Source organism: Microtus oregoni, unplaced genomic scaffold (assembly GCF_018167655.1).
Source record: "Microtus oregoni isolate MIOR12 unplaced genomic scaffold, Mior012 000015F_ref0000493, whole genome shotgun sequence".
Taxonomy (NCBI): domain Eukaryota; kingdom Metazoa; phylum Chordata; class Mammalia; order Rodentia; family Cricetidae; genus Microtus; species Microtus oregoni.
The window spans coordinates 39,574,928-39,646,106 of record NW_024543074.1 but is presented as its reverse complement, the minus strand read 5'-3'; the positions used below and the strand labels follow the sequence as shown (position 1 = coordinate 39,646,106).

Below are 71,179 nucleotides of genomic sequence, written 5' to 3'. Positions count from 1 at the left end.
GCCTATTGTTTGGATGCACACCTTCCTAGACCTGGATGGAGAGGGAAGGGCCTTGGACTTTTCACAGGTCAGGGCACCCTGACTTCTCTTAGGACTGGAGAGGGAGGGGGAGGGGGAGGAGTGAGAGGGAAATGGGAGGATGGGAGGAGGTGGAAATTTTTAATAAATAAATACATTTTTTTTAAAAAAAGAAAACTGTAGTGAGGAGGCAAGCAGGCCTGCTTTTCGTCCTGCCTGGCTCCCATATGGCTAGCTTAGCCCCAGAAATAATAGCACAGAAACCATATTCCTTTAAATACTGCCTGGCCCATTAGCTCTAGCCTTTTACTGGCTAACTCTCACATCTTGATTAACCCATTTCTATTAATGTGTGTAGCACCAAGAGATGGTGGCTTGCCAGGAAGATTCTAACCTATGCCCAGCTTAGGCCAGAGCTTCATCGCGTCTGCCTCACTGCCTTCTTCCTCCCAGCATTCTCTTCTGTCTTCCCCGCCTACCTATGCTCTGACCTATCAGGCCAAGCAGTTTTCTTTATTAATTAACCAATGAAAGCAACAGATAGATAGAAGACCCACCTACATCGCTTCCCCTTTTTCTGTTTAAACAAAAAAGAAAGGCTTTTACTTTAACATAGTAAAATCACATATAACAAAACAATTATCAAGCAAGAATTACAGTTACAATATTGATATCTATTTTATCTTTTATCATAACAATGGAAAACTATAACTATCTATCTATTCTTTAACTCCATCAAAGACTCTAGAAGGATATAATATTACCTAAGCAAACAAGAAATAAGCAACTTCCAAACTCTAGAAATGACAGAGACATCTCACTGCCTGTACAGTCACCCAAAGTTCTTTTGTACCACTGGGGCATCCATCTTCGGCCTTCAGACCCATAGTATCCAGCAGATATTTTCATGAAGCAGTAAATTTCAAAGACAGCTCAGTCACTTTTTTCTGTGCCCTGCAGAATGTCTCTCAGACTCTTTCATGAGTCAGGAACCCCGAAGAATCATCTCACCTTTAGGCAAGTTCAACAGTCCTCTTTCTGTGGGTTTATGCATCACTCCAGGCAAGAGCAGTTTCTTGCCCAAATGGCTAACCAATTCCATAAGGAGCCTCTTCGATGCCCATCCTCCTCTCGAAGTAGATTGGTGCCGCCAGGAGCAGATGTGTCTCATTGTCATGAAAAGCCGTTAGTTATTAAAACATTTAAAATGCCATATTCTGTAGCCTTTGAAAGATATGAAGAATGCCTATTTAACTGAAATATAGATCTATATATCTAGAAAATCTAATTAATATGACTACAAGCTTGACTATTATTGATGATTATCCATTAACAACCTACATTTCCTAATTATACATTACATTTTTAAATGAACTATACAATAACAATACCTTAATCAAGATCAGAAATACATATACATATAAAATTGACCTTAAAATCCATACCAATGCAAATTATTCATATCTATATCATATCTCCCTTTAAATGTAAAAGAACATTTATAAACAATATTTGGGAATATGGATGTAGTTATTTCTCTCCAAACTTCTTCCTGCTGTATAGGGGTGCTGTTAATTAGGTCTCTGATAGTGTAAACTGTATGCCAGGTTCATCTCAGTCAGCTGTTAAGTGAAGTAAATTTTTGAGGGTGTTCACAGCAACCTTTCAGGAGGGCGTGGTCTATCATACCATATTGGGATAGAAGCAATCCACAAGGTTTCATCCTTCTTTTGAAAACAAAAGAAGAACTTTTCCAAAGCATCATAACCTTAGATCCAAATTTTGAAGTCAAGGTATTTTCAAAATATCTATCTTGGATTAGTTCAGCAGCATTTATAAACAAATATCTTTTAGCAGCTGTTGTCCTCAGCATTCAAACAATTCAAAGAGAGCATAATAGCATACAGTTTAAAGATTCTCCATGTATTTTCCATCTTTATGTGGCTTTATTTTAACCTCTATTTTGCTTATTTTTACTTTTTTTGAGATAGGTTCTCTGTATATCTTTGTCCTGGAATAACTCTGTAGACCAGGCTGTCCTTGAACTCACAGAGATCCTTCAGTCTCTGCCTCCCAGGCATTGGGATTAAAGGTTTGTGATACCACACCTTGAAGTCACAGAGGTCAATCTACCTCTGCCCCTTAAAGTCTCAGAGGTCAATCTTCCTCTGCCTCACAAGTGTTGGGATTAAAGGTGTGTACCACTACACCCAACTAATCTCTTTTTTTTTACTTTTAAGAACTTTAGTCTGCAATATTTTTAACACGCCATAAACCATTTAGTTTTTTTTTCCTTTGAATCTCTCTTTACTGTATATCTCTCTTTTTCTGACTACATGAGTCTTTAAGGAGAGGATTAAACCTGAGGCTTTGACAGCTAAATCCAGTCCATTCCTTAGCTTTCCAGACTCATGGCAGAGGTACCACTGGAGCCATTTTTATTGCCACAACTCTGTGGCATTTCAAGATCCCTGCCAGCAAGCAAGCTGCAGCACTGCACTCAGAAACCACACTCAAACACTTGGTAGTCAGATCGCCTGCCTGAACGAGTCAGAATTTGCCCTGGCAGGACATCCCAGAAAGCTGGCATTTTAAAAATGGCACAGCTTTTTTTCCTGCTACGGCTGAAAACCGAAAAGCATGAGTTCAGCTTTTCATCAACACCGTTTAAGTGTTTTGTGGCAGGAAAACACTTAAAACTCTTAAAAGAGCTGCAAGGTTTTGCAGCTAAAGCTGAGTCAGGAAGCCTCTTAGATGAGAGCGCTTGCTTGCCTCTAGCAAGCAGAGTAGACCAGAGAAACTGCTGCTACCAAGAAAACATGCTTTACTCTATTCTTTCCCAAGCTTTCTCAGGCTTTCTGTGGATTCAGTTATCCATGTCTGGGCGCCATTCTGTAGTGAGGAGGCAAGCAGGCCTGCTTTTCGTCCTGCCCGGCTCCTGCATGGCTAGCTTAGCCCCAGAAATAATAACACAGAAACCATATTCATTTAAACACTGCCTGGCCCATTAGCTCTAGCCTTTTACTGGCTAACTCTCACATCTTGATTAACCCATTTCTATTAATGTGTGTGGCACCATGAGGTGGTGGCTTACTGGGACGATTCTAACCTATGCCCATCTTGGGCCAGAGCTTCATCGCGTGTGCCTCACTGCCTTCTTCCTCCCAGCTTCTGTTCTGTCTTCCCTGCCTACCTATGTTCTGACCTATCAGGCCAAGCAGTTTTCTTTATTAATTAACCAATGAAATCAACAGAGAGATAGAAGACCCACCTACATCAGAAAAATTTTAAAAAAAGATGCCCAGCTATGCAGGAATGGCAGGCCCCTCCAGACATGCTATGGTGTCATCCTGTGACCTGAAAACCTCAAGCAGCAGAGAAGGCTCTAGCTAGTGGAAGCCCCAAGGATCCTGTCCTGGGGTAGGACCTTCTACTATGTTACCTGTACCGTGAGTCTGGAGCAAACTCAACAGGAAGAGGGGAGAACTGAGCTCTATCAGACTCCCAGGTCTGCAGAGAGAGCTGAGGGCCAGGATGAAAACTGCAGATATTAGTGCTGCCTGTGACTCCAACCTGGGGCTCTACCAGATGATCACCTGGAGGATGGGGTGAAAGCACAGGAGAAAGCAGACTGATAGATGCCTTTCCCATTCAGAGTGAATAGTAAAAACAGTAGACTATACTCACTGAACCCATTCTTTAGGCTTTAAGAAGACAAGTAATGAGATCCTGAGGAAATGTACATGGCATAGGGAACAAGTTCAACAAAAAGGTGGGGCTCCAGCAAGAGCAAGCACAGGCAGATTAAGGAGTCAGTGATGATGGGTTTATACTGAAGTAACATCCCTACCCAACACCTGCCATTTAGGCAGTCACTGTACATGCCCACTCGTGTCGAGTTCACAGATAAGGACTCTATGATAAATGATTTTCTCATCTTCTGTCTGGTCACATTTGGTATTGGGTACCTCAGAGGGGCACTTGAACAGCTGGTAAACTGCTTAGAGCACTCACCCCTGGGTCCTGCCTGATCTCCTCCACTCGTCATCATCAGTCACACAGTGTGAAAGTGAGGGGCTATGGCAGGTTTTCCTACCCTTGGAAGCTCATCTGCCTCATGCCCCATGGGATTTCCAGGTACATGGCACCAGACATGGTGTTATTCCATGTCTGGGCATCCATGGCTGCCATCAAGCAGGATGAAATGCAGACTCAGGTCCTAGGGTAGACCCTCCTGTACTTTGCTGTAGCCCCGACTCTTGCTCTTGTTCTTTGGCTTCTGCTCTCTTGTTACCTTTACCAAAGGTCCCTTCTGCTCCTTTGGTAAAAGAGGCTGAGAGGCATTACATGCAGCAGAGGATGGGGTGAAAGCACAGGAGAAAGCAGACTGATGGAAGTCCTTCCCACTCAGGGTTTTATAAAACTCAATATCTCCAGTCTCGATTTATGTCTAGACATCAACATTATTAATTTAAATTTCAGAAAAATACTGGTAAATATAAAATTGATGAGTACAAAAAGGAACCAAGAGTATGTGAATAACTATCAAATCAAATCATGGGAGTTTGGGGAACAAGATCTGAGTATTTGTGACCACAGCTGAGCAGCACATGGTGCAGAGTCTCTGGGTTGTGTTACACATGCACTCTTATGCTGACAGGTGGCTGTGGTTCTGATGCTGCCTCGTTTATAGACAGAAACAAGAAACAGGTTCTTTTCAGAAATTTTCATTTATAATTTTCCCATATTGAGCACAGACTTATGGATTTTTCAGCATCAGGGAGCAGGGCAGGTATGTCAACTGCCTTTCTCTGCCTAACTCATTTCCTTCCTCCTTCAGAGATTGTCCTCTCTTTCTCTCTCTATCTGTCCTCTCTGTGTCTCTCTGCCTCTCTGTCTCTCTCTTTCTCTATCTGTCTCTCTCTCTTTATATATGTGGTTAGTTAGTTAGTTAGTTAGTTAGGTGTTCAAAAAGCATTGAGGAGAGAGTAGTTTTAATTTTAGGAAAGCATTTTATGTGAAATTAAGCAAGGAAGTAAGAAAATAGAGAACTCTAGGAGGACAGAAGACAGAGGGATCATTGCCTATGTGAAGGATTTGCAGCAGGAGTCATGCTAAGTCAGGAGGGATGTAACTGCTGAAGCCAGTGTGAGGGATTTGCAGCAGGAACCATGCAAAGGTAGGAAGGATGTAACTGGGTGAAGATTGGGCTCTGTCTCTTATGATCTCTAGGCAGAAAATGTTATTCTTGTGTTGCTATGTCAACAAAAAGTGCTAGCAAAAGCTAGCACTGGCATCTGTGTTGTGTGATATTCCACGCGTTGTGGAGCCAGCCTAGACCTACCATTTCAGCACATTCAAAAATTTTATTCATAGTCACTTAAAGAAGCATATGCTTCTCAGTGTGTATTTGAGAAGCATGACCCTGCAAAGACTGTTTTGCAATGTGCTTAAGATAGTGAGAAAATCTTGATATTGAGAGTCTGAACGATAAATACTACAGGCTTTCATTCACATTCAGGCCTTTGATTTAATTTGTACATAAAATGCAGATGTATGTATGAAACTAGAAAGGGGGCCATCGACCATGACAGGGTTGTTGGGAAGGCAGTGAGAGCAGAAGAGAGGGTAATGGAATGCATAAGGTAAGGAAATTGGCAGAGGAGGACTATGTAGGAAGGAGGGAGAGCAGCCAGAGTGAGTGAGAGGGGGTAGGGTAAGCAAGGAAGAAGAGTAAGAGCAAAGTGTGTCTGAAAATGCCCCATGAACCACCGTGCACTGCTTGCCAACTTAAAATCAATAAGGAAATTCTTGCTTTGAAACAACTATACTCTCTGAGAACATGGCTAGAAATCTGAAAGCCAGAAGTCTGGGTGACTGAATTGTATTGTTTTTGCTAATACTAAACTGATTAAGCAGTTTAAATACTACCTGTAGCAGTCCACCCTATATCCCTGTAGTCTGTGTCCTGTAGGGATTGGGGATGTAGAATCTTTGTTTGGCTAAATGAGCCGACCTCATGGAAGGAGAATGCAATTATTTTCAACATTCACATTTTTTGCTTGTGACATCAGACAAGTCACTTTATTGTACTGAAGCCACTGTAGGCTTTTAAGAATCAGATAATTAAAACGTGTAGTCAGTGAACCAAAGAGGTCTGCCCTGTAATCTGTATGATATAATGTAATGATGACAAAATTATCTCTGTGGTACTACCAGATCTTGTGTGATTTTCGCACCATGGTCACTCAGGGGAGTGACGGGTTAAATTTGTGTCTGAAGGGGTCTCTCAGAGAAACCATCATTGACATTTAGGATGTGAAGTGTCTTCAGCAGTAAAGCAAATGCAAAGGAGGCAGAGCTTTCCTATGAGTTTTTATGTGGGGTCTTTTTGATTTCTTCTCATTTGAACAGGGATGGCTCAGTAGCAGGCATGAGACCCCAGAATTCCAGCACCATGGCTGAGCTAGTCCTTATGGGGTTTTCTGACCACTCCTAGACTGAGATTCCCCTCTTCCTCTTTTTCTCTCTGGTCTACCTAATGCACTGTTTGGGGAACACAGCTGTAATTACGTTTGCGGTCCTAGACTCTTCTCTGTTCAGTTCAGTACCCCATTTTTTAATTGGGTTAATTAATTTTAATTGGTCTCCTGTACCCATGTGTTGTAGACTACTTCCCACTTTCTCTTCTATCAGGTTCAGTGTGGTCAGATTTATATTGAGGTCTTTAATCCATTTGGACTTGAGTTTTGTGCATGGTGGTAGATATGGATCTATTTTCATTCTTCTACAGGTTGACATCCAGTTATGCCAACACATTTGTTAAAGATGCTTTCTCTCTTCCATTGTATAATTTTAGCTCCTTTGTCAAAAATCAGGTGTTCATAGGTTTGTGGATTAATATCTGGGTCTTCGATTCAATTCCATTGGTCAACATCTCTGTTTTTTGCCAATACCAAGCTGTTTTCATTACTGTACCTCTGTAATAGAGTTTGCTGTCAGGGGATGGTATTGTCTCCAGAAGTACATGTATAGGATTGTTTTGGCTATCCTGGGTTTTTTGTTTTTCCATATAAAGTTGATTATTGTTCTCTCAAGGTCTGTGATTTTCATGGGGATTGCAATGAATATATAGATTGCTTTTGGTAGAATTGCCATTTTTACTCTGTTGCGCCTCCCAACCCAAGAGCATGGGAGATCCTTCCATTTTCTAGTAGCCTCTTCAATTTCTTTCTTCAAAGATTTAAAGTTCTTGTCAAATAGATCTTTTACTTCCTTGATGAGAGTTACCCCAAGATACTTTATGCTATTTTTGGCTATCATGAAAGGTGAAGTTTCTCTGATTTCCCTCTCTGCTTCTTTGTTCTTTGTGTATAGGAGGGCAACTGACTTTTTGGAGTTGATCTTGTATCCTGCCACATGGGCCTAGTTTTTGAAATGACTGTAATGTATCTATCTGTCTTCACACTCCCATTTCTCTCCAGAAAACATATAGGGTGTCTCTGTTCCTAGTCCCAGGAGCAAGTCAGTCACCAGCCTTACTGGGTGGGTGGTACCTGGGCAATGGAGAGTACCAACAGAGTTAGACATTTCCTGCTGCTAAGAGTACAGAGTCTTCTGCTTCCCAGTGGTTCCTTTTGTCTGTGAGTTACCTAACCTTGGTAAATAACAAATCATAGATAATACTAATGTTATTTATTTAACTTATATTTATTTAATGTGTATGGGTATTCCACCTGCATGTATGTCAGTGCACCACATGCAGGCCTGCTGCCTGTAGGGGGAAGTAGAAGCCATCAGATCTCCTGGGCCTAGAGTTATAGGTGATTGTGAGACCCTGTGTGGGTGCTGGAGATTGAACCTGGGTCCTCTGCGAGAGCAGCCAGAACTCTTAACCACTGAGTCAAGTTTCCAGGCCATGAATCAATTCAAATTCTTATACTAACTGTTAATACACTTGAGAAGCTCCTGGAACCGTGCACTTAATTCTGTAATAATTAGCTCATTCTCACATTTGTTTTGACCAAGTAGTGTACCATGTCCAAAGTAATCATGGATTAGCTAGTGATGAAATGTGGGTATGAATTCTCCATTAGTTTAACAGTTACATCTGTGTATAAGGGAGAACAAGGAGCAGAATAGACACTGAGGAGAGTGGTGATGGGAGGCCCAGAACAAACTCAGTCTCCTGAGGATTATTAGGAAAAAGGAAGTTTCTGCTCAAGAGATGATTGCATGGTCTTGCCAGAAATCTTAATGAGAATACACAAGAGAAGCAGTTATTTTTTTAAGATTTATTTTTATTTGTGTGTGTGTTCACGTGTGCATGCATTATGCACATACGTGTGTGTGTGTGTGTGTGTGTGTGTGTGTGTGTGTTTGTGTCCAAGTGCTATGTGGGGATCAGAAGACAACTCGCAGGAATCTATTCTCCTTTTACCACATGAGTCCCGGGAATCAAACTTTGGTTGTCAGGCTTGACAGCAAATGTCGGGGCAACCTCTTAGAGGATGCCAGATCTATAAATAGTTGGTCTAACTAGTTAATACAAGAAGAACAATTAAATAAATTGGTTTAATAGACATAGAATGACTAAATTAGAGTGCCTAATAACTTGTTTCTTTCTAATTTCAAAGAAATATGAATGGTGGGTATGTGTATATATGTATGTGTGCGTGTGTGTGTGTGTGTGTGTGTGCGTGTGTGTAAGATGTAAGCCAATCACCAGTTCTTTGAAACAGATTCAGTCAAGTAAAATTTAATGTTACTCAATACTCAGAAGTAACAAAATTTTGGTCTTCCAGCCTTGTGTTACAAATTAGAAGTGTTACCAGAAATCAGGATCCCTCCTGGGCTCTTAATCTCATTAATCAAAAAATTCTCAAATGGAAACTAGAGAGGGTTTTTATTAGGATTTAAAAGAAAACCCATAGAGGGCAGGAGAGCTGTGAATATCAGCAGTTACCCAGAGGAGGAAAAGGAGCTGTGCTTAGTGACCATGGAAGTTCAGTACATGGCAGCAGGCCATGGCAGCCCCTTTAGAGAAAGAGTACGGAAGCAAAAAATATAAGATATAGGAATGTTTAGTTCTGGTCGACATCTGAAAGAAAGATATAGAGAAAAGGAAAAGTCGGACCTTACTGCCTCTAAAAGGTTGATGGGCACAAGGAATCTTCTGAAGCTGAAAGCAGCTTGTAAATCCTATGCTAGGAGGAGGGTGGGAAGGAAAAAATACAGAATCTCATTACAGGAATAATAATTCCAGCCATCTTCTTAGCCTACATAGCATTGGGTGGCTCTGTATTCCTGGAAGTGATCTCTCCTTTCTCTCCTTCCTGGGGTGGTCCCTTCTTCCTGGGGTGGTCCCTTCTTCCTAGGGGTGGTCCCTCCTTTCTGGGGTTGTCCCTTCTTCCTGGGGTAGTTCTTTGGCCAGGCATTTGACCCATTGAACAGCCATGTTTAGTCTCTACCACAGACAGATTCTGTTCCCTTGAGCAGAAGGAGTTTTCATTTCATTATTACTCTAACAGAAGTAACCTTTCTCCTGGATTTTGACTGCCTTAACAAGCCAGTTTCAGCCTCAATAATATAATTAAAAGAGTCATATTGATAGTGAAAATCAGAATAAGGAGACTTATTCAATGTGGCTCTATTGGAAAGAGGTAGAAAGAGATCCAGAGCTCTCTCCTAACCCCAAGTTAATCTTCAGTGTCCTGACATGAGGGCTAATGTGTGTGTGTTTGTGTGTGTATGTGTGTGTGTGTGTGTGTTTGATTAAGTGGTGGACAAGGGCAACCACAACTCACTGTTCAGTGTGAGTTTTGACACATACAAGAAGAAATAAGTTTCACACAAGAGCTCAAAGGGATGTTGATGCCAATAGTGAGGCTTGTCCTGACCTCGAGGGCAGAGTTGAAAAGATGTCTTACTGTGAATGGATGCTTGTTTCAGTGTAGCTCTGGGATTTCCTACACACAGATCCAGAGGATGCTGCATGTGACAGGAATGAATACGAGCTGAACTTGGTAGATTATGAAATGCTTCTGTAGAGAGAGACAGAAAGGAGGGAGAAAGAGAGGCTTGTCCTACCTTAGGTGGAATCACGGTTATTCATGTTGGGAGAATTTGGTCACCCACACTTGTGAACTGGTCAAAATGTCAAGAGGGGAAGGTAGAATTCAGTCTCTTATAGGGGTAGAAATGACCTCTGTGATCTGCAAGAGAGGCTGAGAAATGCAGTCTTTTGGGGGAAACTACCAGAACTCATGATATCTGAGGGAAATTATTGGAAGAAATTGGATGCCAAAGATTTCTGGACTGAAAGCTCAACTGGATTAAACATCGGTTCTTTGAGAAAAGGCTGTCTTTAGAGATCTTAAAGAGAACCAGGTATAGTGGTGCATGCCTTTAATCCCAGCACTTGGAAGGCAGAGGTAGGTGGGTTTCTGTGAGTGTAAGGCTGACCTGGTCTATACAGTGAGTTCTAGAACAGACAGGTTATGTAGGAAAACCCTTTAATCTTAATCCCAAGGATGGGAGGAGAAAAGCCACTGACCCATATCATCATGGCCAAATTAACTAAAGCAAACAATTAATTTAAAGCAAGCTTTTTTATTCCTGTACACAGGCTGCCTTTTCCTAAGGCAGGATTCAAGAGGTCAACCTTAGGTATGAGGAAGTCAAGATTTTTATAATTTGGGGGTAGGGGATTTCCAAACGTGGGATTTGTTGGACAAAAGAGGCTGGGATAGGGAAGTGGAAAATAACAATGTGATTAAACCAATTTAATCATAACACGACAGTTGTTAGAACCTTTTAAAACAACCTTCTAAGATGATTATTGAAACTTTTTGAAACAAAGACATGATTGCAATGTGGTCTTAATGTAATCATAACAAGGTGACAGAGGACACATCCGTTTTTAGTGAAGGTTTTAGGTGGGGCACTAGCCCACTAGCCCAATCCTTGAGAAACAGAGCAAAAGATTTAAATCCTTCACCTGGATCTGGCTTGATACCCTTGTTTGCTAAGGGAGGAAATGAATTTTCCTAAGTAAAGCAGGAGACAAAACATTTGCCTTAGGGGCTGTAAAACAAGGAAATATAAAGTCTGTCACAGTGGGGTTATAACAACAGAGATGTTAAAGCATGAGGTATTAAAACCTGTCACACTGATGACTAACTCAGGACACCAAATGAGCCCCAATCTTAAGATTAAATGCTGTTCTAATTGGGCGGCCCCTAGCTAAACTCTTGAGTAAATGTACAATTCTGCTTTTGTTATTTTTGTCACCATTTTGTCTGTTCTGATTGGTTGACCATTGGTTGAATTCAATCCCTCTCTATTCCCTATATATTCTCTGTGTATCTCAATATTTAGGCCACCTTCTTCTATTCTAGTTGGGAGTGAGTAAGCCTGGCTCCTCATGATAAAGATATTTTACTGTGATAAAGGTGTTTTTATGTTTGTAAAACTACTCCTCTAAGTGTTCTTTAATCTAAAATTGGGGAATAACACAGAGGTTTAATCATAAACTAGAAAGAACCTAGTTTGTCTTTACTATAGATGGCTTTTAAGCCCAAGATGGAGTCAGGCTGGTTCATCATCTGTCTTAAGGGGGAAAAATAAAGAGAAATCTTGAACTTCAGTGACCTCAATACTCAGTAAGGGAATCACATGTGAAATCTTTTAAATAAAAAATAAAAAAAATGTCACTGCTTCTTGTAGAAATGCCACATCTCAACCAAAGTGAAGAACCAGCCTGCATCTATCTTAAGCTTAAAAGCCATCGTATAGTAAAGAGAAACCAAGTTGATTTCTGTTTATGATTAAACATCTACTTCTCAAAGATTGATTTATGCCCCCACTTTAGTTAAATTCTGTATTCCCTGTTCCAGGAAATAACAACCATGCCTTTGTTTTAGGAGGTCATGACTCCATTTATTTGATAATTGTCCTTATCTTTGTCTTTCAGTTTCATTTCGATTCTCTATATTCTCTTTTTATTTCATTTAGTTAACAATCCTTATCAGCCGGTCCTTTTACCGCTGTAAATACACTTACATCAATAACTCTTTATTTCTCCCCAATAAAAGGTGAATGGACTGGTATCTGCTCAGGACTCTCCAAAATGATGTTCTCAGCACAAAGGAGATTTATTGCTCTGGAGAGACCAGGGGCAGGAGTGGGAGATATAGGATGAGGGAGAAGGGAAAGGGAACAAGGGAGAGAAGGAAAGGGTATTTGTTCTGAAGTGACAAAGGACTCCCTGTGGTTAGAGGGGAGACAGATGTGACCCATAGGCAAATGGCAGTTTATAAAGAGAAAAGTGGAGACCCTGTCTTAGGATGTGGTATTTTAGTTTGGTTAGGCATGGTAGACAGCCTCTGGAGATAGAATTGACCAAATAAAGAAGTAGACCTTGGAGGCTAGCTTTAGGAATGCAATTAACAGTTTTTAGCAAGGCAAATGAAATGGGGGAGAAGTGTTGGGTCCAGGGGAGTGCACAAAGATGTGGACAGACCCCCCCAAAGTCTACTAAATAAGAAGCAAACTTTATTCCAGAAAAAAATAAAAACTTAAAAAAAAAACTCCATTGGGCACAAAAAGCTTATCAGCTAGCTGAGACCACAGCCAGAAATAGACTTGTAAGGCTGTGGGAAAGAATGGTTTCTGGGCTTCCCCTTTTATAGCAAGAAGCAACAAACATTAGACAATAACCAAAAAAAAATTTACAATCTCAAGGTAGAATTCAGATACAAATTGACTCTTTTACAGTTTCCATTAACAGAGCTTTTTAGTTAAACTAGTGTTTGTATTTTAGGTCTTTGTTTTTTCCTGGTACTACCTGATGGTGTTTACTGAAGCTCTGTACTCCCCCAAATGCTGCCAGATTCACATAGTAGGGACAATACATAACTGAAAAGTCACATACATCCTACCCTCTAAAGGTTAACTCAGCTCATATCTATTGTTGATCTGGGATGGCCAGGGTGTTATCTTAGGGCTGACCCTCAGTTTGCAGAGGGATGCTTTGGTCTTGTAAACAGAGCAGTCAGTTGTAAAGCAAAGTAACACTTGCTAATAGTTAATCCCTAAGATGCTGAGAAAGCTGCTGACAGCCTGCTCTTATTCTGCCAGGCTTAGAACTTTTTATTTCTTTATTCATACATTCTTATTTCTGGAATCTACTTTTCTATGTTCTTATTCTTAGACTCTGCAGAAGGACAAAGCCTGCCAGAGCCATGTTTGCCATGCCTGGGCCATCTAGAGTCTCCTCAAAAGGGACCTCAAAAGGTCAATAAGGGTCACTCTTTAAAATCCTGATTTAGGGTGAGACAGCCAGATGGCCAGTCCCAGGTCATCTCCAAAATAAAGCTTGCTTTAAATAGATAGTCATAGATTTCATATTTCTCCTTGCAATTTTCACGTATATTATTAATATTTGGTCAAACATAATTTTTTAAATTTCTCTTTTCTTTCATCTTAAAATACATTTTATGGTTCATGTTTTCCTAGTTTAAGAAGTTGGATCTGACAGGTAACCATAAAAATTATGTATTTACAATATATAGTAATAGTGGTTTACTACATGGATATGTTACCTAATGGTTAAATTCTCCTGATGCATTGCCTCAAGTACTCTTCTTGCAGGGAGTGACAGGACCAAAAGAAACCCTAGATAAATGGCTATCGGTGGTGCCTATTAATATACCACATGTATGCTGGCCTTCAGGTTCTCCAATATCACAAACTCCTGAGGCTCTTCTCAGCTCTTTTCACCCCACACCACTCTAAACTTTTCCAGCTCATGGGCTTCCATACCCCCTCACTCCCAACCCTTCTCATTCCTAAAGACTCTGAAAACTAAGCCATGTGATCTCTTGTCCACCTATTTATGTCTACCTGTCTTGGTCCTCCTCCCTTGACACCCTCCACCTTCACAACCCAGTTAAGTATGATGGCCATGTTTAGTCTACTGGTTTTTCAGATGATTTTGGTTTTTATTTTCCTTATATATATGAGAGAGAAAGAGAGAGAGAGAGAGAGAGAGAGAGAGAGAGAGAGAGATATTGGTCATGTCCTCATTTATACAGTGAGAACATTTAAAATCTTTATGGAAATGTTTACCTACGAAGCAAACTACAAATAAACAGAAATACTTCATCTAAATACCCTGAACCTTCTGACCTTGTCAGCTGAGGTATGTGATGAACCAGTCTCTTAGTTTCCAGCCTGGCAACAACCCTCATACTCTTGGCTTCTACACACCTATTACAAAAGGCACTTGTGAGTGAGGTCATGAAGAAATGCTAGGTTAATTTCCACTAACATGATGTTCTCTGCATCCATCCATATTGTTGTAAACAACACGATTTACTTCCCTTTTGAAGAGTGTACACTCGAAACTTTAAGAACAAAATGCTGGGATAGACTAGACTTCTGCTGGGCCCAGGTTTGCAACACTCCTTCCTTTCTCACAGACAGGGGCAGACACCTGCTGAGTACCCGAGTCTTTATCTAACTGACTTCCATGTGCAAGGTTTCTCACCTGGGGGAAATAAACTTACATCAAAGAGTTATTGTGGGCCACACTTCCTGTTCTCCATCCCTTGATCTGCCTCTTACATGGAAATTAGACATCCTGGCTGCAGGTTCCTACCATGAAAACACTCCCTCCTTAGGAAGCAATAAAAATAATCTCCGACTTCTGCCAAATGGTCCTCTGATTGCTCCTTTCAGAAACATACCCATGCTGTCTTTCTCCACCACAAGGACCTGAACTCTTCAGAACCCCCATCATGCTATCGTCTGTCTGTCCATGGCATTAATAACTCTTCTTCTCAACTATCCTTCTCAGTGTCCTCCTGAGCCCTAGCTGAGTCCTTAGGAACGCACCAGCATTTCTTTACTCCTGTGCAGGACTCTGAGACTGACAGATTTCGTGGCCTGTGAGACTAAAGTTGAAATAAACATGAGGAGGGGTCTCTGAGTTTAATCGAGGTCTTTTCTCTCATCTAAGGTAGAATGCAAGAAAGTGGGATACAGGAAGCTCACAGCTACACAAAACTACAAGGTGTCAGTGACTTCCAGGTTTAATATTTGCATAAATTCAAAGAATGAATTGATAGATAGCAAAGGAATCAGTTTTATTATAGATTCACAGATAGGAGTTTTAAGTGAAGGCAATACTCTGGTACAGCTGGAGCAGGTCCCTGAGGCATGAGTGCCATTGGAGTTAGTAATACTTTACTGGATGGAGACAGGGAGGGCATGAACAGTCAGCCCCATTCCCACTCTATATAAATCTGCATATCACTTGTGTCTTTATGTGTTGATCCTAGGAGAGGGTATTCTTATAGAGGAAGAAAATGAAAAAAACAGACATTATTCCCACACTTACTAGCATTCCTGGTCTCTGCATGGGGCAGAATCAAAGATATTTTAGTTAAACTCTTCTGGGATCTCTGGTCTCTGACAGGGATGAAGCTGCTGATAGGGCCAAAGATATTTACAACTTTTTGCCAAGGATGGGCACTATTAATTTTGGCAGTCCTCTATCCTAAACTCCCTGGTCCTGCCCTTTCACCTAGATACCCTGTCCCTTTAAGAGAGAAGCTTTGCCCATTCTCAATCTCTTTCTGCCCACTGAGGCAAACCACCTCCTCTGGCCACTTTCTCTCTCTCTCTCTCTCTCTCTCTCTCTCTCTCTCTCTCTCTCTCTTTCTCCCTCTCTCCCCACTGTTCTTCTGAAGAGGCAGCTTTCTTTCTCTCTCCCCTTCCCTTTTTCTCTCTCCTCTTCCCTCTCTCTGTCCATCTATTTCTCTCTTTCTCTCTCTCTTTCTGTCTCTTTTTCCCATTCTCCATACCCTTATACTCTCCCAACCCTCACTAAATAAACTCTATACCCAAACTTTCTCTGCATGGTGTATCTGTCTGTCCCTTGCCTGCTGCGGTCCCCACCCAGTCACCATTGGACGTACCAGGGTCACCTGTGCCATAACTCACAACACTGTTCTCATCAGCAGGATCTTCTCAGAACTTCTTGTAAGTTTTAGAGCCCTGGGGGTTCAGGAGGGGCCTTGGCATCTACTTTTGAATTGGAGGTTTGTTAGGGAAGACACTAACACATGGACAGACAGGATGAAGTAGGCAAAGCAAGAGTTTATTCTTTTTTTTTTTTTTTTTTTTTACAAGACAGGGTTTCTCTGTGGCTTTGGAGCCTGTCCTGGAACTAGCTCTGTAGACCAGGCTGGTCTCGAACTCACAGAGATCCGCCTACCTCTGCCTCCCGAGTGCTGGGATTAAAGGCGTGCGCCACCATCGCCCGGCTAAGAGTTTATTCTTACAGACTTTGGAGAGAAGCAAAAGTCTTGGAACATGTGGTTGACAACACTATGCACCAGTAGTCAGGTTTTCCTCTGGCTCCTGAATGGCAGTAGTAGAGACAAAGTTTCAGCCTCTTATTTATTGTGTGTCTAGCATAATAGATGAACCACTTGAAGTTCCTGATCACTTAGGAAAAACCTTCTTTGGGAACATGAAATAAAATCACAAGCAAACTATATTCGTAGGGTGCCCGTCATTTCTCTATAGTAGTGGGACAGAGGAGAGAAGCGAGTGTAGACTGGAGTAGCCCCAACCTACCCTTTTATTTTTAAGTGTTCGAGGCCCCCCATTATTTTCATACTGTCTGAAGTGCTTTCCCACCAACAGTGAGCATGAGTTCTCTGGAATGCTCTTGGTGACACCTGCTGTGTCTCCTCTTCATGATAATCACACTTGGGGGCCTGAGCTGATTTCTCACAGTAATGTGTCTGGTCTTTCCATTCACACTGGGGACCTTGGTGATCCTGTAATTTGTACCACATGTCTGTGTGCCTTTGTGACAAGATTCTCAGGACATGTGTCTGTTTCTAATGGGAAATGTTCTCCTTTGCACTGAGGTAGTCTAGTGTTTTACGTGTTGGGAGCACCAATTCCATCAGAGATATGTGCTTTGTAAAGTTTTTCTCATATCGCATAGAGCATCTCTTTAGTCTGTTGACTAAGTCCTCTTCTGGGCAGGAACATCTTACCTTCTTAAAACTCAACTAGTTTGCTTTTGCCTTTCATTATTGCCACTGCTTTTTTCAGTCAAAGTAAATAAAAAAAATTAAAAACTCAACTCCAAGAGCCAACATGACTGAATTGATCTCAACATTGGCCAGAGCAGCTTCGTTTTAGAGTGGAAGGAATCGAGCCTTCTCACCCTGAAGGAGTCCTGCAACACCCCACTCCCAGCCCACATCTCCTATGCTTCATAGTCATAGTCAAAGACTGTATGTATCACACTTCTCTTATCGGCTCAGATAACCAAAGCTTCTGTTTGTACTGTTAATATTGGACCATAAATGCTTAATAAGTTGATGATAAAAAATGGTGTCTGGCAAAGAAAGTGCAGAAGCCAAAAGGTCACAGTTGCAGCACAGTCTGGGGCAACATTACCTCAGCTGTTCCTTCCTCAGAGGACACCAGCCTAGAGCCTGCAGAACAGGTTGGAGTCACAGTGGGCTGGCTATATCCCTCCAGGAGGAAAACTCAACCCTTCATCAATGTCACTCACAAACAGAGAACAGAATGTGGTCCCACTGAATGGAAACTACTCATCTCTGTGCCAACTTCCTGCCCCAGGGCAAGGCCTCAGCAAAATCTCCATGGTGACAGTTATTCAGATATGTGCTGGCCTGTGGTCACTGTGGGGAAACTGGCAGACCCTGCTGCATAGATACCCTTCTAGGGTCAATAAGAGTGCTCAAAATACTTGGGGTAATATCAGGGATTCCCACTCTTTGAAGTGTATCTCACACACATTTGTCTTTAGATTCATCCCACAAGCCCAAATGAGAGGTTTCTATTCTCCCCTCATCTCAGAACAGAACCAAAATTCTACTGCATGTCCCTGTTACAAACACTTCTTGGGGACAGGATGACCATTCTCCTGTCAGCTTTCCACCTGGGAACAGTCCTTGAAGAAACTCACTGCCTGTTCTCCAGGAGACCAGCAAATCACTCTCCTCTCACATACCTTGGGCTCCCCAGAGCACTCTCCTCAGGGAGGACCACTGCTCTGCCACGTTTGTTTGTACATTTCCTTGTGTTATGAGTGACCTGTCTCAGTCCCTTCACAGATGGCCCTCACAGCTCTCCATCACTGATGGGCTCTTCTTCCTCAACCACATCAGTTTGTTAGGCAAGAGTCCTTTTGAGTTGAGATTCTCTTATTTCTCACTTGCCTGTGCTGTGTTTGGAGCAATTCTCTTTCTCTAGGCCATGAAGGGAGAACATGAGAGAGCTGAGCCTCGTTTGAATGAAGTCATGTGCCATCTCCAGCTGAGCTGAATAATCTTTGTCCTTTAGCAATACCTACCTACTGCTCTACCTCTCAGACCCCCAACTGTAAAGTGCAGATAAGACATAACCCCACTGTTAGGGCAATGTGAGGATCACACTTATAAGGATAGCACAGTTTTCTCTGGCTGCCCTCTGTTCCTCTCTGAGGGGCCAGGCAGCACTTCATATAGAATATTTGCTTCCCGACAAGGTCCTGGGATGTTCCAGGGGTCAGATGCAGGTTGTTCTCCAGATAAACGGTGAATGACAGGCCAGCTGAAGATGCCCAGGTATTCAGGAATGTCAGTTCCCTTCAGACATGCTATGGTGTCATCCTGTGACCTGAAAGCCTCAAGCAGCAGAGAAGGCTTTAGCTAGTGGAAGCCCCAAGGATCCTGTCCTGGGGTAAGACCTTCTTCTATGTTACCTGTACCGTGAGTCTGGAGCAAACTCCACAGGAAGAGGGGAGAGCTGAGCTCTGTCAGACTCACAGGTCTGCAGAGCCTACTGAGGGCCAGAATGAAAACTCCAGATATTAGTGCTGCCTATGACTCCAACCTGGGGCTCTATCAGATGACCACCTGGAGGATGGGGTGGGAACTCAGGAGAAAGCAGACTGATAGAAGCCCATCCCACTCAGAGTGGACAGCAAAAGCAGTAGACTGCCTGACTAAACCCGTTCTTTTGGCTTTAAGAGACAGTAACAAGATCCTGAGAGAAATGCATGTGGCATAGGGAACAAGTCCAACAAAAAGGTGGGGCCCCAGCAAGAGAAAGTACAGGCAGGTCAAGGGGTCAGTGATGACAGGTTTATACTGGAGTAACATCCCCACCCAACACCTGCCATCCAAACGGTCACTGTACATGCCAACTGGTGTCGAGTTCACAGATAAGGACTCTATGATAAATGATTTTCTCATCTTCTGTCTGGTCACATTTGGTATTGGGTACCTCAGAGGGGCACTTGAACAGCTGGTAAACTGCTTAGAGCACTCACCCCTGGGTCCTGCCTGATCTCCTCCACTCGTCATCATCAGTCACACAGTGTGAAAGTGAGGGGCTATGGCAGGTTTTCCTATCCTTGGAAGCTCATCTGCTGTGGTGGACTTCTCGGCCGGCGACGAAGAATGACCACCACACCAGGATTCACTCAGATCACGCTTTACTGCAGTGCCCTTGATTGATGGGGAGCAGGGAACAAGAGGGCGGGAAAACGAGGGACAGGGAGCGGAGGGGCGGGGAGTGAAGGGGAGAGGCAGCAGGAAGCGAAGGGACCAAGGGAGGGGGGGGGGCGGGGGGGGGGCACTTAGGCAGCCGCTTAAATAGGGAATTGGCACACGGGTCGCCCTGTGATTGGCTGCCACCGACAGCTGACACCAAACCGCATCGGGATAGGCTCAAGGATCCTCATCCACCGCGCATGCCAAAGCGGGGACGCGCAGCTCTCAAAGCCATAGCCAAATATGGAGTTGTTTATAACCAACAAGACAGGATGGCGATCCTGTCCGGCTCACTACAGTTCCCCCTTATTGTTTGTAAGCAATGAGCGCAGGACTAACGTCATCCAATCTGACCCCCACCTCATGATGTGTTGGTCGATCGAGGATGGAAGATATTTTCCATGGACACACCTTCCCAAGTGCAATGGATTGACAGATCCCATGGGGTGCAAAGGCTGTGCAGGAGGAACCTACATCCGCACACCTACCCAAGTGCAATGGATCAACAGATCCCATGGGGTGCAAAGGCTGTGCGGGATGGAAGCCCTAAGCGTCTCTTAGTGCTATCAACCATATCTGGGGGAAGGAGCCACACTCCAGGGTAGCTAATGCCTGAGAGATTACAACCTTATCCCAATATAGCCTTATCCCTATTGGTCTGGGCTCGAAGGCAGCAAACCAACCACAGGCACAACACACAGCCACCCAGGTAGCTTGCCAAAAACATGCCCACGCAACGGAAAGCACAGGGACCCTTTCTCTGTAATGTTACGTGCTTCTCCTAAAAGGGCCACTTTAGACTTATACATTAAAAATGGTAAATCAAGGTTTCTTTTTTTTTTAAAATAAGACATTTTTTTTATTAAGAAAAGAAGAAAAAAAAACATAAACAAAAAACAAGTTTCCACCTCCTCCCAGCCTCCCATTTCCCTCCCCCTCCTCCCACCCTTCTCCCCCTCCTCCCACCCTTCTCCCCCTCCCCCCACTGCTCTCCCCCTCCCTCTCCAGTCCACAGAGCAGTCCGGGTTCCCTGCCCTGTGGTAAGTCCTAGGTCCTCCCCCCTCCGTCCATATCTAGGAAGGTGAACATCCAAACTGGCTAGGCTTCCACAAAGCCAGCACATTAAGTAGGATCAAAACCCAGTGCCATTGTCCTTGGCGTCTCATCAGCCCTCATTGTTCGCCATGTTCAGAGAGTCCGGTTTTATCCCATGCTTTTTCGGTCACAGTCCAGCTGGTAAATCAAGGTTTCTATTGGTGGTAAAAATCTGGGGAGAACTGTGGCATCAAGCCGAACAGGCATCGCCTTTGGGAGGGCTGACAGGATTCCCCTTCTGTGCTCCGCCTTCCCCTGGATCCACGTCATCAGGGATGTCAGCTGGAACTTCCTCCAGAGACTCAGCCTCATCCTTAGGAGCTTCCTTGATCATGCTTGTCAGCCGGCTCCGAACACAAAGCGGAGCCTCTTGGCCCTGTGGAAAAACACATACAGCTCCCCTGGATCTTGCCACCGCAAGATCTGGTCCATACCATTTGTTATCCAATACATCTTTCCACATCACATAATCCTTTTGTTCCATAGGGCCTGCTGCATGCTTTTCAGCTGCTGTAGTACCTGACTCATTCAGGTTTAAAAAGTTAAGTGTGAAGAGAGCAAGGGAGATTCTTTCCCTGGGGGAAGTGGATTCAGCTATTCCCCCTTTTTGTTTTTGTAGAATTTCTTTAATATTTCTGTTGGCTCTCTCCACAATACCTTGTCCTTGTGGATTGTATGGAAGACCCATAATGTGGGTCACTTGGAGCTGTGCACAAAAGGCACGAAATCCATGGGAGGTATATGCCGGGCCATTGTCTGTCTTCAGGCGTAGGGGTTTTCCCCAGGCAGCCCATGCCTCAGGGCAATGTGTTTTTACATGAGTCACCTTTTCTCCCGCTAGGGGCGTGGCATGAAAAATGCCAGAAAAGGTATCCACTGATACATGTAAATATTTTAATTTGCCAAAATCAGGCAGATGGGTAACATCCATTTGCCACAATGCGTTAGGTTGCAGCCCTCTAGGGTTGACCCCAACATTAGGGGGGTATAAAAAGGTCACACATGAAGAACAGGCTTTAACTATATCTCTGGCTATCTGTCTGGAAATATGAAATTTTTTTTCTAAGGGTATTGGCAAGCACATGTCAAAGCTTATGAAAATCTTGTGCTAATTCTACAGGGTCCGAGACGACCAAAGCCATGGACCGGGTAAGGCAGTCAGCCAAATCATTGGCCTCAGACATGGGTCCTGGAAGCAAAGTATGAGCCCGAATATGTCCAATGAAAAAGGGATTATCCCTTTGTAAAATGTATGCTTGAATTTGACACAAAATATTGGAAACTGTACTTGAATTTCTAACAAAGGCCTCCAATGAGGCAACAGCATTCACCACATATTTAGAATCTGAAAATAAATTGAAGGGTTCTGAAAATCTTTTAAAAACTTCCAGCACGGTCATACATTCCGTGACTTGTGGGGAATCAGGTCGAAAATCAAGCAAAATGGGTTCCCTACCTTGAATTACTATGGCACCTCTGCCAGTTTTGGAGCCATCAGTAAAAGCAGTCAAGGCCATATTAATGGGCTTTTTAAAGGTAACCTTAGGAAAATACACTAAGTTCCTTTCCACAAAATTTAATAGGGGATGTCTTGGATAATGATTATCAATAAGGTTAGGAAAAGTGCAAACCAAAACAGCCCATTCATTTACTGTAGCTGCCAATGTCTCCACCTGTCCCTTGGTATAGGGAATAATCAATTTATCTGGCATGGTTGCAAAAGATATTAAGCAATGTTTTATCCCCAATACCGCTTGAGAAGCGACCAACTCGGGATAATATTGAATAGCTTTGGTACCTGAAGAATTACCATGGATCCACCACAAGGGGCCATCTTGCCATAGCACCCCAGTAGGGTAATGTGCAGTTTTTAAGATGCATAAGAATATGGGCAAAGCAGGATGGACTCGGCACGATTGTGCCTTAGTCATTGCTTTCTCCACCTGTTTTAAAGCCTTTTCAGCCAAGGGGGTCAAAGTTCTGTTCGAATTAACATTTGGATCACCTTCCAAAATAGAAAACAAGGGCAACAACTTTGCCCGGGGAATGTTTAAATACCCCCTAATCCAATTAATATCCCCAATAATTGTTGAAAATCATTAAGTGTCCTCAAATGATGGGTGCGAATGGAAATCTTTTGAGGGGTCACCGTCAAAGGGGATATAATTGCCCCCAGAAATTTTATAGCAGTAGTCTGTTGGATCTTATCTGGTGCCAAGACCAGGCCCCAACGGCATAGGGCCGAGGCCGTTTCCTGGAATGCGGCCAGGAGCATTTTCTGTGAAGAGGCAGTCAACAGGACGTCATCCATGTAATGAATTATTCTTATTTTTGGGAATTGTTGTCTAATGGGTAGGAGGGCCTGAGCTACATACATCTGGCATATTGTCGTGCTATTGGCCATCCCTTGTGGGAGCATTTTCCATTGATAACGAGTATCGGGTTGCTCATGGTTAACCGATGGCAAAGTGAATGCGAATCGCTCCCTATCATCTGGATGCAAAGGAATGGAAAAAAAGCAATCCTTGATGTCCAAGGCCATGACCGGCCAGCTACATGGCAAGGCAGAGAGTAAGGGTAGTCCCCTCTGGACTGCACCCATAACCTGCATCTGAGCATTAACTGCACGCAAGTCATGTAATAATCTCCATTTTCCTGAGCTCTTTTTAATAACAAAGATAGGGGTGTTCCATGGTGAAACAGAAGGTTCCACATGCCCGAGCCTTAATTGTTCTAAAACCAGGTTATTTGCAGCTTCCAATTTTTCTCGAGAAAGGGGCCATTGGGGAACCCATACCGGCTTATTGGACTCCCAGGGTATGGGCACAAGATTGTTATTGGAAGCCAATTCTTCAGTGGCCCCTAGGAAAAACCCAGGCCCCTTCTATCCTGTTTTTTCATAGACTCTATAGGCCTGTGACAACCCTGAAGATTTTTTCCTAGGCCCTTAGACGGAACAAAACCTTGTCTTTTTATCATACTTTTACTAGCCTCTGAATAATCATTAGTTAGCTTAAGTTTCAATTGATGTTGAATGTCACGGCCCCACAAATTAATGGGGACTTCAACCACGAAGGGTTGAACCGTGCCTTGTTGGTCCTCCATTTTCCAGACCAGCTCTTTGGCACTCATGTATGGGGTGCGTGTGTAGCCCAGTCCTTGTAAGGATTGAGATGACTGTTGCAATGGCCAGCGCTTAGGCCAGGCTTGCAGCTGGATGATACTCCGGTCTGCCCCAGTATCCACCAATCTGGAGAATATCTTTCCCTCTATCATTAAATCCAGCATGGGCCTCTGATCTAGTTCCATAGATAGACAGGCAAGGTCCACTCCAGTGGAGCCCAACCCCCTGTCATTCCTTTCCTTAAGATGTGCAGGAAAGGTCTCATGCTTAGATGGTAGTATAAGCAGTTGGGCAATCCTGTCTCCTGGCGCAATAGAAATCACGCCACAGGAAGAATGACACAGGATCTTAATCACTCCAGTATAATCGGAATCAATGACTCCTGGAAAGACAATCAAGCCTTTCATAGTGGATGAGGATCGTCCTAAGACAATCCCCACTGTTCCTTTTTCTAACGGGCCATACATGTCAGATTCAACCACCTGAATTCCCATCTCCTGGGTTAACACCAGTCCGGTAGAGGCACGGAGGTCCAACCCTGCTGAGCCTGAGGTTGCTCGGCGGATACAGTCGGGTTGGGAATGATAGTCTGCTGCAGTGCCCCATAAATTTTCGGGCCCTGGGGACAGGGGCCCCTCAACCCGTTTTTTGACTCCTGGCCACCGAGCTGTATAATGGGCTGCCCATTGATGTCCTTAAAGGACCGGCATTCACTGGCCCAATGCTTTCCGTTCTTACATCTTGGGCAAAGGCCAGGTTGTCTCACATTAGGAGTCTGAGCCGGAGAAGACAGCCCTTTCAGTAACGGGCATTGTCTCCTAAAATGCCCTTGTTGGTCCACATTTGAAACATCCTCCTCCTTTTCTTGTCTTTGCGGCCTGAGTAGCAGATAAAACAGCAGCCGCTAGGCCTGCATTGGTAAGGGGCCCTCCAACCTCTCGGCAGGCTTTCAGCCAGGCCTCAATTCCCTTCTCTTTAACAGGAGTAATGGCCCCCTGACATTCCTTAGTACTCTGTTCAAAAACAATCTGCTGTACCAACGGCATCACCTGATCCACATCCCCAACAATCTTTCCAGCCATATCAAGCATTCTGGCCACAAAATCAGAGAAGGGTTCATTTGGGCCCTGAATAATCTTTGTTAGGTGGCCTTTGACTTCTCCTTTATTATTCAAAGACTTCCATGCCCTATAGCAGATATCATTAATCTGTTGGTACACCTCCTGAGGATATCCTAGCTGGTTGGCAGCCCATTGCCCTTGCCCCAAAAGCATATCCGCTGTCCATTGGGGACGATTATTCTGGGCATTCACTCTAGCTTGGACATGAGCTTTATCTGTAACAGTGGATTTAAAATCCAAAAATTGTCCCATACTTAGGCAAGCCTTAGCAATCTCAAACCAATCTGTAGGAGTCATGGCCGTGGTGGCGATTCTACGCAGCAAGGCTATGGTATATCTAGCTGTAACTCCATAGGTTCGAACTGCTTCCACTAAATCCTTTAACTGTTTATAAGATACAGGCTCATAATGTCTCTCATTAGTCTGCGGGTCTTCAAAAACTGGAAATGCAGATGCTAGACGAGCCCATGTATCTCTTTTAATAAAATGGCATCCCCCTCTCCCTTGTGAATAGGATGGAAGCACAGGGGGCGGGCGTGGTTCCCGTGGCGCTAATGGGCCCACACCCACCCCTGCTGACTCATTATGTGCAGGGGGCCACCTCCACCCATATCCTTCCTCCTCATAGCCAGCGGAGGTTTCCTCCAGATCTTCCTCCTCCTGAGGGTCTAACTCCTCCTCAGACCGATCCAGGCCCGCAAATTCCTCGAGCACTGGATAGAGGGGACCTCCCCTCTTCTCATTAGCCTCTCTTTTAGAGAGGTTTGTATCAGGATCCTTTTCTTTTACCTTTTTTTTTTTCAGGCCTTTCCAAGTTTCCTCCCTTTGAATCTGAATCTGAAAAACTGTTCTTGTGTTTAATGCGGGCCTTTCGCCCCTCTCTCGGAACGTCCACGTTGTTCCCCGCCCTGAGGTTGCGGCCGGACTTACGGCAGTGCAACCAGAGACAGCAGGCCAGTACCAACACCACAAACGCCACGAACACGAGACCAAACACCCAAGAACCCACTCCCGCAAACAGCATACTTGGGGAGACTGAAATTAGCATACTGGGAGAAACTTACCAACGTCGCCACTCCGGGTATTGAGTTCAGAATCCTCTTCAGCCCTTCGCCTGGCGACCGAAGTTCCCGGGTTTTCGGCACCAGCTGTGGTGGACTTCTCGGCCGGCGACGAAGAATGACCACCACACCAGGATTCCACTCAGATCACGCTTTACTGGAGTGCCCTTGATTGATGGGGAGCAGGGAACGAGAGGGCGGGAAAATGAGGGACAGGGAGCGGAGGGGAGAGGCAGCAGGAAGCGAAGGGACCAAGGGACGGGGGGGGGGGGGGGGGGGGGGGGGGGGGGGGGGCACTTAGGCAGCCGCTTAAATAGGGAATTGGCACACGGGTTGCCCTGTGATTGGCTGCCACCGACAGCTGACACCAGACCACATCGGGATAGGCTCAAGGATCCTCATCCATGCGGGAAGCGGGAACGCGCAGCTCTCAAAGCCATAGCCAAATATGGAGTTGTTTATAACCAACAAGACAGGATGTCAGCGCCATCTTATAATGGCGATCCTGTCCGGCTCACTACAATCTGCCTCATGCCCCATGGGATCTCCAGGTACATGGCACCAGACATGGTGTTTTTCTATGCCTGGGCATCCATGGCTGCCATCAAGCAGGATGAAATGCAGACTCGGGGCCTAGGGTAGAGCCCCCGACTGCTGTACTTTGCTGTAGCCCTGACTCTTGCTCTTGTTCTCTGGCTTCTGCTCCATAGTCACCTTGATCAAAGGTCCCTTCTGCTCCTTTGATGAAAAAGGCTGAGATGCATTACAGGTGGCAGAGGAGACCACCAGGCCTTTAGAGCACAGAGGAGCTTGGATGAAAAGGCCATGAACATCACCAGAGAACCAAAGTCTAAGGTCAGTTTGGCTTGACCCATTCTGGAAGATCTAGATGCCTTTGAGGTATAGAGACTTGTTTCTGGAAGGTTTATGTCTGCCTCCTGGCTGTGATATTGGTCTCTCCTGCCTGAGGATGATGCTGAGATAGCTGGGAGGGTAGCCCCAGTGCATGGTGTTAGGAGTTCAGAGAGCACTTGGCTCCTCAGTGTCATCCATTGAGGGAAGTCAGAGCCAAACTGAAGCAGGAACTTAGAGGCAGGAACTTAAGCAAAAGAGCATTACTTGCTGACTTTCACTTTGAGGCTTGCCCATCCTGCTCCTTATATCACACATGACCACCTGCCCAGGGACAGTGCTCTGCTCAGTTAGCTGGGCCCTCCCACATCATTATTAAGAAAATGATCTCACAGACTTGCCTACAGGCTACTTTGATGGAAACAATTCCTCACGGAAATTTCCCTTTCTCCAGGGATGTCTAAGTTTGTTTCAAATTAGCAAAAAACCAACCAGCACGTTTGGTTTCACTCTTTTTATTCAGATTATGAAAGAGCAATGAAGAGAGAGATCTGAGGGTTCCAAGCTGAAGTAAACCCTCTGCTCCACAAGTTGTTAGAAACCCTGACTGAGACAGAGACAACACTTAGGCTAATGCCGAAAAGTGCTTCCCTTGGTCTAGAGATCTGTCTCAGGGGCGCCATACTTCCTAGTAAGCATGAAGTCTGGGGTTCTCTCCAGCATCACACACATACATGTATAGATGTGGACATGCATGCACATACATACATACAAATGGTTTTTCTAGTAGTTTCACAAATTTCTTTCCAATATGAATACATTTCCCTCCCTTCCTTTTTTGCCTTTATTTATTCTCTTTTTTTCAGTGTTAATTTTTTTTAGTTGCTGATTTGGTTTCCCTAATTTTTCTGACTAGGATTTCTCGTCCTATATATGCAGGAGAATAGGAGAAATACTGAAATAGCCATCTCTGTGTATCTCATAATGTTACAAAGTGGACACAGGTTTTCACATAAAGAACAGAGGAGTGTCACCAGGTTTTATTTGTTCCATGTTTTGGAAGTAGCCATCCAGGCATGCCAATGGGTCCATGTGCATAGGGGTGTGAGATTGCCAGTTCACAGAAGATCAAAGCAAGAATTTCAGTGGGAGCAGAAAAATAAGAAATGATGAAACAAATTGGGCGGTAGGGTGCCCATGTGAGCTGCATGAGGTTTTGATCTTTACACCACCCAAGACGACCATTTCCAGTCCGCAGGAGTTTTCAGTTGCACAACCCTTTCCATATATCACTGAATCTGGCATTTCCACACCTGAAAGAAATATCCAGGAGTTAGCAGGATTCTTGTTCTCTTATTTCTCCTTATCACCCAGAGCCCCGGGGAAAGAAATGTGCCCAGAATGATCTTAAATAAGGAACCCCTGTTCTGGATGATAAACACAAGAAAAGCTCCCTTCATCATCAGCCGAGCCCCACGTTAAGGCTCAAGTAACAGCAGCGGGGGTCAGCACACCTTCTTTACAAGAGATGAGCTTAACATATGCAGGAAGGACACCACCTGAATGACCTCACATGTTTGGCTAAATTCTAAATTGTATCTGTGCTCCATCCTAACTTAGCTATGGAAAATAGCTAAATAATGGGAAATGCCACAGCTCCCCACAAGCTAAAACCCTTCTCTCAAGACCTCTGAGTTCCATGGAGGACTGATAGCGTGGGAGCATATGTCTCACTGGATGACTTCATCTCACCCCTGTATTCTGTGGGACATTCTGTTATCCTCACTCATCTCAACTTATCTAGACAAAGGTTCTTTGCCCTACTTACATAGTCTCTTCAACTACCAACAAATGGCTCCCTCCAGACCTTGGAGAGATAACCAAGTGCTTGGCCTCATATTGCCCTTTGCTCTGCCTGGAAAACACCTTCCAAGATGATCCCCTCCCTCAACTCACTCCAACTACTGGCAGAGTGGCTTTCTGTAAGACCCACTCATGTTGCATCAGGACTGGCCTGTGGGGTCAGCAAGATATAAGTGGCTAAGAGGGATGAGAAAGACTCTTGAGAGGGGTCTCAAGCATTGAGTAATAAGAAAGGACGGGATACAGGTAATGGACACAAGAGTCATGACAGGATAAGCATCAGATTGCTTTTCTAGTTTTCTTTCTGTCCTGGATTTGTTGTTGGTGCTGTTTTCATTTGTTTGCTTGGTGTGTGTGTGTGTGTGTGTGTGCGCGCGCGCACGCGCGCGTGCGTGCGCATGTGTGCATGCACGTGCATGTGATGGATAAGTGCCTACACCTATAGTTGATAGAAAAATTGTAAAAGTCAATCTAAATCCCCACAGCTTCGGAATGGCTGCTCTAACTGTATATATGTTCATTGACATGTGTAATCTTTGGATCCAGCTAATCTCATTACATGATGTTTTTTTTTATTTGTAAGTTCTTTACAATAAAGTTTGAGCTTAAAAATGATATGACACTTCTGAGATTAGACTATTAAAATCTATAGCTCCCCTTATCAGTCTGTGCCTCTCTGTCTCATCATTGGCTTGGAGAGAAGCCAATTGATATGCCGTGAGACCACTGCATGAAGAGGAATTGTCACCACCAAAATTATGAGTGAACTAGAAAACAGATCCTCCATCTGAAGGACTACAGCCTGCTGACAAGTCACACAATCCTGGGAGACACTCTGAGCCAGAACAAGCGACCGTGCTGGACTCAGGTTCTAGGCAGACATGCAGAAACCGGGATGCAATGAACATTGACTATTTTCAGCTGCTCAGCTCAGACTCACAGAACTAAATGCTGGGCTCACTATACCCTTGAAGAACATCCAAATCTTAGACAAACAATAAGAAAAAGTAAACAAGGGTATGTACATAAAAATGTCTGAAGAAATACTCATACCTGTGCCGGTAACCTCAATACACCTTTTCTCTTCCCCTGTGCACTTTAGGGTGGTAACTGAGGAGCATAAATTTCCTTTGGCAGTGAAGCAGGCAGGACATTCAACACCATTGGGTGTGGAAGATGGTTCAGGCACTGAATGGAGAGAGAAAAGTTTTTATCTTGGGGAATAGGCAGAAATAGTTGAGAACATATCTATCCATTACTCATATAATATAGCTTTCCCCTCATGATTCTATCAAAAAGCATTGCAGCCAGAATGAACTGGAAGGAAGCACAGGAGAAAGATGAACTGAAAGGAGGCCCAGGAGAAAGATGAGTAGAAGGAGGCCCAGGAGAAAGATGAGCAGAAGGAGACCCAGGAGAAAGATGAGCAGAAGGAGGCCCAGGAGAAAGGCTCTGCCGTATGAGTGCAGTGAAGGATCTCCCACAGGAATCCTGTACTGTCCTCACCTTCATTAGTTACCCTATTCTCTGCCTGAAAAAGAGGATTCCTAGATAATGAGGTAAGAGATCATCTGTTTTCTAAAAAGTTGCCGATCATAGGTTGAGGAATGAGCCGGGTGTGGTCATGCACACTGTACTTCCAGCTACTCCATTGCAGGCTGAAGTGGGGGATTTACTTGATCTCAGTAAAACAATACAAGTCTGGATACATGCAAGGCTACATCTCAACAATACAAAGATTTAAGATGAGGAATAAAAATGGTGAGGAACTCTCGACTGGAGGAACAGAGCAAAGCATTTAAACCTAGAGATTCATTGAACCTACTTAGAGAATAGACCCAGGACCAATTACTGCTGCCCAGCTGTCACCCAGTCTGTGTACACAACTGTGTGCACACATACCCAAGAGAAGGTATCCAACTCAGACCCTTTACAAAGGAAAGCTTCAAGCAAAAAGGGAAGGCAAGTGTCACGGCTGCAGCCCATCAGCAGAGAGATGCACCCATGGAAAGGCAGAGGAGCCCTGAGCAGGTGGTGCACAGGCCAGAGCTGTACTCACATGTTAAGTCAACCTGGTTGCACTTTTCAGTTGTGCAGCAGCTGTTTTTATATGTAAATGTCCGTTGATCCCCCAGGGTTGCTGAGATTGTCAGGCTTCTGCATGTCCTTGAGTCCGCAATACATCCTTTTGGTTTAAATAATTCACCTGACTGGGTAGCTGTAGAAAATTGAGCCACCAAGTAAATTTTCCTCCTGAGTTAGGGTAAAGAACCTGTCCCTTCATGCCCTCTGCCTTGAGTACTGTACTTCTCCAAGAGTCCCTCCATCTGCAATGGTCTGTTTCAGAGAATGAACCAACAGAGGGACCATTTGCTACTAAGGGAGTGACTGGTGGTAGAGTACTTGCTTAGAATGTGTGATGCCCTGAGTTAGATTCCCAGTGGTGTGAAAGTAAGAAGAATCACACCTGAATGGTCCTCATCATGTAGAACCCAGGTCCTACAACAAGCACATGCTCCATCTCCACCACTTCCCAGAACCCCAGGCCCCCAGTCTCATCCTGGAAAGGAAGCAAGGATAAACTGGAGACACTCAGGTGTGAGGGTTGGCTTACATGGTGTGCCAAATCTCTGTATTTCATTGAAGCAGCCTTTAGTGGTTTCACAAGCATCACATGGTTCTTTTTCACATGGATATACCGTACACTGGTAACTCTCTGCAAGGAAGAAATATACATCATTTAAAAGATAACCCCAGAGCCAAGTAGTTAGCATTTCCTAGGAGCCAAGAAGCCGTGAGGGGCTAGACAGACCACTGCAGTCTCATGTGGTTGGTTACTTCCCCAGGCTCTTGACTGCTCACCTCACCTCTCCCTTCTTGAGGAGAAAGGAATGCCATGTTTTAGTCTTACCCACAGAGCTGACAGCCAAGCTGGTAAAGACAAAGACTGCCAGGAGGCTCTTCAGGCTGGAGGACCAGGCCATGGTGACTCCTGTGAACACTGAATGAGATGCAAGTGAGGACAATGGGGTCAGAGCTATGGGGCTCAGACCTGTAATCCAGCAACCCCTGCACCCGACTGTTATTTATCTATATAGTCATTCATTCAGTCATTCTTTTTTTCATTCACTCATTCTTTCTGGAAGCCAAAATTTATCAAACACCAGTTTCATGCTAGATGCGACCATTTGGAAGGATGCAAACCTGGAAAACATCCCATATCTATATCAAGGCATGGAGGATGGGGAGGGGTCTTTCTTCCCAGGGAAGGAATTTTACCCAAGAGAATTCTTCTTGCATGGGTCTGGAGGGCACTAGATCTCCCTCCACAGTTGACAGGGCTGAGTCAAGAATGACTCCTCTGGAGAGCAGATGCAGGCTCTCTACGTGGTAGAAGGTTTTGGGCCACGGTGCTCAAGAGCCATCAGCCCCTTAGCTAAGGACATGAATTCACCACTTCCAAAGTCACCTTTCCCTTGACAGCTGGCCTCCCTCGCCAGGTATCACAGCCCACACTGGAAATGCTCACCAAGAAGTAGTCTGCTCTTCTGAAAGGACTGCCTTGAGATGGAGAGGAAGGCCAGTGATCTCACCAGAGAGACGAAGAAAGGAACACTTCCTCTGCCCTCACTATCACTGACTTTTATAGGGCAGAGGACCATTTCCTGGCGATTGGTAAATAGTATCTTGGCGTGAAGCCAAGAGTACTAAACTTCCTGATCTTCTAGAGAGAGAAAGTGATACCATGAGAACAGCTTTTCTTGGACTTCCAGTTGGAAAGGGATGGAGGAGGGGAGTAAGGAAGTATAATGGCTCTGTGCCCAAGGTGAGCTACAGAAAAGTTTAGAACACTAGAAAGTTAAAGTGGATACGAGGCTGGCCCACAGAATGTAGCAACCATCTTCCACCTTTCCTTGAGGCAAATTCCTAGTGTTCCCTCTTGCAAGCCTTCATTTTTTTCCTAGGGCAAGATCCTGGGATCCATTTAGTTCTCTGCCTACAAGGAACTGGGTGGCTTCCTCTGCAATTTCACCTTCCCTGTCTATGTTTATGCCAGCCTCTGGTTAGATCATCGCTCACCAGCCTTCTTACTTGCAATGGAGAGAAAGGCTAAGCTAGAAGGATCACTCTTCCTCTAGCCTCTGCCAATCACCCAGACCTTGGGCATGTTCTCTCAAACTTTAGGTGCCAAGGAGAGGGGAAAGCGTCCTTGGGGAACCAATGTGCAGAGTGTTGAAGAAGGTGTGGGTTACAGAAAAGGAACAGGGATGTGTGTGTGCCTCAGAGGCTGGAGTGTGGAAGGAATGAGGAAGGACACATGACAGTCACAGAGATGAAGAAATAAGGAAAGACACCTCAGTGGCCACGGAGATTAGCAAAGACTTTCCGGGAATTTCTACACAGGCCTGAAATGGTGTGTGTGTGTGTGTGTGTGTGTGTGTGTGTGGTGTTACTAGTGTTCAAAGTAAGTTGACCAAACATATCAGGGGCCCCAGAGACGTGAGATGGGAGAGACTTGCTATGCTCTCAAGGCATGCTGAATGAAGGTCATGGGTCCCTAGTGATGAAGCCTACCTCACTTCCTGGTTAGAGAGTGAACCACTGCTCAAGATTATGAGGTGGCAGCCAAGACATGCTATACATTCTACCCCCACCCCAAATATAGCTCAGGCCTTTTCAAATAGTTTGAATCTTGCCTTCCTAATTTGGAATCCAATACCCATGCCCTGTGGCATTTCATAATGTGCCCCCTGCCCCCCCCCCCACACACACTTTAATCCTATCATACCTTCACGTCCTCTCCCAGGGGCAAAGTCATAGCTAAAGACTGTATTTTATGGTTCCTGATTGATTCAGCTTAAGAAACCCCACTTTATGAAAACAGTGCTTTCCTAATTAACTGAGGAGAACAGAGATAAGGATGGCTAACTGCAAACAGGTTATGAGCCAAGAGGCCAGACTTCCAAGTTATGGCCACGTCTGTGTTACATGCTGGTCTGGACGCTGCTAAACAAACAGCTGCAAACTGAGGCCACTGTCCTTCATCCACGGAGAATGGAGCGTGGCCTCTATCTACCAAACACCGCGATGCTGACTTCCTGTCCCCAAGGCAGTGTCTCAGAGAGAAGGCTTGCATATAGCAGAGCTTCTTGGATGAATACCATAGGGTGAATGGGGCCAAGGAAAGAACACCCTGACACTGACTAGAGCCCAAGACCAGGGCCAGGGAAAAGAATACTATCAATCCTTGAGAACAAAACCCCACCAATCCCCCAGCTTGCCCCAGGATCAGGCCACAGAATCCTACTAATCCTAGGCTACCCCGGAAAGCTCTACCTCCCCAGAAACCCTATAAAAAACCTGCTCAGTTCACTCCTGCTTCTTACCCCAGCAGAGGCAGCCACCCTTTGGAGTCTTTCCAAATAAATCCCTGTGTGAGGTTTGTTGTGGGTGTGATTTTGTGGTATTCTTTGGCTCCAGACAGTCAGGATGCCTTTCCTCTCAGAGCTGTAACACTCATAGATACCCTCTTGGCTCAAAGAAGAGTAGAGATGACACATAGAAAAAAACCAAGAGGCATGTCTGGGAGGTGGTGGCGCACGGCTTTAATCTCAGGAGGCAGAGGCAGGCGGACCTCTGTGAGTTCAAGGCCAGGCTGGTCTACAGAGTGAATCCTATGACAGGCTACAAAGAAATGCTATCTTCAAAAAGCTAAAAAAGAAAAAACCCGACCTAGAGGCTTCACTCTCTTCAATGTGTATCACATACACACTTAGCTTCAGATAGGTTCCCACCTGCTCCATCAAGGGACCTTGGAACCAGAAATGACATTCTCCCTGACATCCCAGATAAGGACACTTCTCAGGAGACATTAACTATGGTCTGGCTCCTGGGAGCAGTTCTGAGCGGGACCCAAGCAGCCTGTTCTTCAGGCTCCGGCTCCCCAGAGCGCGCTTCTCCCTGAGTCTCACAGCTGCACTGCATGGAGCCCAGCTGTGCTGGCTAATTTTAATTACCCAAACAGCACAACCTAGAATCTCCTGGAAAGAGAGTTTTAAGGAGGAATTATCAATATCAGATGGGCCTGTGGGTGTGTCCGTGAGGGGTGCTGTCCTGCGGGGGAGCTGTCATCTGTGAGGGATGCTGTCTGTGAGGGGTTCTTTCCTCTGAGAGACCAGGCAGCACTTCGTGTACAGCATTTGCTTCCTGATGAGACCCTGGAACGCTCGAGACCTCAAGCGCAGTGGGTACTGAGGGACGGAGTGGGGAAGGAAAAAGAGAGCAGAGTGTTGGTGACCCAGCTCAGCCAGAGTGAACTGCAAGGCAGTAGAGTAGTGCTCCATCCAGGGTCTTGACCTGACCCCATCCTTTGGCATAGGAAGGAGCCCAGATCCTCTAGGGCAGGCAGAACAAACCCAACATAAAGGTGTGGCTTCTGGCAGGTGGAGGGAGTCATTGATGACAGAGTTACATTGGTGTAAACATCCCCACCTGGTAACCAAATGGTCATTATGTACTGCTAAGCCAGAGGGAGTCCCTAGCTGAGACCTCATTGTCTTCTTCCCTTCCTTCTTGGTGACATTTTTATCTGGTGTCTTGGAGAGGCACGGGCCACAGTGGGCAAAGTTATAGGTGAAACACAGCAGTTGAGGCCGGACTTGCAGAAGTCCTCAGAGCCTTTAAGATGATTTATTTAGCACCTACTGTGTTTCTTTCCTGTTAGGCAACAATGAATGGGAATACACCTTCTTTTCAAACAAAGAAAGTGAGAGCTCAGAGTAGGGAGTCTCCTGCTGAGCAATGATACCAAGAGGCATGAGGAAGGGTCATACCTCACCCTGGACAGACAGACATCCAGGGACAGGAGAGGGACCCAGGAGTCCCTGCCACTGTCCATCAGTGACTAAGCTCAAACCTAAGAAGGATCCTACTGCACCAGCCAATACAAGTCCTTGGAAGCCAGGTGGGGAGTCTGGAAAGTTCCAGGGGAAAGACTGCTAGAAAGTACAGAGAAGACTAAGACACAGGGCCTCTGGACTGAAACCTCCACGTATGGGGGGAATCCAATAGAGCACTCCAAAGTGCAGGAGACACAACACAGTCCTTCCCAAGAAGGAAATCATGCCTACTGCCCCCCAAGTAGGCCCTGTGCCAGGCAGAGTGAGGATAGTCACATAGCAAGATAAGCGAAAGGAGAGGGAGGGTGGCCTTTTCACCATCACAGGCGAGGGAGGTGGCTTCTGTACCTGGGCATGAAGTGGTTAGGTACACTGTGGGAGGAGGCCATGGGGGCAGATCCAGAGTTGGCAGCTGGGCACAGGGGAGCAGGCCAAGTGGGAGTCCTGGGGTAAAGGCCACCAGCAATAACCACCTGTCTGTCTGTCTTCCAGACATCTTCTTATCAGCACTGACGCTGACATGGGACACTTATCTGCACATTCTTCCTGAGCCACCCTTGACTCTCAGAAACTGAAAGGCAGGCAAGGCAGGGAGCAATTATACTCTAGAAGGGTTAGTTTTGCTCACTAACGGCAGATCCCCTGCAAAAAAAAAAAAAAAAAAAAAAAAAAAAAAACAAAAAAACCTGAGTTCAAGGATAAAGAAAATGCCATTCATGTGCACACAGTGTTTTCAGTCATACAGACCAACAAGGTAATGAATGCTGTCTGCAGGAAAACAGGCACAAGTGGAGATCAATTAAGTCCGTACCAGACAGGTCTCTCCTTTTCTCTCATTTACTGCCCCTAATCTTTATAGACACATGAAATGATAAATGTGCAAGTGACAAGAAAGTAAAAGTGAAAGCTTTGAGGGGCAGAGGGGACTAATGGGAGTGGCAGGGCAGGGGCGAGGAGGAGGTGGGGGTGAGAGGTAGGGATGCAAAGGATAGGGCATGCTGTTTCATGAATGCCTTAAGAAACCTTGGGGATTAAAACCCTAAAACATTAGCTCCAGCTTTTTGATCACTTGCAGATGGACAGCTTAACATTTTTGTTAGCAATTTATGCCAATCTTGCATCTGAATCACAGGTATGAGCTCTCTGTCTATAAGGCTATGGAAACATCTATTTCTTCAGTATGAAGGCATCAGTGACTTATCCTGTTCATTATGTGGTTTGCAGAAAGTCTTTTCTGCTTAAAATCTCTCTAATAGACACATAAATCCTGCTGGTTCTCCATTCTGTCCAATGCCTGGAGGAGCCTTCCCTGCGCCCTCGCTTTTCACCCTGAAAAGTACAAAGGATCACAAGACACACACACATGCACACACACATGCACACACACATGCACACACACATGCACACATACACACATCATAGCCCGTCTTCTTTCTAAGCAAGAGAGAAAAATACTTAGTAGAATCCTAATTTCTTATTTGATCAGTCAGTTCATGCCAACCATTCAAACTGATTGTATAAATCTTTATAAAACGTCTTAATTTATACATAAGAACAGAGAGCCAAAAAATAAAGAAGCTTCCATGCCATGATCTCACTGGTTTCTGAGAAGATCACATAGTTCCTACTCGATCAGAATGCCCCTCCTGAGTACACCTCGGACCTTGGCTCCCCTCCACCTCTTGCATAACTGCTGTGTGTAATTTTACAGATATACTTTTTATGGTTCCAGTAACAGTTGCTATTAAATTGTCACATTTTCTGTATCCACGTGTTGTCCATGGTCAGTACAAATTGTGCTCTTGACGTGGGGCTGGATTTTTACTTAAGAATCAGTGCGAGTCGATTGTTACAGAAGCAAGTGGAAATTTTATTCAAAACCAGACTGCTTCCCAGAGATTTCGACAGAGATGACTGTAGAAATTTTTTCCTCATGTGGGTCTAGACGAGTAACAAACAGCAGGGATGGCCGCAAGAGACATGAAGTTATGCAGACAGGAAATGACCGTTAGTGACAGTAAGAGATTGATATGGAGCAAAAGTGAAATGATGGGGCCCTAGAAGAGCTCTATGGGGAAAGGGACATTCAAAGCTTTTCTTTTGACACATGGTCTCACTGGGTAGCCCTGGCTGACCTGGAACTCACCATGCAGGCCAGGCTCTGATACTTGGCATCTCACGAGGAAGGTCGTGAGGATTGGTTGTATTTACATATCAATAATGACCGAGCAAGGGCCGTGGTTCCTACCTCCTTAGGCATCTTCACTGATCTGAGTTGGAGCTCTCACTCTCCTTTGCTCTGGTATTTTGTTTTCTTGCTTGCTTTCGAGTGTGTACATGAATGTTGTGTGTGTGTGTGTGTGTGTGTGTGTGTGTGTGTATCTGTGCACCACAGGTACACCTGGTCCCTCGGAGGTCAGAAGAAGACATTGGTCCTTCGGAACTGCAGTGACAGCTGGTTGTGAGCCACCATATGGGTGCTGAGAATCTAACCCCAGTCCTCTAGAAGAGCAACAAGCTTGTTAACTACCAGGCCCTATCTCCAGCCTCTCTTAATATCTTGCCCAATCTATAAAGAATTTGGGACCATATGAACAGTTGGAAAGACTGTATAAAGTCTACAAAGACAGTCTGAGAAGTTGTGCAATCAAATAACTTGCTAGTTACCTCTTTGCCTAAAATTGAAAAATTCACCATTTTTCTTTTTCATCAAGAGATGGAATGTGATGGCCAGTTAGTAAAGGGGATGGGTATCTGAGTTTGATCCCCAGAACCACATTAAAAACAAACTGGTGGTGTGAGCCTGAAATCTCAGCACTAGAAGGCACACATAGGGAGGGATCACTGAAGATTACTGACTAGTCAGCCTACATGACTTGATGAATTCCAGACCTGTGAGATGGCAGCTATTCAGGGATCTCTGCAGAAGAGGTGGGTAGGGGATGGAAGAAGTGTAAGAGTCCACAGGAAGCTCCATAGCCTCCACAGCAGGACAGCTACACATAATGAACCCACAGTGCTGCGACACTGTTCACCAGGCCTGTGCAAGCCTGAGCCAGGTAGAATCCCAACAGAGAGGAGGGAGGTGGGCATGAAGTTCCACCCCTAGCTGAGGAGCTACTGGCAATTTTTAGCTGCTGGGAGACCGAACGGTCAGTTTTCTCTAACAGTGTAGTCCTCGATAAGTCAGCCAAACTCCAGCAGAAGACTACACATCCAAGAATGTTGGGAAAGCACAAATTGGCTTTGATGTGAGTGGGAAGGACACAATATTGGGTGGGGCAGAAAGGGGTGGGTCTGGGAAGAGTTGGAGGAAGAAGGTGAATATGATCAAAATACACTGGACCAAATCCTTGAAGAACTAACTAAATATAAAAGAAGAAAGGAAGAAGGAAGACAACAGGTAGATGGAGCCTAAGAAATGACATTTGAGATTTCTTTCTAACTTTCACATACATGCATACACACACACCACACATGTACACATAGAAAGGCACATCACACACACACACACACACACACACACACACACACACACAAGCAAAGTGCTGTAACTTCAGGTATGATGATTTGGCCAGAACCAGCCTGTAATAAATACATCAATCAAGGTCTTTCAATAATAAATACAAACCTACATCAGAGAACTCCGAGTCGCTGTCTTGTTCAGAGAGTGTAAACACTGAGACTCGCTCTCATCTGCAGAGGCTAAGCCTCGTGGAACCTGGATAAAAATGCATGTCAACCTACAGATATGTCTAGCATGCATACAGATGTTACACAATCAAGGAAATGAGAAACTCTCCATGGCTTTTAAAACTGTCTTTAGTAAATACACAACTGTTTTTATCTGATAGGATTTAAGGTTGAAGACTTTCATAATTTCTATTATTATGATTTTTTTTCTTTTAACTGTAGAAAGAGCTGATCCCCACTTCCCGGTTGACAACTTCATAGGAGTGGTCAGTATTTTAGGCCAGCCTAGGTTACATAGTTAGTTCCAGACCTTGAAATACAACATGAGACCTTGTCTATACAAAAAGAAATCGATCAATCACTCAACCAGCCAATCAATATGTGGGGAATGATGTTGATTAGGCCTGTTCTCTGTGGTTCTCATGAGAGTAGAAAGGTTGATTGATTGGCAGTTCAAAGCCAGTATCCCCATTTATCATATAACTGTTGGTAAGATAGAATATTGACCAAAAATCACTGATAATCACATATTAATAAATGAACTGTTTTATTTTATAGCACAATAGCTAGTTAACATGGTTAAATTTAGACAGTAGAAGCATGTTGGGGCACAAAGAAGTCCTTCATTGCAGTGGATGGGCTTTGTCCAAGGTTTTGTTTATTTATTTATTTATTTATTTATTTATTTTTTTGGTTTTTTCGAGACTGGGTTTCTCTGTGGTTTTGGAGCCTGTCCTGGAACTAGCTCTTGTAGACCAGGCTGATCTCGAACTCACAGAGATCTGCCTGCCTCTGCCTCCCAAGTGCTGGGATTAAAGGCGTGCGCCACCAGCGCCCGGCTTGTCCAAGGTTTTGAACTAGTCTTCCCAACATTTCCAGGAATGGAAAACCATCAGATGTCTGAAACTGTTCCTTTAAAAGGATAATACAGGCAGGGAACACCTTTAATCCCAGCACTCTGAGACAGAAGAAGGCAGATCTCTGCGAGCTGAAGGCCAGCCTGGTCTACAAAGCAAGTTCCAGGCCAGTCAAGGCTGCATAGTGAGACACTGTCTCAAAAAACAAAACATCTAAAGAACGACAATCCAGGTAGAATAAAAACAAATAGTACTTTTTAATGTGATCATGGAGGGCTGGAGAGACGGCTCAGTATTTATGAGCATGTGCTGTTCTTACAAAGGGCCCACGCTTGGTTCCCAGCGCTCACATGAGTGCTCACAGGCACCTCCAGTTCTAGGGGATCTGATGCCCTCTTCTGACCTCCATGGCTACCATGTGGCACACATACATATGCACAGGCAAAATATTCACACACACAAAACAAAGTAATCTAAAAGAAAATCTAAAGTCATCCAAAGAAGGGAATCAAGAATTGTGCTAACTTTCCGTCACCTGGAGCGCACCTTGTTACAATCTGGGGACACTGGTGTTTTCCTTGGTGTGGTCCCCTGTGGGGGAAGAGAAGCCGTCTCATTAGTGGGCTGGTGTTGGAAGGTGACTCCGATAGTGCAGAACCTGCTGTAGCTCAGGCTTCCTGCTCAGGGCCCTGTCTTCCCCATCGCCTACCCACCCTGCCTAGTGGAAGCTAAGTATAAACCCTGCATGTGAAACCATTAACGTCTGTGCCCTCTGTGGCCACCTGATATTATAATCTATGCTGTTTAGTGCTTTATTGAGGACACTCCCCTCCACTAATCTCAGTTCCCTGGAAAACATTTTCTTTAGTCTGCTTCTGTCTTGGCACGTAGCTCCCTCTCCCCCAGGAGGGATAAATGCCCATCTTCTAACCCCTTCCTCTGACATGCTGTCACCACGGTCTTCAAATTCAGATCTACTAGTTTTTAACTGATCTCTTTTCAGAAAAATAAGCAAATCCCCTCTCCGTTTCCATAAAATGGCATTGAAATGACTTCCCCCGCATCCTACAGTTAACAAAGCATCTCCTGTGGTGTGCTGGCATACCCGCATTTGCCCACAGTCTTTCGCTGTATCTTGGGCTCTGGTCAGCACTTCCAGTAATCTTTTTATTTTTATATACTAACAGACCTTCCACACAAGTGTTTAGATGTACCCAGATGCTCAAAACCTGACGATCTACAGAAACACAACCGTCCCTCTGGTGAGACACTTTTCCTTCTCCCTTCAGAAGCTCATTTCTCAGGACAACTATTTACCTATGCCCCTGCCTGCCGTTCCTACCGGTCACTCCCTCCTCCACAGTCACCCTTCCCACAAAGAGGCCACCACCCTGCACAGGGATAGCAGCAGTATCTGTTTGAGATGCTTCATGAAAGTGTCTCCCTCCTTCTCCTGCCTACTGGCTGCTGACGGACAGATGCTCCCATCCCTTCCAGGTGCAGTCCTGGCAGGAGTCTCCCCACCCCCCACCGTGAAGCTTTACTTCTGTTTGCAGGCTGGGTTTCCTTTTCCTTCATGTCTCATGTTTTGAAGTTCCTTCCTGGCCCATTCTTCACTTGGTTCTCTGGTTCACATTCTCCACCAGCATGCTTGCTTTGGTGAGTTATATCATCAAACCTAAAATCAAGCCAGCTTCCTCCCCAGCATGAGCTCCTGCAGAGACCCTAACAGTTTTTTTTTCCCCTGGGTGGGGCGGACGGGTGGGGGAAGCAATGTCTCTTTTTTTCACTATCACTGAAATTTTTTTAAATGTAAAGTTTATCATTCAGTTGTCTGTATGCTATCCTTTGGTGCTAATTTAGACAGATTTGAAAATTCTGTGGACTTTTAACCTGTACAATCCAACTTGGCCTCTCTCCAAACTCTTCTGTGGGCTTGCCGGGTTCCTCCTCCATGTCTTCTTCCGTCCTCAGTGTCTTCCTCTGCCTGGGGCTCCTCCCAGTCTTCTCAGCCCGCAGCGGAAGTTGAAACCCAGTGTGAACCTCACTGTCTAAGCTCACGTACTGACTGCTTTTCTATGTCCCAGCACCAGCTTGCTTGATGGTTTCCACATACTCAAGTCAGAAGTTCCTTTGTGTTTTTGTTGTTGTTAATGCATTTCTCTTCCCTTCCAGTCCGCAGCATCCATTAAGGAACTGTCTTCCCCGCCTGGTCTTTCTTGTATGTGTCAGACTGTAACACAGACCTGGTACAGGTCAGAGGATTAAAAATATATGCAGGGTAAATGAATAAATCACTGGGAAAGACTAACAGAGATCTCCTAAGTATCATCTGAATTAAGAAACTAAGAAAGTGGGTAAAGTTGTGAACCTCAAGACATGAAGTTTTATAAATCTTTTGCCCCCATCTTTTTCTTTATTTCTTTCTTTTCTAGGTTGTCATTAATTAAATTAATACCTTAAAATTTTAAGTCATATAAAAAAGAAATGCTTGGCACTGCGGGCATTCTTTTCTTTCTTACCATGGGATTTCAAACTTTTGTCTCTTTTCATTTGCTCTTTGAACAGCGTTTGACTAACACCAGACTTTGTGTCTAAAAGGCCCGTCTAAGAGGGCCTTAGAGAAACTTCTGTACTCAAGCTGCATCAATGAGAAACAAATCCTAGTGCAGAGCCTGGAAGCCCCATGCCTGTGCAGGGTTCCCTACTGGCTGAGGACAGCGCCTTTCACTTTGGCTCTGTAGACCCCACACCTGAGTCTCATGATTTTTCTAACTGCCTCCTTGAAGTCCTTGTTCCTCAGGCTGTAGATGACTGGGTTCAGCAGCGGAGTGATCACAGTGTAGAAGACGGAAATGACCTTGTTGGTCTCTGGTGACAAGTGTGCATTTGGGCGCACGTACATGGAGATCATGGTCCCATAGTAGATGGTGACCACGGCCAGGTGCGAGCCGCAAGTAGAAAACGTCTTCAGCCTGCCGGAAGTGGAAGGGATTCTCAGAATGGAGGACACTATGAACGCGTAGGACATGAGGGTTAGAAGGAAACAGATGCACAGCACAGCAATAGACAGGACAAAGATGGCCATCTCCGTCACGTAGACACTGGAGCAGGACAGCTGCATCAGCGGAGGGAGGTCGCAGAAGAAGTGATTGATGCGGTTGGGCCCACAGAAGTCCAGTTTAGAAATCATCAGGGAAGGCAGGAATCCCGTGCCCACCCCTGTCACCCAGGAGACTGTGACCAGGGCAGCACAGTTGTCAGGACTCATGAGCACTGAGTAGTGGAGCGGGCTGCAGATGGCCAAGTACCGGTCATAAGCCATTGCAGCAAGGAGGAAACACTCAGTAGCACCAAAGAACACGAAGAAGTAGAGCTGTGCCATGCAGGCAGGGAAGGACAGCGTGTGGCCCCAGGAGGCCAGATTGGCCAGCAGCAGGGGCACCGTGGTGGATGTATACCAGATCTCTAGGAAGGACAGATGTTGGAGGAACGTGTACATGGGAGAGCGTAGGCGCGGGTCTTCGCTCACCACTGCGATGATCACCGTGTTCCCTGCGATGGTGAGGAGATAGAAGCACAGGAAAATGGCAAAGAGGAGGGACTGCCACCCAAGAAGGTTCTGGAATCCTAAGAGCTGAAATTCAGTGACCTTGGACAGGTTTTGGGATTCCATTTCCTGTGAAGGAAGAGCACATGTTGAAAAACATAGACTACATAAGGCATAACGCATTTGCAATTTTTGGTGTCTAGAATGCCAGAGGTTAGTCTTTTAGTAGTTTGAAGCTATTGTATGGTGTGCTGGTTGCTTGTTGGACAAAATGCAACTTCTGGGAGGAAGGGTTTATGGGGACTCACAGTTTGCAAGTAGGGAGGGTAGAATTGGGAGGACATGGTGGGGAGAGCAGGGTGGGGAGGGCAGGGTGGGGAGAGCAGGGTGGGGAGGGTATGGTGGGGAGGGCATGGTGAGAAGGGCATGGAGGGGAGGGCAGGGTGGGGAGGGTATGGTGGGGAGGGCATGGTGAGAAGGGCATGGAGGGGAGGGCAGGGTGGGGAGGGCAGGGTGGGGAGAGCAGAATGGGGAGAGCAGGGTGGGGAGAGCAGGGTGGAGAGAGCAGGGTGGGAAGGGTATGGAGAGGAGGGCAGGGTGGGGAGAGCAGGGTGGGGAGGGCATGGTGGGGAGGGCATGGCAGCAGGAGCATGAGGTAGTATTGTATCCACAGTGAGGAAGGAGAGGGGAGTAGGCACCAAGCTTACTGATAAGCTTTCTCCTTTTCCTTTAGCCAAGACTCCAGATCAGCGGGCAGCACTGTCATTTGGGGGGTTCCTCTCACCTAACTGACCTAATCTAGACACTCCTGCCTAGACTCACCCATAGGCTTGTCTGTTTGCTGATCTAGATATCAAGTTGACAATATTACATGTAGGTTTTCAGAGGGACAAAAATGTTAATTCCTATTTTCCTCTATACAAACGTTTTGTTTATTTGGGTTTCTTTCTTTCTTTTTTTTTTAATTTGGGGGCACAGGGTCTCACTAGGTAGCACAGGCTGCCCTGGAATTCATTATCTGCCTGCCTCAGCCAGTTAAGGTCTGAGATCACAGATGCTCACCGCCACACCCAACTTGTACCCACGTTTACAGTAACAAGCAGAAAATAGATGTCAAATTCTAGGAAGTGATCGAGTTCCATTTCTTTGCAGTTTGTGAAATCCTGAAGGCTCAGATCCAAAGGCACAAGGGAATGGCATACGTAGTAGCACACACACACACACACACACACACACACACGGACACACACACACACACGGACACACACACACACACACACACACGGACAGATAGAGACAAGCTGCCCGAGACAATGGGGGAGTTGAGCAGGATCAGAGTTTTGGTTTGCAACAACACATCAAAAACAAATTCTCATCCCTTGAATGTACACATTGATGTTCGGCATCAATAACATCGATAAATCTCAGAAAATGACAAAAACAACAAAACTTTATTAAAATCATGAACACGTGGAAGAAAATGTTTTTCTTATCTGAAAAGGAAAGAGGACACACTCTCTGAACTCTGGGAAAGTTTATTCAACCTTCCTTAAATAACATTTTACTGACAGTAAAAACTGTGGGTGCATGTGTGCTTGACAATGTGTGCATGTGTGTATGTGTGAGCATGTGGGTGTGTGTGAGTGTGTAAATGTGTGAGTGGATGTATGTGTGTGAATGTATAAGTAGCTCAGTGATCAGTTAATCTCCTTCTCACTCCCACAGAGGCCCTTCTTACCTATTAGGTAACACAGCCCACCACAGAGAAGGGTCTTGAATTTATGTTTTCCAAACACTGCTTATGTTTCTTTGTTTCCTTGTGGAAGACGTGGTCCCTTCCTGCTGGACTTAACTCCTCAGCTTTCTTTATCCACAGGGCTTTTCTGCCATCTCTGCTCCTCTAGGGCCCTGCCGTGTCCCTCCTGCTCTCCCCGATCTGTCCTCATTCCTAATCCTCTTCATCTGTCAGCATCTCACAGCAAGATCTCTCCCTCTTCCTGCCCACTGGCCACTCGGTGCCTAACTACTTGCTCCCAGACCAGCCTCCACATTGGCGTCTGTAGAGCCTCCTGGCCCGTGCCTCTCAGTCAGCCTGTCTCTCTGCTCCTTGCCTCCTTCTAATTATTAATTTGTGGGTTCTGGGGATAGAAACCAGAGGCCCCTTCTTCTTCACACTAAATCCCGTCTTGGCTCTTCACTTTCAGGTCCATACGTGAAGCTAAACACTGGGCTACCATTGACCATGGCTATGTTTGTAACACACGCTCACATGTCTGGTCAGAGTTAGCATCCCAGTGGAGTCTCCACATGACCTGACTCACCTTGCTGCCTTTGGCAATGCACATGGCTTCCCCAGTGCGCATTGTCTTCCTCCTCACCGAGGACTATCTCACCTCCCTCTGTCCTCTCATTCAGGGCAGGATATGCGACTTTGTGAGTCTCAGACTCAGTACTAGATCAGCTAGTATTTCCGGTTCCCACCACCCGCTGTTCTACATCGCGTGTCCTATAAAGAAAGTGCTACGGTCTCTCTCGTACATCTCTGCAAGGCTTCTTCTGCAGCCTTCCATGTCCAATCCACAGTACCCTAAAAGGCAGCTGAGCTAAAATTTGAAGCCATAGGCAGATCATGCCAAGAGCATAAACATGGCCACCACTCAACTTAGTCACCCCCTGGGCACGAGCTGTTCTCTCACTGGTCACATTGGTTCCTCATCTCTGTTGTAGCTTATATTTGGTTACTTCTGTTTTCTCCTTACATGTTTGAGTGAAATCGTTGGGCACATTATATTCATGTGGTCCTGCATGTTTAAAGAGTCTGAAATGGTATATTTAAATCCTCACATATGTGATCAGGCGTGCTCTCCCTGGTGTTGCGTGTATATGAGCCAAGAGCTTCGAGCCTCACGGATGGGAGTGTCCTCAAGCAGGGGGATGAGAGAAGAACTGTTGAGGTGTGATCGCACTCACAAATTCTATGGCACAGCAACAATGATGTCTTAAAAACTGGTCCTTTCCTACCTTAGCTTTCTCTTGCTTTGCGATAAGTATGTCACCACTGGACTCCTTCATTAGACTTAATTTAGATTTAAGGAGGAGTGGCCTGCAGGCCAGTGAGACCATAGTGAATACAAAGTGGCCTTGCACTAAATCCCCCGAGACTGCCGAAAGTCAGTTTGGGTTCCCATCCACGTGAAGTCCTCCTGCAGTATACACCCCAGTGCACAGCATACTTCAGAAACGATCTGCTAATCACTTCTTAAAATACAGGTTCCTTGAATGGTGGCTGCTTCCAAATGTCCATGTAACTTCACTTCTACTGGGCTGGAGAAATGCTTCTGCCTCCCAAAGGTTGTATTCTGAAGCCCTGGGACATATGCGTGACCTCAGCTCTCACGGTATCAATCCCCTTTAAATTTTATAAAGTCGTCACAATCAAGACTGTCACTGATCCTTGCAGCCCTGCATATAGCCAAGTAAGTGGCCTCTTGGCGTTACTTTCCGACTATTATGGCTTTATTTGCTGGCCCACTGAGGTACAGTTACCTGCTCTTTGATATAAACAGAGCACAGGTCCCGGCTGAAATTGCTGTGATCATTGGGTATAACACGCTGGGGTGAGTATCACTTTAAAATCTAACACTCAAAACCACAAACCCAGAAAGTGTGTGACACTGGACAGACATGAGAGGACATACCATGTTGTCTCCTGGATGCAATTTCACCTACAGGTCCAAGCTGCCCCCATACCTTCCCCTTTGAGCCGTGCCCAGAGGCCTGTGGAGCAAGGTTCCCCTTGCCCAGATAAGAGCTGCACTTGTATGGTGAGATCTGGGACCTGCCATCTCCTGCTGCTGCTGCTGGATGCCGAAGGAAGCAGGCTTCTTTCACCAGCCCTGGGTTTCCTGGGGACATGGCCCTTCTGAGACCCTTGCTCCCTAGACAGCCTTGCGTAATTTCCCAGTCAAGTGGGTAAACAGTGAGAACCTCCTGCTGAGTTCCAGCTCAGTTCCAAGTCTTCAGTGACAAAACTCATGGGAAAGACACACTACTGTCACATTCTCTGTGGACTTTTTCCAAGTTTTAGACTAGGGTAGGTTCCTATAATTTTGACCTAAACAAAAAAAACCCCGATGTTTCATGTAAGCCCAGTCAGTGGTCACGCAACTGTGATGAACCTTCTATAGGCCGTGCAATTCTTGTTTTTGTTTTGTGGGATCTCATTGTTCTATTATAATTACAAATAAGATTAAATATTTATGCACCTGCAAGCAGATTAGCTCACCAGCCATACAAATTGGTGCCAGAAATCTCTGCGTCTGTGACTACTCAGTTTATCTAGGCTAATTAATATAATATCATATATTAATTTTCTAATATTTCTAGTTAAAATAAATGTATACATTTTAATTTAAAAGAAAGTATTAAAAGGTTTTTTTTGAGCCAAGGTCTCAGGCTGGTCCTGAGCTCCTGCTCCTCCCGCCTCCATGTCCCTATTGTTGAGATGACAGGTTTGTGCCACCATCCCCAGCTACTTCCGAAGATTTTAAAAATCACACATTCATTCAACCACCAAGTATGCATTACTGAATGTCTGGGGTCCTTTCAGGCATTAGGTTCATCAACACTGTGTTGTGTGCGCTGCTGTTAATTGATTAGTGCTTCATTTAACTAATATTTTCAAAATAGTGTGACCTGTGTGTATAGCTTTCACAGAAGCCGAGAGGAGCAATGGAATGTAGACTAGAGGAGGAAATCAAACGTAGACAAATCTGCATCTTTGGAATACCCATGGTTCTGTGCTCCAAAGCCAAGCAGCTATGGCCCTTGAGATTGCCTGTGTGTCTCCACAAACGCAGTTGACAGTTGGGTTATAGTATAACCTCCATCTTGGTCCTTTTTCTACTTTCACAGTTAATGTTTATCCTAGGGGCCTTAAAAATTTTTTTGAGGGGAAAAATGTTAAACTCTTGTAATTATTAATCACACGGTATTGTGGGAATCATGATGACTGGCCTGGAGGCAGCTGTGGCTCACATAGTTGTTCACAGTTTGGGATAAATACCATCCCGACCTAAGATCTACGTGCTGCCGGAGAAAGGACCCTGAAGAGCTGGCCATGTACTCATTTTCCCTGCCAGCTGCAGAAACAAACCAACAGAGCTTTGGTTCAGGTCAACACCAGCTTAAGCAGAGGCTGGAGGGTCCTGGGGTTTACAAAGTCACAGCCGTGTCATGAGCCAGAGCCAGCCAAAGGCAACCTGGGGACATGACAGTTCCAGCTATCAGGCCTCCCAGGCAGAGGTGTGACAGAGAGTGAGATTGTCAAGGAGCTGATGGCCAAGGTTCAGCCAGGTCACCACAGAGCTTTTCCTTCCTGGAGCAAGACACACAATCACCTCTAAGAAGGAAGGGGATGATTATGTCGGGGGGGAAAATAGCCATGAAGGCTGGCGAGAAGGTAAAGGGACTTACTTAATCCTGATCCGAGTTTGATCCCTAGGCCCCATATAACAGAAGGGCAGAACTTCCACAAATTGTCTTCTGACCTTCACAAGCCCACCACAGCATGTGCATATGCTCAGAAACACACACACACACACACACACACACACACACTTTTAATGCAAAATTAAAAACAAAACAAAACAAAGCCATAAGCTGTCAGGGAGTCAAGTCATCCTGGTCTCCCCACCCACCCACCCACCCACCCACACACAGCTAAAGAGAAAGAAAGATGTGTGTTAAAAGGAGTGATTGCAACCATGAGTTCTCATTGACACTATTAGTAACATAATATCTAACCTCCTAACATGAGTGCTCTAACTCCTGTGCTCCTACCCCAGTGTTCCTCTAATCTGTTTTACCATCACAGATCCGAAGCCGCAGTGCCAGTGGGCATGGACTGGAGCCTATGAGTCAAAATAAACATATCCGTACTAAATCAACCATCTCTGGCATTTGATCCCAATACTGGAAAGCTAACTTGTTCATAGGCGTGCAAGCTTCCTACAGCACCAAGAGTATCTAGTAACTTTTCCGCTCCAGATGCAGGGAGTGGGAGAATCCTCTCCGGCCTGGTCATAAAACACTGCTGGTGTCATGCACTCAGGTTAGGTGGGCACAGTGTCTCTCTTGCTGGTTTTCACTTCTTGAGGCTGAGCTCTAGCAGCTTCTAGATGATTAGAATGGTCTGCGGATTTAGAACTACGTGAAAGAAAAATGAAGAAGAGGTTGTTTCATTTGATGCAGAAAAAGAGAGATAAACATCACATAGAAGAACTGATTTATAACATTTTCTTTCTCTCCCTCCCTCCTCTCTCTCTCTCTCTCTCTCTCTCTCTCTCTCTCTCTCTCTCTCGTCTAACTATGCATCCCAGACTGACTGGAAACTTGCTATGCAATGCAGACCAAGCTGCCCTCACACCCACAGAGATCTGCCTCCTTCTACTCCCACCTGCTGGGATTACAGTTGTGTGCCACCACACCCAGCTATATAATTAAATTTAGAAATGGCATCAGCAGTTGGTGACGTTGGGTAAATACGTTTGGATTTAAAGGGAGGGATGTTCTACAACTCCGGCTTTCAGTTGTTCGGAAGACTACACTGCGTAAGCAACCATACAAGGAATAATGGTTTGGCGGATGGGAGATATAGCCAATTGTTTTCTAGAATGTAGTTCTATGATCTCACAAACAAAAAGGTGCTTGCTTGTTTTACAAATTAGATGAGTATGTTGACCAAATCTTAATACAGCTTTGCCAGTTTGAGGACGGAGGAGGAGATATTTCCAAAAGTCATATTAACTTCCTAAAAACCCTGACTGTCTTAGAACCCATACCAACATTGCTCTTATTTCTGACTTGGTCTGGGAAGTCCAGAATCAGATTGGTTGTTGGGAGAATTATCTTCCAGCGTATTTGCCTGTTTTGTCTTTTCTCTAAGGAATTCGGCAGCAGTTCGATCTCGTTGCTGTGCTGTGGGTGTATTTCTGTCTCCAACATTGCCTGGCAGCATCTTCCAGAGTAATAGACAACACTGGAATTTTATTGGTATTTGTTTGTGTTCCAAGGGCAGGCTAGGGCAAAAGGGCTGCTATGAATTTAGAACTGTTCGCTGAAATCAAGCAAGTGAATTAAACCACCGAATAAATTAAAACCCAAGAGCCATAGGAGAAAAATGCTAATCTAGGAGTCAATAGCTACTCCCTTCAAGACAGTCGCATCTTAAATCAACAGATAATTTGTTATTGTTTTCATGAGCCAATTGGTACATAATTAGAAAGTCTAGCTTTTGAATACCCCGTGTTGAATTCACAATGGAGAAGAAAGAACTTCAGAACAATTAGACCCTGCAGACAACTGGATGTGTTCCCCAAAGGTCTGGTTTCCTTTCCTTCTCCCCTGTGGAGCCAGGTCTGGGAGCAGCTGCTGGTACAGTTTAGAATCCCCATCTCTATCCACAATACCTGTGTGCAAGCAGCAGAGGGTGGAGGCAGGAAGGCCTGAGTGACTCACCAGGGTCCTTGAAGGGCTTAGCAGAGCACTGGGTGCCAACCCAGGTCTATCTCAGCTTTGAAGCTGCTGTCCTTCACTATGGAACTCTGAGGAACATTCTGGGAATCTCAGATGCTGCAATCAAACTCGCTCCACCAAGAACACAAATGCATGTCAGCTCTTCAAGAGATACCAGGACTGCCAGGCGGTCTGGAGCCAGTAAGAAATACTCAAGAGACCAGGCATCAGTCCCCAAATCAGAGTGATGGATCAGGTGTATGGAGAGAGCTTCCTTCTCCACAGGGAGCTGGGGAGTTTGGGGACTCTTTGGGCTGGTGCTCCCGATCACCGCATTCTTCTGTGAAGATCTGCTTTCCAGACAAACTTCACAACCAAAAAATTCTGAAGAAATTTTAATTCTAAAGGCCAAAAAAAATAAATTTATATTGTACTCTGTAATCTTTTATGGGGCTGATTTTTTGTCTTGTTTCTTTGGAGAATGTTGCATCTTGTCAGAGACACCACATTCAAACACCCTCCAAGGTCTCTCCCGATTTCTCTCTCGCTCCTAGCCCAAGTGTTTTAGATGGAAGGACTTCCCTCCCCACTGGTTTCTATAAAACAGAGAGGGTAGTGAAGGGCTTCTTACTTGGACTAGCGGGTGGGGACAGACCACAGGAGGTCACATGGTGAATGAGGCCTGAGGGTGTGAGCTAAGTGAGATTATCCAGTCACAAAAATGACAAATATCTGGGTCCCCTTTTGCAAAGTAATCTGTAGTCATCATAAGCACCGGAAGAATGGTGGGGTGGGGAGAGGAGTTTATTGTTTAGTGGGTACAGGGCTTTCTTCCGTTGGATAAGAGGGGAGATGCTTTAGAGAAAACCAATACATTATAAATATCTTCCATGGCATTGACCTATATACACTTACATTTTAAACTGTACACTTAAAATTCAGATTTTAAACATTTGAGTACATTTAAAGTTGTAAATTTTGTAACGTATGTCTGTCACAATTTTTAAAATTAGGAGAAAAATGTGGGACACAATTGCTTAAATGCAAACAAACTGAAGTTCTAAAAATAGAACAGGCAGGAAAGGACTTGCTGAGTCAGTGACTGTTGCTCCTGAGTTCTGTGGTTGAGCAGTTGAGCGGTGGGGGAAGAGGGAGGGAGGAAAAGGAAGAGGGGAGAGAGAGAGAGAGGCAGGAGCAAGGGAGGGAGGAAAAGAGGGGGAGATGGAGATGGAGGAAGAGAGGGAGGAGGAGGGAGAGGCAAAGGGAGAGAGAAAGGCCAGCTACCCAGGAGCACACAGACTAGGGGACTGGGCTGAGCCCTGGGCTGTGGCTCCCTCTAGTGGTACAAAGGTGAAAGCAAGGAGCACAGGAAGCATGACACATTGCAAAGAACCCACAATGGACGCAGTGGAAACCAGACCAAGGACTCAAAGGAGTGAAGAAGATACTTGGGGTACAGATGTCACTGAACTAATCCAACGTCAGAGAAGACAGAACCCAGGTGGAGAAGAGGGGTCGAGAGAAAGGCAGGCTGGAATAAGACTTGGATCCACCCAGGCAGCCTGACCATGAGCCAGCTTGTGGGCTGCAAGGAGCAGGGAGGGCAGACTGGGTCTCTAGGCACAGCTGGGCTGCATGGAAGCAGGTACTGCATCAAAAAGAAAAGACCCCGAGAAAATGAAAATTCCAATTAGACCCTCTCTTTCCCAGAGAGCTAGAAAGTGCCAGGGAAGCGTTCTCACATATTTCTCTTATACGACAATTCCTCTCATTTCTGTCCACCACTTACCTAGATGGGTATCCATAATGGAATTTTGTGTCATTTCGGCAACACTGGGGCCAGTGAGGTGGATCAGTGGCTAAAGGTGCTTGCTGTCAAGCCCGAAAACCTGGGATTGAGCCCCTAAACACACATGATGGAAAGACTCTTACAAGTTGTCCTCTGACCTCTGTATGATATGTGCACCATGGTACACATATGTCTACACACACACACACACACACCCCACATCACCTTCCTTGATGCCCACCCTCACCCCCACCCAAAGCATATTGTCCCTTACATTAGCCTACTAGGTATGGAAGCCTTGCTTCAGGTGAGGCCCGAGAGCAACTGGTACCCTATTTGGTCAATTAGGATGATGCTGCATCATCTGACTGAGCAATGGAGACACAAGGACACCTGTGTGCTCTGTAGAAAAGCACAGATTTAACTCTCTCTTATAGAGCATCTGTGATAGACTCTTAATTCTGTTGGTCCACTTTCTTATTTATTCTGCTGGTATTTGGTGAGTAGCCATATGTTTCCATCATTTTGTAATGTTCCGGGGGCAAAAGAAATTGGCAAGAAACCTCCCAGTACTAACACAGCTTCTCTTTGTATTCCAATTTTTTTCTTTTTTTCTTCAGTTACATACAATTACTATATGGTAGCCTATTTTAAGCATGGCGGTACCTATTTAATACTCTGAAGAATCGAGAGAGAGAGAGAGAGAGAGAGAGAGAGAGAGAGAGAAACTTAAGCACCATCATCCTTGGCTGTGAGGTGAAATACAGCATAAGAAACAGGCACAGTCTGCCCCAAATCACTCATTCTGTAATCAAGATCTATTTTGCTCTCCCTAAGCCTTTTGCCCCTTTCTTCCCTGATGTCACATCTTAAATGTTTTCTGCAGTTGGCTCTGAAGAATCCGTTTCAATTATCCACCTAACCCCGAGACAGCTGGCCCCAAGAGCACTCTGACCCTTTACCCCACCAAAGCTCCAAGCCAAGATTTATCTCATGATTAAGCTCTGCCAGGTCCTGAGTCACCAGCCTGCCACTCCTTGCTACCTTGTCTGCTACTGGAAACTTCTTAATTGTTTGGAAATGGTCAGCCCTTCTGCCCGGGACACTTTGGGGCCACACAGCCTGGAACAGGGGCTTTCTGTTGCCAGCTTGTCCTCACCTTTCCCCTGTTAGTTCAGAGAACTTTGAGGTCCAACCACCGGAGCTTCATGGTGGAGTCCTGTGCTATGCTCCCACAGGATCAGGACATGTCCTTGTTTGCTGATTCTGAGTAGGTCTCCACCAACTGAGCACAGGGTTTCTGGAGGGATGGGGTTCAATTTCCAGCCTTCTCCTTGTGCCTTAGTCCGCAGCACTGCCTCTGAGACTCCCAACGAATACGTGCATGCTGGAGACGGGACATACGGATGGACGTGGCAGAAGCATGCCAGCCACCACCTGCATGTTGAATGGGGGAGACTGAGGCTTGGGGTAAAGTGATCTCATAGGGGATGTGTTGTGACTCGGTCCCAAGAGGAGGCAGCTTCCATGGGCTGGATTTGCTCATCCAGAGGCTGAAGAGAGGACTCAGTGGTCAAGAGGTCTTGCAGAGGGCATGAGTTCCATTCCTGGCACCCAAGTCAGGTGGCTCACAAGCACCTGTAACTCTAGCTTCAGGGGATCCTGTGCCTTCTTCTGTCCTCCTTGGGCAGGAGGACACCCATTTTACTGTTCTCATTATCATACTTGTCATGCCACACATCTTCCCTTCAAGAGGTCGTTTATTTCTGAAAGTAGGAAATCTCAAGTTTAAAGGAAAAAGTTTAAAAATATATATAAGTATTTTGTGTAGGATTTTTTAAAATAGCGATTACAGCAGAAAAAGCCCATGGTGCCATTCAATAAGTTGGGGAGGAAAGAGGGCAGGTGTGCTCCACACTGGCTGGCAGTGGCATGAGCCAGGGCACTTCTCAGTTCGCTCTAGTAGGAGGCTGACCACCCCAAGTCAACTTCATGTGGAATGCCATGTGCTGACAGACTTGAGAGCTAACCCTGAGTCCGCATGCTTCAGGAAAGTGGGAGCTTTGTTCATTTTAGATTTAGAGTTCGTGTATGTGTGCGTGTAAGGGGCGGCACAGCCTCAGCACACCCATGGAGGCCAGAAGCTAACTTTTATGAGTCAGTAAACTTTTTTATATTGTGAGTCTGGGGGGCTCAAACTCAGGTCATCAGACTTGATGGAGAGCATCTTTGCCTACTAAGCCATCTTCTGGGCTTTCAATGCTTTTTGGAAGGATGGGCAATGCTGTGGTCGTTTTTTGCTCTTTGGGCTCTTTTGCTCTTTGGGGGTCTACCAAATAGCCAAAAGAGTGAACAACCAACAACATTTTGGTGTGCCAACAAGAGCTGGAATTTCTACAGTGCCTGAGAAAGCTTTAAAAAAAAAAAAAAAGAGGATATGGCTCCTTTAAGAGTTTCTGCTTGCTGGTGAGCCCTGTTAAGTAGGAACAAAAAACTAAGTTCTGTGTCAGTACAAACATCAGCATTCTAGAGCTCGAGGAAGTTTGAAAGCAGTTCCTGGTCACACCTCTGACCGGCCACGAGTTTTAGATTTGCCTTTCATGGCCCAAGAGCAGGTGAAGCCGTGTAGTTTAGCAGTTTGAAGTTTGTTCATGGGGTCAAAAAAGACTAGAGATATGCAGTATAGGAGGTCCTGACAGGAAAAAGAAACCCTCTAAACAGGTTCCAGTGTGTTTTAGAATGTGCATAGACTTGAGAAAGAAAGAAAATGGGCGCAGATAGTTACAAAAAGAAAGAGTTAACAAATAATAAAACCTTCAAAGAGAAACTATTAGTAATATTAAAAAAGCCACAAGATTGAAAACACGCAGGGAGTCTAGATCCTAGATAGTATTGTGTTGGTTTTGAATTTTTTGAATGCTGATAAGCTAATAACAGTTGCTAAGAGCCATGGGATTGAAAGAAGGACTGATAAAATAAACCAGCCTAGATATTTAAAGAATGCCTTAACTTTAAAATGGAAGTCAAAAATTGTATTTGTGAAATGGACACCAAAAATGCTTTGGAGAAGAGCTTTTTGCTTTTGTTCCTGTGAGAAATGAGAGGCTGTGGATTCCTTCCAAGCTAATTTGATTGGATCAGGGAAAACCTCCTGAATCTTGACAGGCGATATATGTTGACAAAGGTTACTGCTGGTTTTCTCAGGACCTGCACATTCTCTGAATTTTCTCAGGGACCCTAAAAGATACTTCATTCAAAGACAACAGGAAGCAGTTTGGAGACCATGACACCCACATTCCCAAGAGGGATGTGGAGGCTTTTGGTTATTTAGTGGGTTATGGATGGTTGTTATCATTTAGAGGAATATAGGATATTGATTCAAATTTAAAGTTCTTTTTGTTACACTGTAAATATATGTACATAGATAGATAGATACTCTTGTTTAAGGTATTGTATTTATATAGTTTATTTAAAAATGTAAGGCAAAATTCTAGTTTTTGGAAGCTATTATTATAAACTATTTAAGATAATCAAGAAGCACAGGCTAGTAGTTAGTCATTGATAACAATCAAATTTGTAGATGTGTTAGGTATGTTTTCTAGATCACACAGAGACATATTTTAGTTTGATAAATGTTTTTCAAACACTTCAAAGATCTATAGAATATTGTATTTAAAATGTTTTCTTAACTTAGGGGTTTTCATGACAATGAGACACATCTGTACCTGGCAGCACCAATTTACTTTTTAAAAGGATGATGGACATTGAAGAAACTCCATAGGGGTTTGTTTTCCCAAGATTAGTCATTTGGGCAAGAAACTGCTTTTGTTTTGACTGCTTGATTGTGTGCTATGCAGACTGGACATGCAGAACCCTCAGAAAAGTGACTGCTGAATTTTTCCTGAACAAGGTAGAACAGTCCTTCAAATTTCCTGCTTCACTGAAAAGTCTGCCAGATACTCTAGGCCTGTAGGCTGAAGATGGATGCCACAACATTGCAGAGGAACTTTGGCTGACTCCAGGCAGCCAAATGTCTCTGTTGTTAGGTAATGGTAACTCCTTCTAGGGTCTTTGATGGAGTTAAACACTAAATACTTAGAGTTTCAGTTTTTCTTAGTTATGATAGAAAGTAAGTTAGGTATAAAACCTTGGACTCAATAATATAGATAATGTAGTATTTTCTCTGAATATACTAAATACAAGTGAACTAGGTATTGTAAATGTAATTCTTACTTGATAATTGTTTTTGTTGCATGTAGTTTTACTGTGTTAAAGTTAAAACCTTTCTTTTTTTTAGACAAAAAGAAGGAAATGTGATTTTTAAGATGTGTTACATTTGTTTATGCTGTGGAATATTTGTTTAATGATGCAAAAATGGGTTGCATTCTTTTATGTTGCATTTGTTTAACTTCTGTGAAGCTGTGCTACTTTGCCTGTCTAAAACACCTGATTGGTCTAATAAAGAACTGAACAGCCAATAGCAAGACAGGAGAAAGGGTAGGAGGGGTTGGCAGGCAGAGAGAATAAATAGGAGCAGAAAAAGAGAGATTAATCAAGGAGTAAGAAAAGAAGGGCCAGCCATCCAGCCACACAGCCATCCACCAAGGAAAAGTGAAAGTCAGATTACAGAAGTAAGAAAAGGAAAAGCCCCAGAGGCAAAAGTTAGATGGGATAATTTAAGTTAAGAAAAGCTGGTGAGAAGCCAAGCTAAGACAGGGCCTTTATAAGTAAGAATTAAGCCTCCATGTGTATATTTATTTGCTTCCCCCCCCCCCGGAAAGAGCAAAAGAATAAATAAAACAACCAACAGCAGGGCAACTTAGCTGGCCTTGGTGTACTTCTATCATCGACTACTTGGGAAACTGAGCCAGGAAGACAGAGCATTCAAAGTCAGACTGGGTGGCAGAGTGAGTTCAAAACCAGCCTAGACTACAGTGTGAATTCAAGGCCAGCCTGGGCAAATTTGATAGAGCCCTGTCTCAAAATAAAAGGTAAAATGAGTACTGGAGACGTTCCTCAGTGGTAGAACTTGCCTGGCTTGTGTGAGGCCCTGGGCTCCATCCACACCACAAAACAGTGCAATTTCAGTCACCTCTAATGTGAGTCAGGATGGTAAACGCTGCATTACATTAAAGAGCTCAAATAACACTAGTGGAGGAGGAGTAGAAAAATAAAAAATAGAAAAAATAAGAAAAGGTTTCTTAGGAGGTGACAGTTACTAAACTTGTTGCTGTCACCACGAGTGGTTCTTTTTGGCTGCTGGATCCGGCCCAGCCCAGGAGATAACACCCCAAAGGCTTGCACCCCTCCTTGTGGGTTTTCTTCCTTCTGTGCAGACCGCTAGGGCAGCAGGAGCTGCTGTCACCGGCCAGGGCCATGGCCACTGCACCCGGGGAGCGGCTGCGGGAGGAGGCTCGGTGCTCCGTGTGCCTGGACTTTCTGCAGGAGCCCATAAGTGTGGATTGTGGCCACAGCTTCTGCCTGCGGTGCATCTCCGAGTTTTGCGAGAAGTCGGACAGCGCTCAGGGCGACGTTTACGCCTGTCCCCAGTGCAGAGGTCCCTTCAGGCCCGCCAGCTTCAGGCCCAATCGGCAGCTGGCCAGTCTGGTAGACAGCGTGCGGCAACTGGGATTGGGTACAGGACACCCAGGGACGCGCCAGTGCGCGAGGCACGGCGAGGACCTGAGCCGCTTCTGCGAGGAGGACCATACGTTGCTGTGCTGGGTCTGTGACACTAGCCCTGAGCACCAGAGCCACCGCACTGAACCGCTGCAGGAGGCTGCCAGCCGCTACCAGGTGAGACGCTGCTCAGGTTCCCGTGTGGAAAATGGGAAGACCCTGGGGCAGGCTGCTCTGGGAATGTAAAAGGCCATATTCATACAGATCCAAAAGGTGCGACCGACTCTCCTACGTAGCTCCCAAGCTCCTTTCTTCCCTGGCTTCTCCATCCTTACTAGCTCACACTTCCCAGAGCTGTGGCTTTTGCCCCTGGGAAACCCGGGGGCTGGGCAACTGCTAAGCACAGCCTCTGATGACAATGGGCCTCTTGCTGCCGGTGGGTCGCCCCTGCTGAGAGAGAGCACAGTCGCTGCTTTCTATAAAGAGGGGGCTCCCTAAGGCTTCCAGCCTCTGTGTGTATTAATTATCTCGGCAACAGCAGAAGCCTGCTGGCTCATCTTCCGCCAAATTTGCTGGACACGTTTTAAGTATATTTAAGTTTTCAACTTCCTGAACAACCCTACCAGGGAAGCCAGTGTGGTTTTCCTGCCGTTGGCAAGCTTAACCACCCTGTTGGAAGGAGCACCGACGTTCTTAAAATGTTGGCTGGTTTATTTTCTCTAAAATTACAATTAATTAATTAAAACTAGATTAAAATTAATTGGGGTATTTTCCTCAACTCATTGGAAATATATCTCTTGATTTTATTGCTTGCTTCCTCTTGATTTTAAAAAAATTCAGGCGTGAGGTATTTTTTAAATTAGATTTAAAAATTATGATCCTACCTGTTTAAGTTCTGAAAATGTTGCACAGAGCTTGGCTAGTGAGACATTTCTGATACTGTTTTCTATAACAAGTCTGTAGTTTCTTTTTCAGTTAAATGCCAAATAAACACCATCTAGACCTCTCAGCCAGTCAGTTACAGCTGTCTAAGGCTAAGTGTGCACAGCCCTTATCCTAACCAAACACAGATCCAGCAGAATCCGCCCTGTCACTGTTGTCCCCAGGCCTGCCATGCTGTTTGTCACCTCCTTGGCCTGGCTCATGGTTTCTTGGGGCTGACAGAGCAAAATGTCCCAACAGCAAAGCAAATCCCACCTCAGTCTTGTCAGGCGCCCCCACGAGTTCCAAGGCTTTTAAAAGCACGTTTTACAGAGTGCTATGGTGGCCTCCTTTCAGGTGTAAGCCGTGTGTGTGTGTGTGTGTGTGTGTGTGTGTGTGTGTGTGTATGTAGAATTTATTGGGTAACTTTCACAGTGAGGTCCATATATTTTCCTTCCCAAAGCGTATTTGTGTGTGTCCTCTGTAACCAGGTATACACGCTTGCCTCCTGCAGGATCCTATTGCCCAAAGGAGATGTAGCCTTTGGTGCATCCTCTCCACTCCTTGGGTAGGGGCACTTGCTGGCAACTTGATAGTCTGAGTTTGATCCCTAAACCCACATGATCGAAGGATAGCTGGCCCCTGCAGGTTGTCTCTGACCTCCATATGTGTCTCTGGCACTCTTGTGGGCACACACACACACACACACCACACACACACACACACACACACACACACTGAAAAGTGTAAAAAAGAATAAAAAGCTCTTAAGTAATAAGAAATGCCATCATACTTCAGTCTGTCAACAATAGATGGCAATTCCTCTATGACATCATAGTTTTTATAAATTCACTGTAAACATTCTTTCAAATTTGGCATTATATTTTATAAAATACAACTACTTACCATCATAATTGTATTTCTAACCATTAAGTGTATCCCTTATCTGTATTCTATTGTTGCTATATCCTTTCACCTCACATTGTGACATTTTGTATTACTATTGGAAAGAGTGACATAATGAGACACTTTTAGGACCATATCTGCTGAATTTGGTAAGTACTGAGTTAGGCCAGTTAGGGACTCCCCAGCTGCTCTTTGTCCTGTACATCTAAGCCAACTGGAGGCCTGAAAGAGCGCACCTGCAATGGTCTTGTGTTGTCTTCCCAAACAGAGGATGCTCCGAGCGGCTTTGGAACTTGTGAGGAAGGACATGGAGGAGGCTCTGATGCAGGAGACCAACGTGGGGAAGAAGACTGTCATTTGGAAGGTGAGGACACAGCTGTGGCTTCAGGGAGCTTTCAGGCCGAGGATGTAAGACATCCTGCTGTCACCTTTAACTCGCTCACTCTCCTGCTCCCATTCCTGACTCTGTCTCCTCCAGGAAGCATCCCAGTGTCCTCCTAGGTCAACCTACCCCTGTTGCGTCCTGTTGATATGACCTGACTTCTAAGTAAGTAGCTTTGCTCTCTGAATCTTACCGGCAAACTCACTGCTAAAAGCCAGTCACCTCAATCCATGATTCCTGGACAGCTCTGTGAGAGGAATGAAAACCAGTGCTACACAACACTTTAACAAGAGTACAGAAAGCAGCAACCATCCTATACACAGAAGGACAATAAGCCGTCTGCAGTCACCCAACCACGTATTCCCCTTCTGCACCTCACCCAGTCCCTTTTCTTCCTTATGCATCTAATCTGTATACCTGTGGATGCAGTGTTTCTGGACGTGGGTTATCTCCAGATGTGCCACAAATTGGAGCATGCTGCTGCCACCTAGTGGGCAGAGTCAGGAATGCTGCTGACACAACCTTTTGACACTGAGACCTAACACTGTTGGGCTGCATTCACAACTGTCCCCCAGCACACACTCAGACCGCCCATGGGCTGTGGGCTGAACACACCTGCTACCGTGTATAAGATTCTCCCCACACCGGTGCCACAGAGATGTCAGGTCAGACTCTCAGTGGTGTCAGAATATGAAACTTAGAAATCATAGGCATATCATGTATACATTGCGTTGTGTAATATCCAAGATACATTCTTATTTTTCTCCTTCTACAAATAACTGTCTCTATTATTTTTTGCATTTTTTTCTAGATATTTCCTTCTTGTTTTTTGTTGAGAATACAGTCCTTTATAGACAAATTATTTCCCCTATAAGAATTGGTTTTTTTTCCTACATTTTTCTTCTGGGATAAGTCTTATTCCATTCCAATCACACTGTCCAATATGGGTGAAGTTAACCGTTAGTTCTCAAATTAATAATATCCAGGCTTATGAACCAAGTCACTTTCTCTTGATCTTAGCCTGTCCATAGACCTAGGAAGTCAGAGTCCCATATCAAAGACCCCAGTCTTCATATCTAGATGTCCTAATGGCTATGCTAACATAGACATGATGCTAAGATTCCTGTTAAGACTAGTGCTCCTACATGGTTTACAGTCAGCCATGTGTCCATAGGAGACACGGGCAACAAAGGAAGTTGGATAAATACAGGGTCCTTCTTCCTGTCTCCGTAACTTTCACAGGCAGAAGGATGGGATGAAGGAGGATGGGTTACAGAAGTCTCTCCTCACCATTGCCTCTCATCTGCTGGTTTGACCCGCTCTGTAACCCCACAGCTCCGCTCTCGGTCCCGCGCAACAGTACCATTGCCTCCCACACCGGGGTGTGTGGTGTATATTTAACAGGAGCCTTACCTTTCAGAAATCAGGGCCTGAAATTCTGATTTATTTGATTTTAGAAAGTGGCCATCACATTATGAATGTAGTGGTTTAGAAAATGTGAAAAGAGAGGAGATGAATACAGGAGGAAGGTGTTGTCTTAAGAGAGGGAGATGTTAATACAGCTGGTTCTAAAAGAAAAAAAAATCTGTCCTTCAGTGAAACCAAGAAATTAAAAACATTAGAAACAGAGCGGAGAATGCAGGAGGTAGATGCTTCGGGGGATAATTTGCTTCCTACCCTTGGTTTACAGCTGATTTCCTAAATACTAATTTTGCGAGAATCAAACTGAGATACAATAACCCATAACAAAATCTATTCCTTGGATCTCATTGGAGCCTAGACGTTAAAGGTGGAAACCAGGATAAAGATCTAAATCTGATGTGCAAGCCCCTGCCTGAGGAGCACTCAGCTCTCTCTTGGCTGTGCAGAAAATGTGAGCCGCCATTATCACATAGTAAAGGACATTTAGAGCCAGGGAGACGACTCAAGAGCTAGCGTGCTTGTCATGCAACCACGAGGACCTGAATTTGAGTCCCCAGCACTCACACCAAAATTTGGGGTGGCAGTGCATGCCTGTAACCTCAGTGTTGGGGTTTGGGGATCAGAGACAGGCAGACCAGCTCAGCCTAAACAGCGAGCACAGGGTTCGGGTAGAAACCCTGTCATAAAAATGAGGGGGAGAGGGAGGACGATAGAGGGAGATACCTAAAGTAAATCTCTGGCCTCTACATATGTACTGAGAGATGAACACATTTCTACACACACATACACACATGCACATGCACACACACACACACACACACACAAGCACTATAAAGAACATCCGTTCTTAATCTCAAGCTTTTCACAGTTACAAATCCAGGTTTCTTTAATCTCTCCGTTGCTGTTTCTAGTAGATACAGTAGCTGGTAGAATCAACAGTAACTAGTGTTGTGTGTGGGCTGGACACTGTCCGCAGATGGGCGGATGGCACTGAATTACACCCCCACACTTCTCTCCTATTTTACATATGATACTGAAGCTTGTATCCAGAAATGTTTGCCTTCAAATCTCTGTCTGATTGAGGTTCTGAGTCCAGTAACCTTTCTCAAACTGTTGCTGTGCCAGGCCCCCATCCGCCATACAAATGGCGTACTCATGCTGTTAGAACACAGCCAACAGTCAGTTTGAGAGACAAGCAGACCTGACTCTGGGCATGCCTCCCTAGCTCTACTCCCCACACTTGTAAGCAGGAGCCCCCCCAGTGGTACCTCTCAACATCCTCCATGACCCAGGTTGCTTTGTCTCCACAGGAGAAAGTGGAGATGCAGAGACAGCGCTTCAGGCTGGAGTTTGAGAAACACCGGGGGTTTCTGGCCCAGGAGGAGCAGCTGCAACTGAGGCGGCTAGAAGAGGAAGAGCGAGCCACCCTGCAGAGACTGCGGGACAGCAGGAACAGGCTGATCCAACAGAACAAGGCCCTGAAGGAACTGGCTGAGGAGCTGGAGGAGAGGAGCCAGCGGCCAGCCCTGGGGCTGCTGGAGGTGAGGCTAGCTTCTGGGGTGGAGGCAGATGTGAGGCTAAGGGACAGAGGTGAGATTTTGTCATCTGCATACCAGCACCTAGGCATGCTTGCTCCTAAAAGAATGTAGAGCTGATGCAGAAGACATGAGAATCTGAGGGGACCCTTAGAGAGCCAGCTTTAACAAAAAGCTTAAATGACACACGTTAAACAATTTAGTGTTTACAAAAAGTTTTATATTGACTGTCTTTAGATTTCAGGTAATTTTCACACACACACACCTTTTCAAAGATAAGGTGTTACCAGATATTAATGGCTTCCCTTCTTATCAATGCAGATCAAGGGATCAGCCTTGGTGTGATGGATCAAAGAATCAGACATTTAGTATTCACTTACAAAGGCAGTAAGGGTAACATCTGTGTGGTATTGACCTCAAATAAATCCTTCCGATATTTTGATATCTTTCCCCCCAATTCTGTCTTCATTAAGTACAGAGTGTAACTTGTAACTCTACCAAAAGAATCAATTGGCAGAATTATTGGCTCAGAAAAATAGCTAACCAGATGGATTTTGGGGGAATGGATGTAAACTGTGTGTGGCATGATCCTGTTCTGATTGTGACTGATTTCGCCACCGAGACTCTTGGTTATTTAAAGCCCTTTCTTCCTATAAAGAGCAGGGATTCGCTGTTCCCTGAAGCCTCATCTTAGGTGTTAGCAACTCTTAAATATTTCTATCGCCCTCTTTACTGTGCACCCAGGCTGACTTCAGGAATAGGTCAGAGGCTTGACTCATCCCTGTGTGTCTTTCATTTCCAGGGCGTGAGAGGAGTCTTGACCAGGTATGTTTCATTTCTGAATCAGTGTGCGGTGGCTGGTGTAGGGGAGGCAGGCCCCTGGTGACCACACTGACTCCCGTGGCCTCTGCATGCTTCCAGAAGCAAAGCTGTCACACGGCTGGAACCAGAGGCGGTCCCCTTGGAGCTGAAGACAGTATGTCGCATCCCTGGGATGAGGGAGATGCTGAAGAAATTCCAAGGTAAGCATCCAGGACCTCAGGTCCACCATGCTCCCTTTTACAAAAAGAGTAAGAGACAGGAAGAGATCAAAGGAAGTTATACTGGGCCAGAACTGGGGAAAGAAAAACTCCCAATCTCTCTCCATGTCGCCTGTAAAAGTCTCACAACGTGTGGGAAAGATAAACTAAGACTAGAATGTGCGCGTGCGCAGACTCAGCTGTTAGCTACGCCTTTTCCTCTCGGCTCCCCAGGCTGCCTATTCTTACCCGAAGCATGCCGCATTTGTAGAGAGAATCTTGATGCCTGGGCCAGCCTCTCACTGCAGCCACTCAGTGGTAACAATCAGAGCCCCAAATCCCAGAGACAAGACTTATTTGAGAGCATGCTGTCATGAGTGGACCGTGAGACCCAGAGCTTAACCTCTGCCTTGGTGCTTGTCATCAGGGAGAAGGACAAATGAAGCAAAGATTATCATTTTTTCCCCTTTCTCTCAATGACCCTAGCACCCTTGGTCACCAAAAATGTGTTAGATTCTTCCCTCCAACAATGCCATGCTCCAGTGGGTTCCCTAACTAGGAATCTAACCCGGTTCCCTTTCTGACAAGATCAGCCAAGAGATGGAATCAGGCAGGCAGTACACCCCTCAAGACTGACATTTACCCTACCCCATCAATAGCAAGTAGGTTGTGGCCTCCATTGTAAGAGTTTTATTGGGGGAGGGGTTGTATTTGTTTTTGCTTTGATTTTTTTAAGTAAGCATGCAAAATAATGGGTTTCTTTCTTTTAAAAGTGGTTTCTTTATTTTTATTTTTCCATATGAGTTGTTTTGCCTGTACCATGTGTGTACAGTGTCCTTAGAGACCTGACAAGGACATCAGATCTCTGGAGTTATATATAGATGGTTATGCGACACAATGTAGTTGCTGGGAACAAAACCCCAGATTCTCTACAAGAGCACCCTGTGCTCTTAACCACTGGGGATCCTTCTATCCCCAGCAGTGGGTTCTTTCTGACCTTGTTATATATGAGCGTCATTGTACTTTGCTCATGCTGAAGCTTTAGGGCCCTCTTACCTCCTGTCTGTCTCTGACCCTCACTCAAATATCCTCCCCGCTTTTTGATTTCATGTCCTAATCTGAGTAGATGATAGATATTTCCCATTACCAATTTCAGAGTCCTACATCTTCAATTAAGGCTTTTGATTTACTTTGAGTTGATTTTTTTTGTGTGTCAGCTCAATGATAAAGGTCTAGCTTCATTCTTTGGCATTTGGGCATCCAGTTACCCAGCACCACTTGCTGAAGAGACTCATTTTTACCCCCAATGCATGATTCTGGCATTTTTGTTGAGATTCATTTGGTTGTAGCTATGTGAGTTTACACCTGGATTTTCTCTTCTACTCCACTTCTTTACATGTGTTGTGGCCACACATTGGGGTGACATCTGTCAGGGTCCTACCTCAATGGGGTTTGCAGGTTCCAGGGAAGAGGTGTGTGAATTAGTTCACCATCAAAGGAAATCAGGACAGAAACTCAAGCAGGACAGAAACCTGGAGGCAGGAGCTGATGCAGAGGCCATGGAGGGTTGCTGCTTACTGGCTTGTCCAGCCTGCTTTCTTATAGAACTCAGAACCACCAATGCACAGATGGTACCTTCCACAGTGGGCTGGGCCCTTCCCCATCAACCACTAATTAAGAAAATGCCTTACAACCGATTTTTGGAGGAATTTTCTCAATGGAAGTGCCCTCCTTTTAGAAACTCTAGCTTGTGTCAAGTTGCCATAAGAGTAGCCATCACAGCTGAGTTACTTGTACTGGTTATTGAACCGTCTTTTCATAGCTAGAATGAAACCAACATGGCAATGGAATATGGCATTCTTAAATTTTCTTAAATTTGGTTTGAAAATATTTGAGTGAAATTGTCTGCACCATTTTCATCAGGGAAGTTTGTAGTTTTCTGCTGTGCCTCTCTCTGGTCTTGATATTAGGGTGATCCTGGCTCCATGGAACGAGTTTGGTAGCATACTTTCCCTTTCTGTTTATAGAACTTTTTAGGGAGTATTGGTGTTAACTCATCTTTAAACGGCTGCAAGAACAGCATTGCAGTTGGTCCTGTCCTGTACTTGTGATTGATGAGTGGTCAGTAGAGTTTCTTAGGACCCCTGTCCTCGGGATCAACTAATCCAGTTAATTCGTGAGGCCTGCTGACAGAACACAGGGAGACACCACTTGCCATTTATTGTGAAAGAGTTACAGATGGACAGGCAGGCAGAAAAGATGAGTAGGGAGCAAGGAGAAGAGGCTCAGCTTCTTCTACCCCATCCCTACCCCTCCCTACGCCGGACTCCTCCTTCCAGGAACGTCAGTGTGGTTAGTGGTCTGGAGGTCACACGTTCTGTACTTTCTTGGTTATTTATTTCTCCTTTGCACATAAAGCAATGGATTTTACTGTGTCACTGGACAATGCAAGTCCCATTGTGTACAGCAGAATTCTGTGAGGCCCAAATCATGGCTTTTGCCAGGGTCAGCTTTTGAGTGTTCTTAGTGGTGCCTGAGTTTTCCCCAGCTGGAACTGAAGCTCAGTGATGCTATGCAAGGCCCTGGGGTCCATCCTATGCACAGTAGAAGGGAGGGAGGGAGAAAGGGAGGGAGGGAGGGAGGGAGGGAGGGAGGAGGAAGGGGAGAGGGAGGGAGGGAGGGGGAAGGGGGAGGGAGGGAGGGAGGGAAGAGGAAGGGGGGAGGGAGGGAGGGAGGGAGGGAGGGAGGGAGGGAGGGAGAAGGTTTTACTAGACCTTTCAGCTCGTTCTCACGCTTGGTAAAACTCCACAGTGGACGTGAAGCTGGACCCCGCCACTGCCCACCCCAGCCTGCTCTTGACGGCCGACCTGCGCAGTGTGCAGGATGCGGAGGTCTGGAGGGATGTCCCAAGCAATCCTGAGCGCTTTGACACCTGGCCCTGCATCCTGGGCCTGCAGGGCTTCTCCTCTGGGAGGCACTACTGGGAAGTCATCGTGGGAGAAGGAGCAGAGTGGGGCCTAGGGGTTTGCCAAGACTCAGTGCCGAGAAAGGGGGAAACCACACCATCTCCAGAGAACGGCTTCTGGGCCATGTGGCTGCTGAGGGGAAGCGAGTACATGGTCCTGTCCTCTCCCTCGGTGCCTACGTTACAAGATGAGCGACCTCGCCGCATTGGGATCTTTCTGGACTATGAAGCAGGCGAAATCTCCTTCTACAACATCACAAATGGGTCTTACATCTACACGTTCAGCCATCTCTTCTCCGGCATCCTCAGACCCTACTTTTTTGTCTGTGACGCGACTCCTCTTATCTTGCCACCCATGACAGAAGCGGGACCTGGAAACTGGACCCCCAGAGGTCTCCTTGATCTCGCTGCTGCTGTTAGAAGTGAGGACTGCTAAAACCACCCAGACGTGCTGTGCTTCACAGAGGCCCTGGGTGGATGACCATCATGGCTGTGCTCTGCTTCAGCAAACCACAGCCGCGCCAGCTCTGCGGCCTGTTCTGTGGAAATTCTCCGGTGGGGACTAGGGAGTGGATCCAGGGTGGTTCACACACCGAGGAGTGAATGTGGACGGAATGGCAGAGACGGCAGCAGGCTCATCAAACCCCCTTGCCAGCCATCTCGTCCTTCCTTGGTACATGCTCACAGTAAAAGCTAGAACTAAATGTATTGTCCTTTCAGCCTCAACATTTCATGTAATGGGATTTAGGAGTATCAGTTCTGCTCGTTTCTGTTTGTTTTGTTTTTGAGACACAGTCTTGCTGTATAGCCTAGGCTGTCCCCCAAACTCTTGCCTCAGTGGCCTGGGAGCAGGTGTGTGCCACAATGCTTTGCTGAGAAATAAGATGACTTCAAAATAACCTGATATTATTCTAGTGAGACCCATATTCTGAATCTTTTTTAATTTTCCTTTCTTGATTTTATTTTCTCGCTTTCTTTTGCTTTATGTCTCATCCTACTTAGTCTTAAAGTTCCTTCTAGATGAATGTATCCAGAGTCATTCCTTCATATGTTTGTATTTCCTAGCGCTACAGACAATTACTTTCTATCTTTTCTGTTTAAAGTTTTTTTATGTGTATATGTCTGTGCATGTGTATGCTACATCAATGCAAGTGCCCGCTGAGGCCAGAAGAGGGCGTCAGATTCCTGCAGCTGGAATTACATGCAGTTGTGGGCTGCCCAACATGGATGCTGGGAACTGGGATTGGGACTCCAGTCCTCTGGAGCAGCAAGCAGTTTTAACCACTGAGCCATCTTTCCAGTCCCTGTCCCCTTTATTTTAGAACCAGTTGTCAATTATTTTGAAGTTCATTACTCTAAATCCGACATCACTGATTCCTAGATCTCCCCATTTTGTCTTTGGATTCATTGCTTATTTTGAAATACTTTAAATGCTTTTTATCTTAAAGATTTACTTAAATTATGTGTATGGGTGTTACTCCCACAAATGCTTGTGCACTGCGTGTGTGTAGTGCCCGAGGAGGCCAGAAGAGGGAGTCAGATCTCCTTGAGCTGGAGTTATAAACAATGATAAGCCCTCATGTGGCTTCTGGGAACCAGCCCTGGTCCTCTGTAAGAGTAACAAGTGCTCCTAACAAGGGCTTATCCCTTAGGATAATTTTTTTAAAGGAAGCCTGTGCTCTAGCATTGGTGGTGGTGCGTGCCTGTCATCCTAGCATCAAGGAGGTAGAGGCTGGACTTTGAGTGTGGGCTCCATAGCAAGATCCTACCTCAAAGTCAGAGAATGTAACTTAGTTGTAAAGTACTTGCCTGTCTTGTTCAACATCCTGAACTCAATCCTCAGTATCCAAACAGGCAGGAATTTCTCAGGAGTTTAGATTTTTTTTCTTTCAGGATCTAATAATGACTAGGTAACTGGCTTAAAAGCTGACTTCCCATTCAGTGTCCTTTTCTGCAGGATGGAAGCGGCATATGCTTACTTTCTGCCCCTTTACCTGTTACTGGTTCTAAAGACCTCAGTCAAACAATATTCGTTCTCACTCAGACTCAGCTTCTGGAAATGGATCCTATGCAGGAAACCCTGATGACACCCATGTATTGTAACAGAGACTTCTGAAGTTACCATTGATGAGTAGCCAGAATTTAACTCTTACTTAAATACTATTTAAGGATGGTGATGAAATAATAATAATGTTCGTCTTATTTTCCAAGTATATTCTACGTCTTTCTAACAAAACCCTTAAAGGTCATTGAAGGCTCCCTTGCTATCGCCTCTCTCTGTATCTGTATCTGATAAATAAGTGTTAAACAAACATTACAAAGTGTCAAGTTCTGAAATGCCAGCCCTATAGGAATTATTGGTAAATTCAGTTACCTTTATCTTAATGGTCTACCAAAAATTTCATCTTCCTCTTCAATTTTACTTGAAAACTCAAAATGTTTTCCTTTTCCATGGATATTTTTATAATCCACATTATTACTTCTAATCATGTTATTGACATGTCTTTTTAGAATTTAAAAGAAAATCATGTGCAGATAATTTTCTGCTCTATCTCTCATTTACAGACAGGAAATGACATGTCCTCACATGTCCCTGTGTGTAGTTCACACACACAAGCCATCTTAGTGCACAATCTGAGTGGAAGAAAGGGACTTTAGCCCATCAATAGAGCCTGGACCAATGGACCAGTGATTAGCCCGAGGTGACTTCTCCCGGGGATTGCCAACCACTCATAGGGTCACAGAAACCATCTTTCTGGGACTGAGGCAATTGGTACATCTGAGTTCCAAGACCAACCTTTCTGCCATGGAGATCCTAATTCATGTCTCTGGGGTGTCCCTAAGTTCTACCATCTCACAGTGCCCCTTAGCAAGATGTCAGCCACCAACCTAACATGAGTCATTGAAGACTTCATCCTCTGTGGTCTAAGACCTTGCCTCTCCTGCTTTGATCTGTCTCCTCACCTTTCCAATCCTCGAAATGATCTCAACATCCTCTCTGGAATTCTACTCCATTGGCTGTAAGACCCTCTAAATGGGTACCTGTTTTCCCACCTTCCCCACCCTTTCTCCCAAACAATACTTTCTTATATTTAGCTGTTGGCTTGGACTCTACAGGCATTTAAAGCCCAGGCTGTCTAAAACTTAGCCCTAGACCTTACCATGGTACAATCTTCCTCTAATTAAAAACAGAAAAAAAATGACTCATATCTTGTGCATGGCAATGTCTTCCCTTCAGTTTCTCAGACTGAGTGACCCTTTTGCTGTGTTCTTGATCCCACTGTCCACCTCTAGTCCCTCAGCAGTGACAGTGTGGCTCTACTTTCTAAAGGGCGAAGAGCCCAGCCAGTCTTCATCTTTAGCTGCTGCAATCTCAGCCTG

General features: G+C 45.1%; 3 protein-coding genes across 3 annotated transcripts; 1 reads left to right on the top strand and 2 right to left on the bottom strand.

Annotated features, from left to right (window-relative positions):
- Positions 1-27,362: 27,362 nt before the first annotated feature.
- LOC121456773 (protein RoBo-1-like) lies at positions 27,363-32,343 on the bottom strand. Its single transcript, XM_041665223.1, has 6 exons — positions 32,256-32,343; positions 31,638-31,727; positions 31,341-31,442; positions 30,786-30,944; positions 29,780-29,914; positions 27,363-28,176 (listed from the first exon to the last, which is right to left on the bottom strand). The coding sequence occupies exons 2-6, from the start codon at positions 31,708-31,710 to the stop codon at positions 27,992-27,994; spliced, it is 654 nt and encodes a 217-aa protein (XP_041521157.1). The 5' UTR covers positions 31,711-31,727; positions 32,256-32,343; the 3' UTR covers positions 27,363-27,991.
- Positions 32,344-42,879: 10,536 nt separating this feature from the next.
- LOC121456150 (olfactory receptor 11L1) lies at positions 42,880-43,851 on the bottom strand. The gene has a single exon (XM_041663999.1). It carries the CDS (start codon positions 43,849-43,851, stop codon positions 42,880-42,882), a length of 972 nt encoding a protein of 323 aa, XP_041519933.1.
- Positions 43,852-58,405: 14,554 nt separating this feature from the next.
- Trim58 (tripartite motif containing 58) lies at positions 58,406-68,612 on the top strand. Its single transcript, XM_041665631.1, has 6 exons — positions 58,406-58,825; positions 60,744-60,839; positions 63,590-63,820; positions 64,617-64,639; positions 64,736-64,836; positions 67,645-68,612. Exons 1-6 carry the CDS (start codon positions 58,406-58,408, stop codon positions 68,232-68,234), a joined length of 1,461 nt encoding a protein of 486 aa, XP_041521565.1. The 3' UTR covers positions 68,235-68,612.
- The last annotated feature ends 2,567 nt before the right edge of the window (positions 68,613-71,179 follow it).

What these genes read in the sequence shown, in the direction of transcription:
- Trim58 (XM_041665631.1), top strand. Translation starts at nt 58,406, where the DNA reads ATGGCCACTGCACCCGGGGAGCGGCTGCGGGAGGAGGCTCGGTGCTCC. An exon ending in CAGCCCTGGGGCTGCTGGAG is followed by an intron (nt 63,821 to 64,616) that starts GTGAGGCTAGCT and finishes TTTCATTTCCAG; the next exon opens with GGCGTGAGAGGAGTCTTGAC. An exon ending in GTGAGAGGAGTCTTGACCAG is followed by an intron (nt 64,640 to 64,735) that starts GTATGTTTCATT and finishes GCATGCTTCCAG; the next exon opens with AAGCAAAGCTGTCACACGGC.
- LOC121456150 (XM_041663999.1), bottom strand. Translation starts at nt 43,851, where the DNA reads ATGGAATCCCAAAACCTGTCCAAGGTCACTGAATTTCAGCTCTTAGGA.
- LOC121456773 (XM_041665223.1), bottom strand. Translation starts at nt 31,710, where the DNA reads ATGGCCTGGTCCTCCAGCCTGAAGAGCCTCCTGGCAGTCTTTGTCTTT. An exon ending in CAACCAGGTTGACTTAACAT is followed by an intron (nt 29,915 to 30,785) that starts GTGAGTACAGCT and finishes CTCTCCATTCAG; the next exon opens with TGCCTGAACCATCTTCCACA. An exon ending in TATTGAGGTTACCGGCACAG is followed by an intron (nt 28,177 to 29,779) that starts GTATGAGTATTT and finishes TATTTCTTTCAG; the next exon opens with GTGTGGAAATGCCAGATTCA.